The sequence below is a fragment of the Ovis aries genome, chromosome 11 (assembly GCF_016772045.2).
Source record: "Ovis aries strain OAR_USU_Benz2616 breed Rambouillet chromosome 11, ARS-UI_Ramb_v3.0, whole genome shotgun sequence".
NCBI classification, from domain to species: Eukaryota; Metazoa; Chordata; class Mammalia; order Artiodactyla; family Bovidae; genus Ovis; species Ovis aries.
Window position 1 is genome coordinate 37,450,255 of NC_056064.1, and position 70,807 is coordinate 37,521,061.

At 46.0% G+C, this 70,807-nt stretch overlaps 1 protein-coding gene and 1 long non-coding RNA gene across 5 annotated transcripts in view; one reads left to right on the forward strand and one right to left on the reverse strand.

Moving 5' to 3' along the window:
- Nucleotides 1-2,060: 2,060 nt before the first annotated feature.
- TTLL6 (tubulin tyrosine ligase like 6) lies at nt 2,061-48,355 on the forward strand. Of its 4 annotated transcripts, XM_060395552.1 has the most exons (17): nt 2,061-2,176; nt 4,341-4,490; nt 5,731-5,842; nt 10,499-10,725; nt 11,591-11,631; nt 12,557-12,675; nt 12,814-12,944; nt 14,511-14,667; nt 15,424-15,609; nt 16,191-16,276; nt 21,432-21,657; nt 22,984-23,159; nt 24,421-24,609; nt 25,412-25,589; nt 26,499-26,780; nt 39,209-39,578; nt 40,066-40,334. In XM_060395552.1, the coding sequence occupies exons 6-17, from the start codon at nt 12,655-12,657 to the stop codon at nt 40,332-40,334; spliced, it is 2,271 nt and encodes a 756-aa protein (XP_060251535.1). In that variant the 5' UTR covers nt 2,061-2,176; nt 4,341-4,490; nt 5,731-5,842; nt 10,499-10,725; nt 11,591-11,631; nt 12,557-12,654. The 4 variants fall into 4 exon arrangements, with proteins under 4 accessions (XP_060251535.1, XP_060251536.1, XP_060251538.1 ...); XM_060395553.1 differs by lacking the exons at nt 39,209-39,578; nt 40,066-40,334 and adding an exon at nt 46,977-48,355 and having other exon boundaries at nt 5,731-6,113; nt 15,424-15,567; XM_060395555.1 differs by lacking the exons at nt 4,341-4,490; nt 39,209-39,578; nt 40,066-40,334 and adding an exon at nt 46,977-48,355 and having other exon boundaries at nt 15,424-15,567.
- A 16,751-nt stretch (nt 48,356-65,106) lies between these two features.
- LOC121820603 (uncharacterized) overlaps nt 65,107-70,807 on the reverse strand; it is an 8,050-nt gene continuing 2,349 nt past the window's right edge. The window contains exons 1-2 of the long non-coding RNA XR_006061195.2: nt 69,878-70,807; nt 65,107-66,563 (exon numbers count right to left, since the gene is read on the reverse strand). The exon at nt 69,878-70,807 is cut by the window's right edge and continues 2,349 nt beyond it. This is a non-coding gene — a long non-coding RNA (uncharacterized LOC121820603). The remainder of the gene's footprint in view (nt 66,564-69,877) is intronic.

Genomic DNA, 70,807 nt, shown 5'->3' on the forward strand with positions numbered 1-70,807 from the left:
TAGGGAAGCATCTGTTGGGTGGCCAGTTGATGATGGTCACCTGATCCCCAAGACCCTGGAGAGGGGGAAGGGCAAGATGGCCCTTCTTCCCACCAGGTGGGAAGAAGGAGGAGAACAGGATGGCAGAGAGGCTTCTGGAAGGGTGCACCTCGGGCCCTCCAGTGTGAATTTAAGCACCAAGTAGCAGGATTTTAGTGTCTGCTTCAGGTTAAGCTATGTCTTTGCCTCTAGCCTCCTGCTTGAGCAGATCAGCAGGTAAAGGGGTGGTGTCCTGTGTTGGCAGGAAAACTTTTCCTCTACCAATTTAGGTCTGAAAGGTAACAAAGTTTTTATGTACACCAGAGCTTTCAGGAGTAACTACCCCAAATAGCTAGGGATTAAGGTTTGGACATCAGTTTAATATGGGGGGGTAGGGATTCAAAAGATGGAAGTCTCTAATGAGACTTGTTTACACAATTTTTTGGAATGTCCAAGAAAATGGACATTCCAAATGGCTGGGTGGTGCCTGCCTGACTGGAGATCTTCCTGGATGGGTGGAGGGGGTTGCCAGGTTGTGACCACTGGTGTTTGGAAAACTCTGGTTTATTTATATCAGGGAAGTTCAAATTGGATTTCTTTCTGCATCGGCTGTAGCCCAAATACTTCCAACTTAAAGTAAAAACTCTCCTGAAGGTTGTTTGTTTTTGTTTTTTTTTTTTTTAAGTCCATTCACCTGCTGTTTCTCCAGTATTCTGTCACAGCATGGCACGAAGTCCTGGGCACAAAGTTCCCAGTGAACCTGCTAAAACTTAGCTCCTGGACTAACTTCAGCATGCTTCACATCACAGATGTGGATTTTGTCTTTTCCCTTAGTTGTTTTGACTACAGGTTTTCTTAGGAGGCCTTCTCCTTCTTACATGTCTCCCCTCAATTGCCGGAAAAGAAAGTAATGATCCAAGTCTTACATAAATCTTATTCCTTAGGACTAAACGATCTTTTTTCACAGGAGCAGTTACATTTCAGTGGCATCAAGTCAAGCATCTGGAAAAATTTCAAGAACGAAGAGGGATGTATATCCCCCCTCGGTTCAATCCGTAAGGGAGGTTCTCAGAATCGCTATGGTTCAAGACTTAAAAGCAATCCTCTGCTCAATCTTTCACCAATCTGAATTAACCCAGGCAAAAACAGCTCTGTGCTGTGCTTAGTCTCTCAGTCGTGCGATTCTTTACTGGCTGCCGATCCTTTCCAGGCAGGACTCTAAGCTCAGACAGCTGGAAACTTTAGGAAACCACAATTATTTGAATCCAGTCACTACTCTGATTCTCCACCTGAGAACAGTCAAGGTCTTATTTTGAGAAGTCAAATCCCCTGAGCCCTGGGCGGCTCTTTCTTATTGGCCAGTTCAGTGGCGGGGTCAGGACCCCCCCCCTCCCACCGCCCCCACCCTCTGATGTATCATGATTCAATAAGCCTGAGCGGTTCGTCACAGGCTTGTGATACCCATTTTACTGCTAAAGAAGCTAAGTCTCAGGTCACGTCGGCTGTCCGAGGTTACACAGGCAACCTGAGATCTCGACTTGGGTTTCAATCTAGCCCTCTCCGCTCGGTGTTTCCTGCTCCGGGTAGTGGATGTTTACCCTCTACAGAGTGCCTAAGGCCCAAGGCGCCCCTCGCTGGGACCGACTAACGGCCCTGGAGCTCCAGAATCAGACGTTCTGATTCGCTCGGGCCCCCGACGTTCAAGCCGCGCCTGCGCACGACGCCCGGACGGCGCGGGCCGGGTCCGCCTAGGACCCGGGGGCGGGGCGGACCGGGGAGGGCTGGGCGGATCCGGTAAGGCGGGGACCCGCGGAGGGCAAGCGGTAGTTGCGCCTCGCGCGCCGGGAGCGCGGCCCCGCGTCCCAGCGTCCTCGGCGTCTCCCGGGACGACCTCGGGCGCTTCTCTCTCCGAGCCGTTAACTGGATTCGGGAGGCGGGGGTCATGCCAACTACCGAAGGGGCCAATCAAAGGCCTGGAAAGCCCTATATGCAAATAGGGGGGCCGGGCGGACCCCAAATTAGGAGCGGCTCGGGTTGGGGTTAGGGGTTGTCTGGCAGCCAGAGGGAGCGTGTCTCCTTCGAGGAGGGGACCCACGAGTGTGGTTGAGAGCTATACGGGCGGCAGAGCGGGGGCGAGACGGGGGAATAGGAATTGCGGGTAAGAGCGCCCCAAAGCCCGCTGCTGCCCCCAGGCCGCGGCCTCCTAGTGCCTCCCCAGTGAAAACCGGGTTCTACATGCCCCCCTGGTCCCCCACGGTGCCCAGTTTCCCATGGCTACCCCTCTCCCCTTCCCTGGGGGGCATTCTGTGGCAAAAGCCTCCCGCACGCCTCTGCTTTCTCTCGGTTCTGCTGTAGCCCGCCTCTTCTCTGCAGGTCTAGGTATCGCTCGCCCTCTTCCACGCCCCATACTCAGTTCACTGCTAAAATATTCTCACTCTTTTCTCGTCCTCAGGACCCCGTGCCAGACCTTTCTCACACACCAACCATTCTTTTCCCAGCTCCTCAGTCTTTCCTAACCTACCTTTCCTCCCAAACCTGGGTCGCCCTCTGTGCGCACCCTCACTTCCTGCCCTCCCTGGATTTCCCCAAACCTTTGCCCCCAGGGAGCTGTCCCTGAGATACCAGAGATCCCTGGGAATCGCACAACTCTGTCCCTTTCCTCCTTCCTCATCCTCGGATCCTTCTCCTGATCACCTTTCTTCCTTTGTCTGGAGAATCCTTACAGAAAGACATTTCTGCTTCTCGTGGCAGCGCAGCCCCCTGCAAATAACCTACCTCCTTTCCAGCCCTCTCCAAATAACCTATCTCCTTTTTCTTTCATTTCTAGGCGTTATTTCTCACCTTCCTGAAGGAAAACCCTTCTAGGCTTGAGGAAAGTTCTTTGGGATTTGAACCCTAGGGAAGAATGTAACATATTTATTAATAGGAATGAACTTGGGAAGGGGGCTACAGTTTACTAAACCCTAGTATGTGCTAGGCACTTAAGTTATTTATTGTGTACACCAGTGCCACAATTATATTTTCATTTTACAGTAGCCCTTATTTTGAACCAAGCATTACTTTAAGAGCTTTAGAAATATTAACTCACTTAATCTTTAAAGCAACCCCATGAGGTGAATATAATTTTACTTACGAGGGAACTGAGGTACAGAGAGACTCACTCACCCACAGTCACCCTTCTGTTACAGTAAGCGGTAGAGGTGGGGTTTGGATCCAGAACCAATCTGTCTTTGCTAGTTACGCACTGCGTATTGTGGAGAAAATGACTGGGTATGAGCCTGCCTGAAAATTGCATCTTCCAGTCTTACAGAATGCCTTGATTTCTAGCAGAATAAAAGATGGCATCTGAGTCGGCAAGTTTCTTGTTCGCAGGGAATGTGGCCAGTTATTCTCAGCACTTATTGGCAAAACCCTTGAATAGTTGAGTACCTCCCTTGTTAGTCTGTGTTTTGCTAAGGGTCCCTTCAGGCCCTGTGCTGAAATTCAAAGGGTGGATAGAATGAAAAGCCAAAAGACCATAGTGAAAGTGAAAGTCTCTCAGTTGCGTCCAGCTCTTTGTGACCCCATGGACTGTATAGTCCATGGAATTTTCCAGGCCAGAATACTGGAGTGGATAGCCGTTCCCTTCTCCAGGGGATCTTCCCAACCCAGGGATTGAACCCAGGTCTCCTGCATTGCAGGCAGAGTCTTTACCAGTTGAACCACCAGGGAAGCCCTTCCTTTCTGAAGTCATAGTTTTATGCTAAAATATAGACCAAATAGTGCTCAAATTGACTCTGGTAACAAGGGGCAGAAAAAAAAAAACAACCTTGCTAGAGTAGGGGAAGGAGTGGAGGCCCATAGTAGGCATTTTATTTTATCTTGCCCACTTCAAAGTTCAAAGCACTTTCCTGGATATTAAGCGTTTATCTTCTTGGTGATTCTGTAATGATGGAAAAGATAGGAAATGAGGGTGAATATAAGCACTGGCTTCTAAATATGATATCCTATGTCAAACAGGCAAAGCTAAAAGCAAGATTCAGAGATCTTACTCCATATCTTTTTTTGCCCTATCTCCTATCTTTTCTAAGAGCTAGCAGAGGCGTTCTATGCTTCTGGTAGGGGAATGAGGACCAAAAGATGAAAAGGTGAGTGGAGTGCAGGAAAACCTGTTATTTGGAGGAAGAGAAGGAAGTCACAGGCAGACACAGTAGGAAAACTCAGTGCTGAATGAATTCCTACAGACCAAAAGAAAAGCCTGGGTTGTGAAGGTCAGGGTTAAAAAACCTAGGCTAACATTTGAAACACTTAACAACCAAATGATTCTTTCCTCCCTTTTACAGACCCCCATATTAATCCCTGGTAGCTCAGCTGGTAAAGAATCTGCCTGAAATGCAGGAGACCCCAGTTCGATTCCTGGGTTGGGAAGATTCCCTGCAGAAGGGATAGGCTACCCATTCCTGTATTCTCGGGCTTCCCTGGTGGCTCAGACGGTAAACAATATGCCTGCAATGGGGGAAACCTGAGTTCAATCCCTGGGTTGGGAAGATCCCCTGGAGGAGGGCATGGCAACCCAGTGTAGTATTCTTGCCTGGAGAATCCCCATGGACAGAGGAGCCTTGCAGGTTGCAGTCCATCGGTCGCAGAGTCAGACATGACTGAGCAACTAAACATATTAATTCCGCCTAGCAAAGGAAAGCACTAAACATTTCCCACCCTTCTGTAGCACCTCTCGGGCCCAGAAGAGTAGTCAACATGTGTCGTCTTTGAGAAGTAGAAATGAGTCCCTCCAAGTAACCTGCATTGTGTTTGCTTGCGTAGAGCTCTCCCAGTGCTCATCCCCTCCCCCTGGTGGCCAATGGAAGTCATTTTCATGCTGTCACTAGGCTTTGGTTGGCAACCTCTACTTGGAAGATCCTAAGATCAAATCCGATAACAAAATGCAAACAGGTTTTTTTTCATGGTCTTAACTATTTTACCTGGGAAGGGGAATTGACTGTGTCTTGTGTTAGCAAGAAAAACAAGATGATATTTGCTATGTTTGCTACATATATTTGTGCAGCATAGTATGTATGTTGTTTTTGCTTTAACTCCCCAAGTCCCTTGGTCTATATTGCCTGCCCACTGACTGGCCTAATGGAAAGCTATGTCAAAGGGCAGGAAGCTGGGGCTTTGATCCTGGCTCTGCTGACTTCTCTCCGGCTTTCTACAAATTGTCCCTCTCCGCTAGCTGGGAAGGGGATTTCAAAACCTCTAAGAAGCAAACAGACTGAACTGGACAATTTCCAAGGTTCCTCCCAGCTGTAATATTCAGGAGTTCCACTGGAACATGCTCTAATTACACTCAAATAAGAGCCCTGGTACAGTGTGGACACTGGCGAAAAGAAGGGAAAGAAACAGAGTAATACATATACAGTAGGAACAATAGGGCTGGTCTCAGATTATGTCAGGTCTGGGGAGATCCAGGCCCCTTGTTGGAAGTGGGAATTTAGAAGTATTTGGTTTAAAGGAAAATGGTGTGGGACCAGCTGATTCTTAAGAGGCTAACATCACCAAGACTGCTTCTGGGAGCTAGGAAATCAGTCGCTTCACTTTATGGTTACGGTCGTTTACGGGTGGTTGGAGAGGAAAAGGCAGTGGATGGAGTGTAGAGGAGAGACAGGCTGTGGGGTCAGATGAATATGAAAATAGCTTCTAATCCCAGGTCTGCCTCTTACCCTCTCTGTGTTTCAGCCTTCTCATCTGTAATAGAAGTAAGAGAGTATCTATGGTATGATATTATGAGGATGAGATGAGACAGTATGTATGTAAAGTGCTTTAGTATAATTAATACCTGTTATACTTGGTAAGTATAATTAATACCTGTTATACTTGGTAAGTGGGCTTCCCAGGTGGCGCTAGTGGTAAAGAATCTGCCTGCCAATGCAGGACACGTAAGAGATATGGGTTTGATCTCTGGGTTGGGAAGACCCCCTGGAGGAGGGCATGGCAACCCACTCCAGTATTCTTGCCTGGAGAATCCCATGGACAGAGGAGCCTGGTGGGCTATACAGTCCATAGGGTCACACAGAGTCACACAGGACTGAAGCGACTTAGCACACACGCATGCATTCTTGGTAAGTAGGTTGTAAATAGTATTTACTATTATAGTGAATGAAACTGTCTTAAATGCCTGATATATGAAAGGATGCAAAGTCAATGCTTTACGAAAGTTGCTTTTTATGCTCACACAACATTTCTATTCTATAGATGAGGAAAAGGAACCTTAGAAAGGTGAAACTAGTTTCTGCATTTATTCATCCTTCCAGTCCATTCATTCAAGAAGCATAGGGATCTCTGTTATGTGCCAGACACTGTGGCAAGCGTTGAGAATTCACAATAGCCTCTTCCATCAGAGAAGTCACAGTCCAGGGCCACACAGCTGAGAATGATAGCAAATAGTGGGCACCTGCTATGTGCCAGGCACTCTCCTAAGCATACTGTATTAACTCAAACGAATTACTGCATTTAATTCTCATGGCTGGGGTACACCATTTTACAGCTGAGGAAGGTAAGCTGTTATGATAAGTAAATTGCCTAAGGTCATTCACCTAGGAAGTGGAATCTAGGCAGATAGACTCCAGAATCTTGAGTTCTTCCACTTCCTTATAGCTGCCTCTTGGTAAGTGGTTTAAAGCCACATCCCTTACTGCACAGGCCCTTTGTTGTTGTTTTCAGTTACTCAGTGTGACCCCATGGACTGCAGCATGCCAGGCTTCCCTGTCTTTCTCCATCTCCCGGACCTTGCTCAAACTCATGTCCACTGAGTTGGTGATGCCATCCAACCATCTCATCCTCTGTCATCCCCTTTTCCTCCTGCCTTCAGTCTTTCCCAGCATCAGGGTCTTTTCTAAAGAGTCAGTTCTTCTCATGTGGCCGAAGCATTGGAGCTTCAGCATCAGGCACAGGCCCTTCCACTGGGATATAAGTACCATATTTCAGGATGCTAGCAGCAGCCCCCCTCCCTTCTTTGTATTCTCCTTAACCTTGTTCTTTAAATCTGTGGCCTCACCTCTTTTGATTTCTGAAGGCTGCAAGATTGCTTTTGACCACATTTTAAGACAGGAGAGTAGGTAGGAACCCCCAGGTTAACAGGGAGTAGTTGCTGAGACTAGGAAAGAAAAGTTGAGATCTGCTAACAGAGTCTGAGTAAATTCAGATGTCTGTGGGGTCAGACGTGGAGCCTAAATGAAAGAGAAGTGATCTAGTGTTTCCTCTCTCTCTTAATGCTGCTAAATGGAGAACAATAACGTGAGGGTAACTGTCACTTGGCTCCTGAATCAGGGAGACAATAGGGAATGATAGGGACGGAGGCAGACTGGAAAGTGTCTAGAGAGGGAGCCATTGCTCAGTTCTGGTTGATGGCTGGCCTGAAGCAATTGGACATCTAGATTTTCAGGACAGGTCTACATTTCCCAGTTATTGGCAGCTACTCCTCTCTTACGTCTCTAACAGTGATGACCACCACCTTGGGGCAAGTAGACGTTTCTGTAGGCGAGATTCAGTAGGCGAACCCTGGTGACAAATGTTGAGCGAGCTGTTCTCTTTTAGGGGCTGGAGAGAAGCCAACAGGATTTAGCCTTGGGTATGAAACAGGAAGAGGAGGGCTGGGGGAAGAGAAAGCTCCCAAAGACAAAGCGAAAATAGTCAGACTTGGCAATGACTGTTGTCTGCTGTCTTGCGTATCTCGGGTGCCTTCCAAGTGTGTTTCATGTAGCCTAGTTTACAGAGGAGGGTGGGCAGGTCTGCCATGACGAACCCACAGAACTACACAAGCTCCGTCCCTTCCTTGCTTTCTGTGCCCCAGGCTCTCTTGTGCAAGAGTAAACAGAATTTGACTGGCTTTTTAGTTTTTGGTCGGGGAGGGTTGTTGTTCTCTTTGAGGCAGACAAATATAAGCAACCATGACTTGTTTTTACCACTTGGGCAAGGATTTGAAAAAGGGCAAAGACAACCTGCGACTCCAGAGGCCAGATTCAGGGTCAGTTTTCCCTCCTCAAGTTAACATTAACCTTTAGGTAAACGGAGCCACACCTCCTAGAGGGCTTGGTAAACAGCAGCCATTGTGGAGGCCAGGGGAGGGGAGCCGGCCGTTTACCTGGCAGGAAGCGAGCAGTCCAAGGTCAAGACTTCATGTACTGCAGTCCTCTTGAACTTTTCCAAGAATATGCCTGTTCACAGAGAAAAACTGACGCACAACGCCCAGCTTTCATCCGTTAATTGCACTGAGTGCAACCTTTCTCCCCGTGCTCAGGGCAGGCATCACCACAGATGGCTTGGCTGTGAGGAACAGCCCTCTTCAGAGAGAGAGAGAAACAGGGGGCAGTTCTTGGCCGCTTAATAGCTCTGCTGTTCCTCTCAGTGGTGGCTATGAGCATTCAGTGAGATGGTGTGTGTGAAAATTCTTTGGAAAACCTAAGGATTTATGTCCATGTAGGATTTTATTATTAAATTATTCATAGGTAGCCCCTGAATTAGAGCACCCTCCCCCATTTTGGTTTGAAAAAGAAATGGGAGAGTGGTGGCAGGGTATCATAATGTTAAATAAAACATGGCTGTAAGGTATCGAAGTTGTCAGGAATTAGCAAGGTTGAGTATAGAGGGGAGGTGATTCCCAAGAGGTTGTGTGACTCTGGTGAGCCTGCTGTAATTGCATGTTGCTGGTGGTAGTTGAAATTGTTGGAATCCCTCTGGGAAATAACATGGTGATATAAATAAATAAATAAAATATCAGAGGCTACATAATTTCCGTATTCATTAACTTAGTAATCCTGGTTCTGGATAAATATCTTAAGACTATAATCCTAAAGAAATAAAGGCTCTTCTATACATGAAAGTGTGCATTTTAGAGCTATTTATATAATAGCAGAATTGAAAGCAACTTTCATTGCCAATAACTGCATTTAATTGCAATGGCTGGTTAAATTCAGACACATTCCTTCAGTGGGATATTATTACACAATGATGAAAAGCTACAACTATGTAAACTTTACCACAACCAAAAGAATGGTTATGATATGATAGTAAGGGACAAAAAGCAGATCATATGTTTTTTATTACATAATTATAATTATATAAGACTTATATAATTATATAAGACTTGTAATTATATAAGTCTAAGGATAATTAGAATTTTAGAATAAAAAGGAATATACAAGGGACTTCCGTCTGGTCCAGTCGCTAAGACTTTGCCTTCCAATGCAGGAGACACAGGTTCGATCCCTGGGCCAGGAACTAAGATTTCACATGCCTTGTGGCCAAAAACCAAAACATAAAACAGAAGCAGTTTTGTAACAAACTCGATAAAGACTTTTTAAATTGTCCACATTAAAAAAAAGTCTTAAAGAGAATGCACAAAAAGGCCAAAGTTGCTCTGTTAGTTACCAGTGGCTTCCCACCTTGCCCTTTTCTGAGCTTCCTTTAATGTTATAATATTAACAGTATTTCAATGATAATAATAAATTAGAATAAATTGTAGTAAAGATATTAACCATTTGTTAAAAGCCAAGGAGTTTTAAAGAAAGAATAGGGTAATTAGCAAGAGAACTATTGACATCAAATCAGAGGGGCTAAAATAATGAAGAGATTGGTGGGGTTTGGGGAGGTGAGGAGAGGAGGAGGAAGTACCAGAAATCTGGTTTTATGGTCATAGAAGCCTCAGATGTGAAGGGAATATGAATCAGTTCATTGGGCAGTTCTGGGTACCCAAAGGCAGACTAAGCACATTCCTAAGGATTAGTGAAGCAAGGGCATTAAAAACCATGTTGAAAACCTTGATATTTGAAATTTCAAGCAAGCATCAAGGAAGTCATCATGGAGGTGGGGTTAGGGGATGAGAACTTTGCTGGACTCCTTGTAGGTATTTTATTATTTTGTCTTGCTTTTATTTTGAATTGGATGGTGAGGGAGACATAGTAGCCTCTTCTGTGGCTGAAGTCTCTGAAGGCTTGCATCTGACCCTGGGCTGGAGTCTTGCTAAGTCAACTACAAGTCAGTCCTGCACTTGTGAATGCCAGTTGCATGCAGGATGTTTGGTGCAGCGCCTGAATAGTTAACAGACCTCCTCAAAGCACCCCATCTACAACCACGGGGACCAACTCCTTCAGCTAGGGAGGCTCAGGGCTCATTTCTGAGGCTGTCTCCAGATACTCACTCAGTTTAACAATAAGACTGTTTACCTGGTGCCAGGCATAGCATCTCAGCTTGCTATGATGCTGAAAACCCCAGGAGGGAAAAACCAAGGCCAGAGTTGGCTGAGTGAGTCCCCAAGGTCATAGTCATGGCAAAAGGTGGAATCAGCTCCTTGCTGGAGCTTGCATGAACTGTGGAGGTGAGGTAGCATTTCATACACTGCAACCTGTTGTCTGGTTCTGAGTGTTGGCCCACCGCCCACATGAGCAAGGGAGGGGGTCCCCCTGCAGGTGGATCTGAGTAACTGCCATTCTGTTTGCCCTCTCTCCAGGGTGGGGGGGGGCAGTATTTCCCCCGAGCCTCCTCACAGGCAAGGGAGATGCTCCAGTGCCTGCCTATGGAAGAAGAGGAAGGGACAGACTCAGAAGAGAAAGAGGACGGTTCTATAGAAGATTCAAAAGAAAGCATCACCATGGCTTTTGTGAGAGAGAACACTGGGGCTCAAAGGGGGCTTCAGAGTGCCCATCAGCAAGGCAAGAAGAAGAGGAAGAAAAAGAGGTTAGGATTGCAAGATGGGGAATGGGGATCCATGGTGGGAAAAGCAGGAGGGACCTGGAGGGGAGGGGGCCTCAGCTGCTAAGGAGTAGGTAAAGGAGAAGCTGTGTGGAGTCAGTCACACCATTTTTGGTTCATATAAAAAAGAACCTACTTTTGATTCTGTTTTATAGAATCAAATAATGGTGTGTGTAATCTAAAACCACACCCGTCCTCATCTTCCTTCTGTTGTTAGAATGCTTTTTGAAAAATTGTGTGGGGAGAGACTATTTCCTCATTTTAAGAAAGTGCTTATTGTCTTGGGGGTTTAGGATACTTTAAATGTAACAACCACGTTGATTTCTTAGGATCTGACTGTGGCTTCTGTATTCCAGTTCTTATTTAATATTTTGCCATACCCTACTCCATTCTTGGTCGGGGCAGGGGGATGAATCACTCCTCAGACTGATTGATATCTGACATCTTATCTGCTTTCTAACTCATCACTTCCCTTAGTGGGGGGCAGTAGAAGGGAGACCATTAAATATTTTGGCCAAAAAGATGTTCACTTCCTATTCCTGATGGGCCACTGGAATTAGAGGATTGAGGAGTGATGACGTTAATGTGAAGCTTCAAGGAAAATCAGCCATAATCACAATACAGTATTTCTAGCTCATAGGCAGAGCAACAGTACTCTGCACCCATGTTTTCTGTCTCTCTGCAGCTACAAGGGTGTGTGTCCCCAGTAACAGGGATGGTCAAAGCAGGCTCAGTGTAGCCACTGAGATTTCACTCAGCCCCCGTGGGACTGGATGTTTCTGCATGCAGTCACTTGTTCTGGCAAGTGTGTCTGTCTCTGTCTTGGTGCTTTCCCCTTTCTCTTTTCCAGATGATTGGTGATCAATCTATCCAGCTGCCGATATGAGAGTGGTGAGCATCTGCCCTCAACGTATCCACCATGGGGACCCCACCAGATTCCCCCGAAGAGTTGGGAAGGGTCACTCATATATTCCTGAGGATGGGAAAGGGGTGTCTTCTAATTGTGTTCTTTGTATCTCCCAGTCCAATTAACTATTTGAGAAAGTTGGGAATCTCATTCCAAGAAAATATGAGTTTTTATCTCAGTGGTGTGTACTTCCACACTCTCTAGTTTCTGTGTATGATTATTGGGGGATCTGTTGAACAGCTGGCAGTGATGGCTGCAATCAATAGCTCTTTTCTGGAGCACAAGTTACAAACTGGCAGTCCATGGGCTCAAGATGACCTGCAGACCTACTTTGACTGCAGAGCAGAGTGTTATTATTTTCACTTTGAATTTGGGTGCTTTAGGCTGATCCTGACTTCTGGTGACTACAGGCATTTCTTCCTTTCCAGGTCCTTGAAAGTATTTGAATTTGTATTGGAGTCAGCTCCCAGTTATTAATAGGGACCAGGAAAGAAGGATGTGTGTGGTTTTGAAATACACTGTGTAGTTTTCTTCTGTCAATTTACCTTACTAATTAAGCTTGGTTTTGGCTGACGTTAAGGATTAGTTTATATTCCCTGAACACTCAGTGCTAGTGTTTGGAGGAAAGCCAAAGGCCTGCTTCCTGGCAAGGGTGGGTGAAACACTGACCTCAGAAAACCTTCTGTGGTGATCACTGGGCACAGGCCGTGCTCTCCAATAGCTTTCGACTCTCTGTGTTCCTTTCTCGGCAACGGTGTGTCCAGATGGGGCAAGATGGCTTCCGGTCCCAGGGAGCCCACTAGTCTGGCTTCCGTGTACAGTCTGGGAGCACCTAGGAACATAACCTCCCCGTCTCGTGCTCCTTTCCCACTTCCCCCCATGGGTCTTTCTTCCTCTCCCTCCTGGCAGTGCGTAGGGCCGCCCAACAGTATGGCCTTCGAGAGGGAGGAGAAAATGACGACTGGACTCTCTACTGGACTGACTTCTCAGTGTCACTGGAACGGGTGATGGAAATGAAAAGTTACCAGGTATCTGGGTCAGAGCTGGTCCTCGGCGTAAGCGTGGTATCGACCCTGTGGGGCCCCACTCTTATGACTGACCCCAAAGGGGAGCTCCTGGGTGCTCCTGTGGGCCCCATTGTTCACCACTTCCGGCTTCCTTTGCAGAAAATCAATCACTTCCCAGGGATGAGTGAAATCTGCCGCAAGGACTTGCTGGCCAGGAATATGAGCCGCATGTTGAAGATGTTCCCCAAAGATTTCCACTTTTTCCCGAGGACCTGGTGTCTTCCTGCTGAGTGAGTGCCCCTTTCTCCACTCCCCACCCCCAGTTTACATTTTCCTCTTGCCCCTAACCCTGGTTACTACTTTCCCTTCCCGTAGGATCTTCCATTTCTGTCTCTTCAGGAAGAGAAGGGATAAAGGGTGTGTCCAAGGTTGAGAAAACACAAGGCTCTGCCTGTAAAATTAGATGACATTTAGGGGCTGGGTGCCTTGGAGCCTGTGCCTGCAGTTGGGGTGAGAGTTTGTTCTCACCTTGAAAGCTGTTGATTTTGAACTTGTTCCAGTCCTTTCACTGTGCAGTTTCTGAATTTTTGAGGCCTTCGAGCACTTCTGGAGGGAGTAAGGTGATGGTTAGAGCCCTCTAACCATTAGGAGCAGGGAGGGATGCCTGACCTCTGACCCATGGCAGGACATGGCAGTCAGCCTTTTCCCATCTCTGTCTCACTATATCCATCTGGACATCCATCCCTGGTACATAAAGTACTCTGGACCACACCGCTGAGAAGCAGGAGAAATGTGAGGTGACATGAGCATGACCTGGATACAGTCCAGTGTCTGGATGAGGTGGGGGTACAGAAGCATTGCCATCAGAATGATGTTCACAGGGCAGGGGCCCCACAGGAGTCCCACTGTCCCTGCTCCACTGAGTGCTTTCCCGAACCAAGAGCGCCAGGGTGCCCAGCTTTTTCAGACTTGTCTAGAACAATTGGCAGAGCTTAGCTGCAACTTAGAAGGAAATATGTTTGTCATCATGTCAGCAGGCTCCTCCTGATTTCATGGCCACTGAGAGACATTGTAGTTACATGACCTCCAGTGGCCACAAAGCTCCTTGAGTTAAATGGAAAACAAGAAGTATCGCAAGGCTGAGATTTAGAATCCTTTAAGTTGGTTGCTTGCTTCTGAGTATACTTTCTTCAAAGTACATCCAAAGATAGCATCTGCCAGACTACCCCGGTGGTCCAGTATAAGACTCCGCCTTCCAATGCAGGGGGTGCAGGTTCAATCCTGGTTGGGGAACTAAGATCCCAAATGCCACAGGGTGAGGCCAAAAATTAAAACAAAAAGATAGCATTTTCCCTGTCACTGTAGCTAGAGTGGAGGTGTTACAGAAGAAAAGCTGGAGTCCAGAAGGAGATCCAAAGTCACATCATTTGTCAGGGCTTGAGTCAGATTCAGAACTCCACATCTCTTATCTGTAAACTCAAAGCCAAACTGTGTGGATCACAGTTACTTTTATGGGATGTGAGGCATGTACCAACACCTTGCCTGCACTGTGTCATGTATGAGACAACTGTCACTGTCCTCATTGTGTAGATGATGGAATTGAGGGTTAGTGAGGCCAAGTCCTCGCAAAGGGCCACACTGCTGGTGAGTGATGTTGCCTGGGCTTAAATCCAGCGCTGATCTCCCTCCAGAGCCCATCCACTCTCCACTGTGTGTGCTCCACTGTCTCTCCAGATCTCTGGGCATCTGTCTGTCAATCCCAGGGTTTCTGTCACTTTTTAAAAAGAATAAAGAGCTAGCTTTCATTTTTGCTGATCCCCAGCTAAAGGTGTCTCATTCCCTCCCTGCTCTGGTAGCTGGGGAGATTTGCAGAACTACAGCAGGTCAAGAAAAAATAAGACTTACATCTGTAAGCCGGACTCGGGCTGCCAAGGGAAAGGTATATTCATCACGCGAACAGTGAAAGAAATCAAACCAGGGGAGGATATGATCTGTCAGCTCTATATCTCAAAGGTACTTCCTCATCATAACTATTTATCTATCATCCACGCACCCTCACCCTGCAGCTTCACTGTGAAGCTAGGGAAGGGAGGACGGGGAGGAGTGATGCTAAATCCCGGCTTCTGCCTTGTACTTGATCAGACCAAGCCTTCTGACTGGAGAGGTGACATGTGCCTAGGCCAGAGTGCCCTTGCACCCTTGGAGGTTGGTCTGGCCCTGCCAGGCTGGCCCCTGGCAGGATCTCTCTGGAGATCCCACCTCCTTTGGGAGAGAGAAATAGCTCTGGAGAGACCAGGGCAACCAGCTGTACTCCATGACTGGAGATAAAGCCCAGTACAGAGAGAGAGCCTTCTAGAAGGTACATGGAAGGGAAGCCTGGCTGGCATTGCCATCAGCATTGCAACTGCATGAGAATTCTGGCAGGACAACTGTAGTATATACAGTCTTGGAGGGTGACAACATGTCCTTCATCACAGGACTTCTTCATGTTATTTTGTTTCATTGCCAGGAGAGCTCTTCAAGGTAGTTACTTGTGCCATTCGACAGATCAGGAAACAAAGGCCAGGTGTGGTTTAGTGACTTCCACAAGGTCACGTGATGGGTCACAGGGCCCAGGCCCCACATCTCCCTCTCTAGTCCCGGCCCAGGCCACCCTTTTTTAAACACAGGCAACACTGGAGCTGACGCCAAACACAAGACAGGGCCCTATTGGGCTTCAGGTCTGGGTTTCTCCTCTGATGCTGTTTGGCTTCTGTTCTCTCCTCCCAGCCCTTTATCATTGATGGGTTCAAGTTCGACTTACGGATTTATGTGCTCATGACATCCTGTGACCCCCTCAGGATTTTTGTGTACAATGAAGGATTGGCACGCTTCGCCACCACCTCTTACTCCCATCCCTGCACAGACAACCTGGTGAGCTCGGCGACACGCTGCCTCCACTTCCTCTTTAAGCTGGTAAAAAGACCCCTCATTACATCTGCATTCTCAAGGCATGGTGAATGTGGCTGTCACTTGCTAGACTCTCATTTACTGGGTAACAGGGTGTATCTGTTCTTGGATTTAGCCTTCCCAAGAGCCCTCAGAATAGGGATTATCATCTCCAATTTACAGATGAGGAAACTAAAACCCAGTTATAAGGACAGCAGAACTAGGAAAGTCCAGGACCTTGGGCCAAGGCCCAAGTTCACAGAACTAGAAAGAGGTGAGGATGGGACTCGTGGCCTGACTGCAAAACCACAGTTCCATGGTGCTCAAAAAAAGGACATGGGCAAGCCCTTAGTCCTCCCCCCACATCCCTGGCCCCAGGGTTCCTTAGGTCTTCCTCAGCCGAGTGCCACTCAGCCTCTGGAGGAGTGGGAGTGTTATGCTCCAGGCTGTAGGGTACCCCTTCTTTCTTCTTCCTTTTTGCCAGGATATGTAAGCCCTAAGACATCCTCTTCCTTCTCTTTAAACCCCAGGGCCCACGGGAGGGTGCATAGAGGAAGTGGGAGGCTGCGCTTCCTTCTGACCCCACAGACTTGTGTCTCTTTCCCCAGAATGATATCTGCATGCACCTGACTAATTATTCCATTAATAAGCACAGTGCCAATTTCCTTCAAGATGCTCACTCTGGCAGCAAGAGGTAAGGAAGCAGTTCCCCTTCTCTTCTTTCCCTGCTGGGCTCAGCCCTGCCCTCTGTGATTCTACTCAGACCCCGTCAGTCCCCATCAGTGTTTCCATTTCAGATCATGTGGTCTCACAAAACATTTCTTTTCCTCTAAACCCAGAACAGACGCCTTAGCCTCTGCCTTCTGGCTGTTAATCATTAAAAGAAAGTCACATCATAAACCCTAGGGGGTTGGGAGGAGGAGAGATAAACATGAACTGTTTCCCCAGCAGGATACACACACACACCAAAACATACTCATATTTCAGTTGGCCCTTCTGACATTTCCAGACCAACAGCTATTTATTGATTGCTGGTCTGCCACTGGAGAAGGACCTGCCAGGCCTGGGGTTCCCTGGGGTGTTGCTTCAACAGAGATTCTCAAATGATGTGGCATGATGTCCTGGTGTGACATGACCTGTGGCTAGCTGGCTGGAAGTTTCCCCAGAAGAATGGGGGAAAATGGGAGGAATGCATGAGTCTTTTCCCCAGCGGCCTTTACACTTCTATTATCATCTAGTCCTGTCTCATTGAGTTTTAAGATGACTAGGCTAAAGGGAGAGGGCAAGGAAGGCCTGTGTGTCGGGGCCCATGTTGGTGCTTTGAGTGCGTGTTTTCTCAATTGAATTTTCACAACACCATGGCAGAGGTGCCATCACCTCCCCTTTGTAGGTGGACAGCTATGAGTTAGGCATCACCTCCATTTTATAGTTGAGGAGACTGTGCCTCTGAGAGGTTAAATAAGCTGCCGAAAATTACAGGCTATAAATGCTAGAGCTGGACACAAATGTCAGTCTGTCAGATTCCAAGGTGCATGATCTTTCTCTTGTATCAGGCTTAAAGGACTGATAAATAGAGTCTGTTTGGCTTCAGAGCATCAGAGAAGCACAGGAAATTTCACAACTCCCTCGGTAGCAGAGTTCATAAAGCAAAAGGAAAATCAGTAGGTTAAGCCTGCTGGAAGGGGACATGTCGAATGGATAGGAGGCAATCTCCCTCTTGTCCGAGAGTGCCAACCACCCATCTTGCCCACAGCTCCCTGACTTCCTCTTTGCCCACCTGGTCCTTGGGGACCCACTGGCATTCTGTACTGCTCCATGTTGAACGTCGGGGCTTGGTGAGGCCCAGCTTCCAGTCCCTGCTCTGACTCTCGCTGGCTGAGTCGTCTGGAGCAAGTCCCTTCACCTCTGTGAGCCTCCGTTTCTTGGTCTGTAGGATGAGAGCAGTGAGATGCCCTGCTCGGCCCACCTCGTAGGGTCACTCCAAGCCTCACGTGACCTGTAAAAGCGCCCAGACGGTGCTCTTAGTTACTGTGATTTCTCCTTAGTCTAAAGGCGTGTAGTTAAAGGACCATCCTCCTCCTCCTCTTATGAGAACAAACACCCCACTGATAGACTTTGGGCCCTCAGACTGTGATGGGCGGTGTATGTGGTGCCCGGACCAAGGCGGGGGTGTAGAGTATTCTGCTGCCTTTATTTTCCTTCCTTCCTTCCTCTTTCTCTTCGCCTCTCTCACCCAGGCCTGGCATCAGCACTCTGCTCTTCTCCATCCCCCTCCCTGCTGGAGCCCCTTCTCCTAGCCCCTCTGCAGTCCCTCACCCACCCTTTCTCTAGGCCCATCTCTCCTCAGCTGCACCTGGATGTCTGTGTGGCTTTCTGCTCAGCATTTCCCAATATCTTGCATCCTGTCTCCTCATGTCCACCCCCGCAGTCCAAGCTTCCCCCTCTGCCTTCTGACTCACAGGATTGGAGAGTTTGGTGTCATCTCAGATGTTTCCTTTTTCAGCAAATCATTGAATTCTGAAGTTCCTTCCTTCAAATGTCCCCCAGTTCTTTCCTGTCCACCAGGCCCCGACCTTGGTTCAGCCTCTTCCTTGACTATCGCATGACCTCATCACTCTTCTCCTTAGCTCCAGGCACCTCTGCTTAACCTTTCTATACCTCTGATTTCTCATCTCTGAAATGATGAGATTGGGACATCCCTGGTGGTCCAGTGTCTAAAACTCCGCACTCCCATGCAGGGGGCCTGGGTTCAATCCCTGGTCAGGGAAATAGATCCTAGATGCTTAAACTAAAAGATCCTGAATGCCACATCAAAGGCTCGGCATAGCCAAACAAATAAATAAAATGACGTGATAGGGAATTCCCTGGTGGTCCCGTGGTTGGGATTCCGCATTTCCACTGCAGGGGGCACATGGGTTCGATCCCTAATCAGTTCACTGATCAGATCCCACAAGCCACGCAGTGCAGCTCACAAAATAAATACAAATAGATAAATAAAATGATGTAATAAAAATGAATCCTGGCCAGCCAGCCTCAAACAGATTTACCATAAGAACTTATTGAGATGATGTGTATGAATAGGCCTCAAAAACCATAACCCCCATGCAGGTGGCTCCTGTTATTATTATACACTCCATATACTCATTACTTCTGCACTCAGGTAACCAGTATGGTTCCCAGGTGCCTAGAGTACCAGTTCAAACTCCTCTAGTCACTCTATGCTTTGACCAGACCCCATTTCCCACTATTATTATTACTACAATAATAGTTACCATTTTATTTGTTGGGCACTTGTTGTCTGCCAGGCACTGCTCTGAGAAATTTACACACCTCAATACATTTAATCCTCACAATGACACTATTAAGTTGGCATGATCTCCCAAGTTTGCATATTAGGGAACAGGTGTAATAAGGTTAAAAAACTTGGCCGAGGTTACACAGCTGGTAAGTGGCAGAGCTGGAATTAACTCCTGAGTCTGGTCCTTGCCCTTAACTACTAGTAACACTGCCTGCACCATCCACTCTGTGGTGTTCTCCCAGGATGTTCTTTGGCTCACTTTTTGATAGACAGGCCTTGCTCATTCCCACTTCTCTGCCTTTGCTCAGCTCCAACTGGAAACATAGGGAAACATCCTTGAAAGCCCTGTCTGTCTAACTAAGCTCTGTGTTGCCTTCTCTGACCTGGTCCTCGATGCTGGTCCAGCCACATAACCACTGCAGTGTGGGGGAAACCCATCTTCTCCGTGGGCCTCTGTTTCCTCACTTGTCAGATGGGAGGACTGTCTTCCATCTCTAAGGACAAGCCTGTGGAATCTGAGTCTAATCACCCCAGAAGCCTCTCCATCTCTGGACTCCCACCATCCTCCTGGTCAGCATCAGCTGTAGCCTGTAACTACTCTTTGCTTGGAGCACATGTTTGTCTCATGTCCCCAGTTGTATTTAAGTTCCTTGAGGGATAGTATGGCGCCCTGGCTTTAGAATCTAGGTGTTTCCCATGTTTTAGGGCAGAGTGTTTTTCTTCTCTCCCTCTAATTTGCTTTCACCTCTCTTCATTCTCCTCTTCCTCACCTTTTAAAACCATCTGCTTCTCCTACTGACTGCCTCCCCTGCCCTACACTCCCCACTTCCTAGCTTGAAACCAGCCATACCTGCAGTAAATCCCCACCAGACTGCAAACTCAGTAGGAGCAGTGAAGAAGAAAAACTGGAAACTTGGCAGGCCTCCAGGGCAGAGACCAGGCCTTCTTCATCTTTCAGGGAGCCTGGCACATAGTTGGTGTGTTAAATCGAATGGACTAACCACTGGGCGTTATGAAATTGCACAGTAATATGTATTCATTGTGATGTGCCTGAGTCATCAAGAAGAGGTTATGTTATGATTCATAATGTCTATTATAAGACGGTAGAGGAGTGTCTGATCTATTTTGGGAATATTTATTTCCCAGTTAGGCAAATTAAACACTTTTTTTTTTTTTTTTTTTTTTGCACTTGAGAGGATTGGCTTCAAGTGATCTGGAAAATTCATTTATGAGCAGCACTTCATCCTGGACAATGGCAGGTAGAAAAGGCGTGCCTCTGCACTGAGTGTCTCTGTTTATCTGTCGTCCTATAAACGCATCTTTGGCTGTTTCAAGTGTGTGCTGGCTCCTCAGTGGTCCTTAGGCTTCCCACAGGAGAGGTGCTGCTTTCTCAGGATCCCCTTATCGCATGAATTGTGCACACACAACAGTGTGTTTGTCACTCAGTTGTGTCCAACTCTTGGTGACCCCATGGACTGTTGCCCACCAGGCTCCTCTGCCCATGGGATTCTCCAGGCAAGAATACTGGAGTGGGTTGCCAAGCCCTCCTCCAGGGGATCTTTCCGACCCAGGGATCAAACCCATGTCTCTTATGTCTCCTGCAGTGGCAGGCGGGTTCTTTACCACTGGTGCCACCCGCAGGCCCTTAGTAAGTGTACGCTGCCTCTGCTGACAGGGCCCAGATCTGTGGACTGCTGGTTGAGCTGTATTCCCCATCTTCCCATTCTTCTCTTTGCTTTTCATTCTCCTGCATCACCCATATTTCCTCCTCCAGTGTTTTCACTTCCTGCTTCGGCTCTCTGTGCACACCTGTGTGTGTGTGAGGGGGCGGCTCTCTGTCCCCATCATTGTCTTTTGAACCTGTCAGATTTGTCCTGTCTCTGTACTGCCCAGCTCAGAGCTGACTGGACCATTTCTTCACAAACCTCTCTGCAAGGGATAGACATTCTCTGATATCTGTGACAGGGGGACCAGCCATCTTGGTTTGCCTGTGACTGAGGGACTTCCTGGGATGTGGGACTTTCAGCTGTAAAGTCTAGACTGTCTGGTTTGCCTGGGACAGTGGGTAACCCTATCTATGGAAATGCCTTGGGGTTGCCTTTTCCCTCTGGGCTTCCCTTTACAGGGTTAACATTGAATAAAATGAACAATATTTCTATGTCTTTAGTGTCCCCAGAATCCCCTCAGATAGTGGAAGTGGAACCCAGATATCAGTGGTCTTAAAAGACTCCTTAAGTGCCTCTAATGAACACCAAAAGCTAAGAAACCATTGCTACCAAAGCAACATTGTGATGTGGGGTGTTGGTTTTTACAATTTTAAAAATTCATCCATTAAGCTTTCCACTGGGATACCTAATCCCTGCCCCAGCCCACAGATGTTTTCTCCTGTGGGTCCTCCTGAGCTGACACAGCTATTACCCTGGCTCCTGGCTGTCCCTCCCACTGGCTTTGGGACTTTATCCTCTCTAGAAGTTTCTAGTTGCTAGCATTCTATGGCCTTAGATGACCAGAGGTGGGCTGCCCTGCCTCACGGCCCATGATTCCCTTCCAGGAAGCTCTCCACCTTCAACACGTACATGGAGAGCCATGGCTACAACGTGGCACAGATCTGGAGAGACATTGAGGACGTTATTATCAAGACGATCATCTCAGCCTACCCCATCATCAAGCATAACTACCACACCTGCTTTCCCCACCACACACTCAACAGCGCCTGTTTTGAAATCCTGGGCTTTGACATTTTGTTAGATCACAAACTCAAGCCCTGGCTGCTGGAGGTAGGGAGATTGGGGTGAGGAGTGAAGCTGGCACCTGTTACTGGGGTCAGTCCCATCCCTCCGCCCTCCTGGCTCAGCTAGGATGTTGTAATCCACTTGTCGAGCAACGGCCTCCCCGGTGCTTGCTGCCTGGGGCGTCTCCCTTTGCTGAAAAGCGGCCACCAGAGGGAGGTAGATGGCCAGGAATTAGAGAATTCCTTGTGCTTTCTTGAGGTCCACCCAGACTTAGAAGGTCTGATCTCAGGTGCAGAGTGACTCCAAAGACAGCTCTACCTTTTCTAACAGTTGTCTCCATCACAGAAAGGAGACTTTGTTCTTCATCAAAGGTGGGTGGAGGATATTTGAGATCAGATGGAGCTACTGGGCCTGGCTATCTGGGGCCTAGATCCAGTTCCAAGCATCAGCAGAGAGCAACCTAGTGTCTGTGGGCACGGAAAAGGGCGGGGAGCCACTCAGTGAGTTTCTTGTCTCCTCCAGACCCATGGGGTGGTGGGAAGAGGAGGAAGAGAAGCTTCTGGGTGTCTGCGTCTCTTCCTGACTGGACCTGTGCAAGCAGGCCTCTCCCGAGGCCGTTCAGTGTACACACCGGAAGCGGGGGCAAGGGCAGGGTTGTGGTACAAGTCAGAGGTGATGGTGACGGCTGCCAGTGATACAGAGGCAGCCCTCAGAGGGGAAGACCCAGAATTACGTATCAAATTCCTGGGGTCTTGCCTTTCCTCCATTCCTAGCCCTTGTTCCCAAGTGTGGGTGGGAAGGAGAATATGGCTGTTCTGAGCGCTTACCAAAGAGCAGAATAAGCTACCAGGAGCAAGCCTTCAGAAACTGCTAGAAGTCTTCAAATGTCACATAGTGCCTCTGAACAATATGGACTCTTCTGTGAGCAGGAATGAGTCCTCTCAGTCCTCCCACCATCCTGACCCTTAACCCCCGTCAGGATCCTGAATGTATCACTCCCTTCCCCTCCCCAGCTCCCAGCCTGGCCCTCTGGACTGCCCTCTTCCCTCTGTTCTCTGGGGTGCACATTGCACAGGAGGGGCACATGCACCCCAGATGGAGGGGAAACCAAAGGCAGCTCCTTCACCCCCACCCCTTGCCATGCGCCTCAGGAATTCAGGACTGAAATAAAAGCTAGTTACACTGCAGGGGGTTCTGCTCCCTCCTTTTTTCACTGAGGCTCCAGTCCAGACTCTCTCTCCCTCTCTCTCCTACTCATTGCGGTAGCCAGGGCCCCTAGGTGGGCTTGGGTGGCTCCTTTGAGGGGGCACTTAGCTTTACCTCCTGCTTGCATGCTGCCCAGCCTCCCCAGCTGCCATCTTGTCCTCACAGGTAAACCACTCTCCGAGCTTCTCCACTGACTCCTGGTTGGATAAAGAGGTAAAGGATAGTCTGCTGTACGACACTCTGGTCCTGATCAACCTGAGGAGCTGTGACAAAAAGAAGGTCTTGGAGGAGGAGAGACAGCGGGGGCAGTTCCTACAGCAGTGTCGTTCTCGGGAGACCAGGTACAGTCATGGGTCAGTTCTAACAAATGATAATCCTATTTGGAACATTAGTTTCTATTTGCAGGATGTGGCAGGTTAAACAGTTTTTCCTTTGTTCCTAAAAATAGATTAATTTATAGACATAAGTACATGTGATGAATATGTTTGTTAATATCATATGAAGAGATCCAGGGATTACCGATACAAAAAGTAAAACCATTTGTCTTTACAAAAGGGGAACATTCTTCTGTTCTTCCCTTGTCACTGTGTTGTGGGGAACACCTCATCCCTGCTGCATAGCATTTGCCTTCATCCTACAAGAGCGAAAAGGAAGTCTCAGAGCCTGTCAAGGACTTGGCTTTGCTGCTTTTCAGATCTCACAATGGCCCCTGCCCTCCTCACAAGCCTGGTCCTTCGGAACTGAACTTCTGGAACCAGGCCTTGGCATCAGGCCATCTCTGTTTGGATGGCACTGTGTTTCTCAGAGCACGTTCATGTCCACTGTCTTCCCTGTAAGGAGGGGGCGGGTGGGTGGTAGCATGGGGGATTGTATGTCCTGCTTTTGGAGCTAAGAAGACCAAGACTCTGGAAGGGGAGCTGCCTGTATAGGTCACCTTGCTGGCAAGTGTCAGGTCTGGACACAGAGCCCGATAGGTGTGTGCTGCCTGGCGTTCCAGGATGCCTTCCACTGAACTCTTGGAGAAGGAGGCAGCATCGTCTAAGGAGCATTCCCTGAATCAGTCTCCTTGTCATGACTTGGCCCTGCATGGCTCAGGGGCTCCTGGTTTCCCTACTATAAAAGGGGCTTATTGATCCTCCGCCCTGACCTCCACCTCCTGGGGGGCTATGAAGGGGAATGAGATCATCAGCTCTCATAAAATCTCATCAGGCTTATCCATGAAGCCCTCAAGTTTAGCTGGTTCTCCAAAGGAGAGTAGCAGGGACTGTGATTGGAAAGGTGACAGTCTGCCCCTGTCAGAAGCTAAGCCAAGAGGGAAATGGGCTTTACTTGTAATGGGAAAGAATTTGGTGAGCTGTTAGAAAGACTGTTCTAACCAGCTGTTTTTAGTGCATTATGACACCGGCTGTCCCAGGAGGGCTAGAATCTCCTTTCAGGAAACGTTCATGTATTCATTTACTTAGGAAACGCTGGTTGAACGCTCTTGCGTGCAAAGCCTTGGTCTCACTCTAGAGGACATCCATGTCCTTGGAAAGGCCATGTCCTTTCCAAGATTGGTCCCAAGAAAACCTAACTGCAGCCCTGTGTTCCGCTTCCCAACAGGAAAGAGGAAGTCAAGGGCTTTCAGGCCGTGCGAGTAGAGAAAACTGAGAAGTATGAGAAGGAAAACTGTGGAGGGTTCCGCCTGATTTATCCCACTGTGAATTCGGAGAAGTATGAGAAGTTTTTCCAGGACAACAACTCCCTCTTCCAGAATACAGTTACCTCCAGGGCTCGGGAGGTCTATGCCCGGTAGGAAGGCTCCTGGGGTGAGGGCGGCTGGGTGTTGGGGGAAGAGGAGATAGTGCTTGACCTATGGTGTGACCTTGGGGCAGCCATGAGGTTGCTTTAGTCTCACAAGGACCAGGAATCATAAGGTTCTTTGGTGTGGGATGTTGGTAAGTGGATATGAAGCTGTTTCTCTAAACTCACCCCTAAGACAGCCACCCCAACCCCACTCCCAGAAAGCCCAACCCTTCAGAACTACCACCTAGATTCATTCAGGTATCAGATCTAAGGACTGGAAGGGACTCATCCCATCCAGTCCAATGCCTGCCCACCACCCATTTCATGGAGCAGAAAGAGGATCATCCAGCAGATAAGGACAGAAGAAGCTCTAGAAGCCCTGTCCCCTGAGTCCTGTGACTGAGTTATTTCCATCACATGATTGGCCAGAGAGGCCCAGCATATGAAAGGGTTTGATGTGGGAGCTCCTGATTTTATCCTCCTACCCAGACCCTCTCCTTAGCACTTGTTGGTTGTGTGATCCTGGCATACTGGGAAGGGAGGAGAGAGATGGGGTGGTAGAGTAGGGTGCTGCCCCCCACCACATCTCTCCCTGGGCTAATCCCAGATGGGAAATGGTGTGGGTGGAGGAAGGATTATCTCCTCCATCTCTTGCTTTGGAACTCTCAATCATTTGGACACACTAGGGCAGGGAAGATGGAGCACTGCCCCTCCTTGCCCCAGTCTTGTCTGCCCCTCAAGAAGTATGTCCATAATATTCATAGCCTATCCCTAACCTGTGTGATACTCACTGTTCCTCACTGGGCAGGCAGCTGATCCAGGAGCTGAGACTGAAACAAGAGAAAAAATCCTTCCAAATGAAACAGAAGAGGGTAGACATGCAGGAGGAATCGGCAGGCGAGCAAGCGAGAGGCAAGAGCTGGCAGAGCAGGCGAGAGAAACAACAGCAGAAATACAAGACTACCACCAGCCAGACCTCCAAACAAGTAAACGTGGATGGGAGGGGAACGCGCGTGCCCAGCACACTTCCCCAGCTGGGGCCAGTCCAGGGGGCGATGCTGAGAAGACCCCTACTGAGAGCTCAGAAACACTGATGGAATGGGGGCCGCATGGAGGGCTGGGCCCCAGGAGCAGGGCCTGGAAGTCACAAGGAGCCCTGCAGCCTTCAGAGGATCCCTCCATCCAGGCAGGGAGGACTTGCGCTGTTCTGTCCTCCTCCCCCCAGTAGGAGTAAAAGCAGCTGGGAGGCCGAGGACCCAGCCCCATGTGGGAGCGGGCTCTAGGACTACCTTACTCATGGTCCCCAACTCCAGTTTGGGTTGGAATGCCCCCTTCCTACAGGCCAGGGGCACAACTGAGAGAGGAGGCTACAGGGAAGACCTTCTGGGGGCAGGGCCTCAGAACACTACATGTGGGGCAGAACACAGCTGGTCCTTCCAGGCTGCTCTCTGCTCCAAGTATGGACTAGCCTCCAGGCTGGAGCCAGCTGTCCAGTTGCCCCATGATCTCAGTCTCTGGAACCCCCTTCTTGGCCTGGCTCTCTCTTCTTGCTCAGTGAAAAGATTCAGTTGACTTTTCTGAAGTGACAGGATTAGAGGGGGTTTTTTGAATAATTTTGTTAGGGTCATAGACCCTCTGAGAATCTGATAAAAGCTATGGAATCTCTTGCCATAAGTAACTGCAGTTTTAAGTGTTTCAAAGGCCCCGTGAAGCCATCCATGAGCCCTCTAGGGGTGTCCTTGAACCCTAGGTTAAGAGCCCTGGATTAGAGAGACTAATTCAGATTGCTTTCCTCTCCTCCTGATCTCCTTTGCACCTACCGTTGGGTGCAGATGATCTGGAAGTGGACAGAGCTCAGTTCCCATGGGCTCTATGTTTGGTTTCCTTCTTCCCAGTATCTCCAGCCATTGATGTTGGTGTCCGGTGCACCTGACTTGCTCTCGAGTGTCAGACACACAGAGAAAAATGAAGCAGATAGCAGCCTTGACCAGGAGGCCCCCGAAGAGGAGGCTAATCCAGCACTCTGTAAGCCTTCATCTTCAAGGCCTTACAGCTCTGTACCTGACTTGAGGAATTCAAGCCTTCTCAGCTGCTCCAGGCCAGAGCTCAGTAAACCCATCTCCAAAATGAAGGAAGCCAAGTCTACGTCTGCAGTGAACGCGATCGCCGGCATTGTGGTAAGCAGCGCAGTCTGCGTCTCCTGAGGACTGAGCTGGGGTGGGGTGGAGTAGTGGCAGGAGTCTTGCCTTCTGGTCCATTCTCTGCCCCTGGCTTATATGGCCCTTTGAATAAGCTGCCTACCCTTCTCAGGCCTCAATTTCCCCACTTGTGAAGTCCAAGTTGTGGAATTACACTCCTGCTAAGAGTCTAGACCTATGGTATAGGGCTTTTAGAAAGGATGCATGCCCTCTTTGGGGCAGGTTACCATCTGTTGTATTAGCTTCTGTAGGGCTACTGCAACAAATTACCGTAAACTTAGTGGCTTGAAACACACATCTCTGGTCTCACAAATCTATTCTTTAGATCAGAAGCTAAAGATCTGAAAACAAGGTGTTGACAGGGTCATTCTCCCCTCTCTAGGGAGGACCCTTCCTTGCTTCTTGCTAGACTCTGGTGGTCACTGTCCAGTCTCTGCCTGTGTTATCACATGGACTTCTTCCTTGCGCTTCTTCTCTGTGTTGACTGGTACAAGGATACCAGTCATTGCATTTAGGGCTTACCCTTATCCACAATGAGCTTATTTTTAACTTGAGATCTGCAAAGATCCTGTTTCCAAGTAAGGTCACATTCTGAGGTTGTGGGTGTACATAAATTTTAGGGAGCTGTTGAACCCAGTATACCACCTCAACAACATTTCCATTTGAAACAATGGAGTTTCAAACTTCATTGATGTATGGACTCCTTTTGATGGAAAGAAACCTCTTTCAGATTCCAACTGTAAACAATTTTTTTAAATATATACAAGCATAAGATCAGATATAAAGCCTTTATACCTATAACTCTTGAAGTGAAGTGAAAGTTGCTCAGTTGTGTCCTACTCTTTGCCACCCCATGGACATTTCAGTCCATGGAATTCTCTAGGCCAGAATACTGGAGTGGGTAGCCATTTCTTCTTCAGGGGATCTTCCCAACCCAGGGATTGAACCCACATCTCTCGAATTGCAGGTAGATTCTTTACCATCTGAGCCATCAGAGAAGCACACCTATAGCTCTTGCTCCATGCTCAGTTGTTGCAGTCGTGTCCAAATCTTTGTGACCCCATGGATTGTAGCCCACCAGGCTCCTCTATCCATGGCATTTCCCAGGCAAGAGTACCAGAGTGGGTTGCCATTTCCTCCTCCAGGGCATCTTCCCGACCCAGGGAAGACCCAGCGTCTCCTGTGTTTCCTGCATTGGCAAGCAGGTTCTTTACCACTGAGCCACCAGGGAAACCTATAACTCTTACACAGTTACAAAACAAAAACAAAGCTCTTCCTGGTGGTCCAGTGGTTGAGGCTCTGCCTGCCAAAGCAGGGGACATGGGTTCAATCCCTGCTCCAAGAAGATCCCACAGGCTTCAGGGCAGTTAAGCCCATGCAGCACAGCTGTTGAGCTCATGCTCTAGAGCCTGTGAGCTGCAACTGCTGAAGCCGCGCACTCTAGGACCCATGCTTTGCAGCAAGAGAAGCCTACACACCACAAAGAAGAGGAGCACCCGTTCCCTGGAACTGGAGAAGGCTTGTGCTCAGCACCAAAGACTCAGTCTGGCCAAAAATCAATTAATTAAAAAAACAAACAGCACCAATAAAATCGGCACAAAATATTAACTTCACATGACAGTTGATTTTCTATTTTTGTAGATACCAAGTTGCCACATAAATGTGGTACTGACAGTCCTAACGCAGGTCCTTTTGGATTCATTATGCTTAGGCCAACCAAGAGCTATGTGATGGCTCTACTGGAAAATCTTCAGCATTGTTGGGCCTTCACTTGGTCTAAGCGCAGTATAGAGTAGTGCAGTGTTTTTCAAATTTCTAACCAGAGCCCATAATAGAATTTCATTTTACTTCATAGTCCATTAAATATGCATGCATACAACTGGAGAAAAGTTTTTAAAACAGTGCTTAGCCATACTGCATATAGTGAGTGGCTCAGTTTTTTCTTTTTTAAAAATACCAGTTACAACTCCTTAAATTAATTTCATGACCTAGTGGTAGGTTTGCAGCCCATCGTTTGATAAACACCATTAAGAGCGTTATCCCCTTGGATTTCATGATGGTTTCTTGGATATAACACCAAAAGCACAAGAAGCAAACGCACCGAAAGATAAGTGGGCCTCCATCAGACTTAGATAATCGACAAAATTAAAGGACAGCCTGTGGAATGGGAGAAAATCTTTTCAGATTATACATCTGATAGAGATTAATATCCAGAATATATAAAGAACTCTTACACAACAACAACAAAACCAAACAACCTGATTGAAAAATGGGCAAAGGCTGGACTTCCCTGGTGGTCCAGTCCAGTGGTTAGGACTCTTTGCTTTCACTGCAGAGGGCACAGGTTCAGTCCCTGGTCAGGAATTAAGATCCTGCCAGCCATGTGATTCAGCCAAAGGAAAGAAAAAAAGTGGGGTGGGGAGGGAAAGGTTTAAATAGACATTTCTCCAAAGTGAAATTAGCCAGCCACCAAAAAAAAAAAAACCAACCACCAAATGCTGCACGCTTCCACCTATATGAGCTATCTAGAGTAGTCAAACTCTTAGAAACAAAGAGTAGAAAAAACAAACAAACAAACAAACAAAAAAGAAACAAAGAGTAGAGTGGTGGTTGCCAGTGGCTGGTGGGTGGGGCGAAAAAGGGATGTTTAATGGGTACAGAATTTCAGTTTTGCAAATTAAAGAGATTCTAGAGATCTGTTGCCCAACAATGTGCATATAGTTAACACTACTGTACTATACACTTAAAAATGGTTATGATGGTAAATTTTATGTTATATGAGGGTTTTTTTTACTATAAAAATTAAGAGTAAGGAGTATACTTTGGGAATCTGGCTGCCTCTGTTGGATTCTTGGGGTCTCATTTTATTATATACATGACTTCCATCTAGTCAGTCTAGTCTCCCTAAGCCTTAGTTTCCTCACCTAAAAAATGGAATTTTCATCATAGTACCTACCAGTGGATTACTATGAGGATTAAATGAAAGGATCCACAAAAATGCTTTGAGTGGTATTCAACACACAGGAGTCAGTAAGCATTAGCTATTATTTTAATGTTATTGCTACTTCTTAAGATCCACCCCCTTGTGTGTGTGTGTGTTTTGCATAAACCCAAGAATTAAAGCAGTACTTTAACCTAAGACTTAAAGCAGTACTACTTAACTCTGATGAAATTACAAAATAAGGCAGCTAGCAAAAATGCATTTTTTTTCCTTTTTTTGGATTTCATGTTTATTTGAGCAAAATCATTGGCTCAGGATGTTGTACTATACTTGGTTCATTCAAAGCCTTTGCCTGCTTTGTTTATTTACTTGTCACTGTATCCCTATGCTCATCTCCATTCACCTAGCCACCATCTTTTGTTCATGTTTCCTTGTAAAGAAGAGATTTTTAAAAATGCAAGCATTTAAATTTGTTTAAATGTGATTGGGTTATTTTTCTCATTCTATGTCCTATTTTTATTCTTATTGAGCTCTACTTTTTCTTTTCTTTTTTAAGATTAATTTTACATGCATTAAAATGCTAAGTTTTAGCTGAACAATTCTGACGAATAAATACACACTTGTGATCCATATCCCTATCATGATATAGAACTTTCTGATATTTCCCAAAAGTTCCCTCTGGCCTTTCCCAGGCAATTGACCTTTGCTTCCTGCATCCCTCCCCAAGGCAGCCACTATCCTGACTCTTTTTCATCTTAGAGTAGTTTTGCCTATTTTAGAATTTTGTGCAAGTGGAATAATATAGTATATAGTATTTTGAGTGTGACTCCTTTAATTCAGTATTAGATCTGCGAGATTCATTCACGTTGTTGGAGATATCAGTATTTTGTCCTTCTTTATTGCTGAATTGTGTCCCATTGTACAAATACGCCGCAGTGTGTACATCATTCTCCTGTTGATGGACATGTGGGTTGTTCCTAGTTTTTATTCTTTTATTGCTATTGTGATTAAAGCTCTTACGAACATTCCTGTATAAGTCTTTTTGCGGACATAGTTTTCTTTTCTCTTGGATAACTACTTGCGAGAAGGATTGTTAGGTCAAAGGGTGGATCTCTGTATAACTTTATAAGAACACCAAAGCCTTCATTTAGAGTGATTATAATAGCTTTTGTACATTTCAGCCAGCAATGGATGAAGGTACTGATTGCTCCATGTTTGTTACCATTTGGTGCTGTCTTTTAAACTTTTCCCACTCTAATGGCTACGTTGTGATTTCTTATTTCAGTTTTAATTTGAGGATTAAGCATATCAAGCACTTCATCAAGTGTTTATTGGTTATTCATGTATGTTTCTTTATGAGGAGTTTGTTCAAGATTTTGCCTTTCTCCTTTTTAAGAAATGGGATTTAAAGGATATATATTTGTTTATTTGTTGCATTCGATCTTAGTTGTGGCACGAGGGATCTTCATTTGCAGCATGTGGGATCTTAGTTCCCTGACCAGGGATCGAACCCATGTCCTCTGCATTACAAAGTGGATTCTTAACCACTGGACCACCAGGGAAGTCCCAGACTTAAAAAAAAATTTTTTTTTTAACACCAAAAACATCTTATATTGGGGTGTAACCAGTTAACAATGTTGTAATAGTTTCAGGTGAAGAAGTGAAGGGACTCAGCCATACATATACATGGTAGCCATTCTCCCCCAAACCCCCTCCCATCCAGGCTGGCACATAATATTGAGCACAGTTCCATGTGCTATACAACAGGTTTTTGTTGGTTATCCATTTTAAACATAGAAGTTTGTACATGACCTTCCCAAAGTCCTTAACTATCCCTTCCCTCTAGCAACCATGAGTTCCTTTTCTAAGTCTGTGAGTCTCTTTCTGTTTTGTAAGTTCATTTGTATCGTTTCTTTTTTGATTCCACATATAAGGGATATCATATGATATTTCTCCTCTCCTTCTTGTCTGACTTGCTTCACTCAGTATGACACTCTCTGGGTCCATCCATGTTGCTGCAAATGGCCTTACTTCATCCTTTTTAATGGCTGGATAATATTCCACTGTATGAATATATATATATATACACCACATCTTCTTTATCCATTCCTCTGTTGATGGACATTTAGGCTGTTTCCATGTCTTGGCCATTGTAAACACTGCAGTGCTACAGTGAACTCTGGGGTGCATGTATCTTTTTGGGCCATTTTTCTCTGAGCATATATCCAAAGAAATGGGATTTTTTTTTAAATGTTTTGCTATTGTGTTGTAGGAACTCTTTATATATTCTGGAAACCTACCTATTCTCTTTCTTACCAGTGTTTTTTGATTAGTGAAAAAGCAATTTCAATGAAGCTTATGAATTTTTCTTTAATGGTTATTGCTTTCTGTGTCCTGTTTAAGAAGTTTTCATGCACTTCCATGTCAGGGATATTTCCCTAGTTTTTTTCTAAAAGCTTTATGGTTTTAGCTTTGTGTATAGGTCCATGATCCAACTCAAATTAACTTTTGAGTGTGCTAGGTGATGGGTAGTAGGGTTTTATCCCCATAGGCACATCTAGTTACAAGACTATTTACTGAAAGACTTGCCCTTCTCATTGAATTGCTTAGGTGCCTTATAAGTTCTATTAAGGTTTTATTTTGTTGTTGTTGTTGATGCCATAGGATTTTCATCAAACAATTATGTCATCTTCAAATAAAGACAGTTTTACTTCTTAATTTTCAATCTTGACACCTTTTATTTCTTTTTCTTGCCTTATTGCCTGTCTGGGATTTTTAGCACAGTGTTGAATAGGAGAGGAGAGTAGACATCCTTCCCTTGTTTCCAGTCTTAAAAGGGAAACATTCAATCTTTTATCGTTAAGTACGGCATTATTTGTAGGTTTTGACAATGTTCTTTACTAGCTTGAAGAAGTTCAGTTCTATTCCTAGTTTGCTGAGAGTTGTTTTAAATCATGAATGGATATTGAATTTTGTCAAGTGCTTTTTTGGTACCAATTGATAGAAGTTTTTCTACTTACATTGTTAATATGGTATATTACATTGATTAATTTTTTATCTTGAGCCAATCTTATATTCCTGGAATATAAGACCAAGACCCTTTTGCCATGTTGTGTTGTTCTTTTTACAGATTGCTGCATTCAATTTGTTAATATTTTGTTGAGGATTTTTATTGTCTGTGTTCATCAGAGATGTTGGTCTATAGTTCTGTTATTTTTTGTCTGTTAGCTCCGTAAAATAAATTGGGAAGTGTTTTCTCCTCTTCTGTTTTCTGGAAGAGATTGTGTAGAATTGTCATTATTTCTTATTTAAATATTCAGTTAGAGTTCTCTAGTGAAATGATCTCAACCAGGTGATTTCTTTTTTGGAGTATTTTAAACTATAATTAAATTTCTTTAATAGTTATGTATTTTATTTTGAGTGAGTTTTGGTGGTTTGTGGCTTTTAAGATATCGGTCCATTTTATCTAAGTTGTTGGATTTATATATGAAGAGTTGTTTATAGTAGTTCCCTATTATCCTTTTAATGTCTGCAGAGTTTGTAGTGATATATTCTTTCATTCCTGATAGTGATAATTTGTTTATTCTTTCACTTTTTCTTGGTAAGTCTGACTAAGAGTTTATCAATTTATTCTTTTCAAAGAGCTGAGTTTTGTTTCCATGGATTTTTTATTTTCTATTATTTTCTGATTATTTTCTATTATTATTTCTGATTTCCTATTATTTTTTGATTTTTTTATTTCATTGATTTTTGTCACTAATACTTAGGTTTTGTTTGCTTTGGATTATTTTTGTTTTTCTAATTTCTTAAGGGGGAAGTTTAGAATGTTGAATAAGACCTTCTTTCCTAATCTATACATTTCATGCTATAAATTTCTTTCTAAAAACAACTTTAACTAGATACCATGAATTTTGATCTATTTTCATTTTTGTTTAGTCCAAAATGTTTTCTAATTTCACTTGAGATTGTCTTTATGACCCTTGGGTTATTTAGAAATGTGTATTTTTTTTATTTAAAAATTTTTAATTATTTTTGTGTTTTTTTATTGAGCTATATTTGCTGTATGCTGCTGCTGCTGCTAAGTCACTTCAGTCATGTCCAATTCTGTGTGACCCCATAGACGGCAGCCCACCAGGCACCCCGGTCCCTGGGATTCTCCAGGCAAGAACAGTGGAGTGGGTTGCCATTTCCCTCTCCAATGCATAAAAGTGAAAAGTGAAAGTGAAGTCGCTCAGTCATGTCTGACTCTTAGCGACCCCATGGACTGCAGCCTACCAGGCTCCTCCGCCCATGGGATTTTCCAAGCAAGAGTACTGGAGTGGGGTGCCATTGCCTTCTCTGATATTTGCTGTATAATATTATATAAATTATAGATATACAATATAGTGATTCATAATTTTTAAAGATTATACTCCATTTATTGTTATTATAAAATATTGTCTCAATTCCCCATGTTATACAATAAATCCTTGTAGTTTATTTTGTACCTAATAGTTTGTACCTCTGACTCCCCTATCCCTATATTACCCCTCCCCACTAGTAACCGCTGGTTTATTCTCTGTATGTGAATCTGCTTCTTTATTCTTATATTTGCTAGTTTGTTGTATTTTTTAGATTCTACATAGAATTCTACATAGATTCTACATATAAGTGATATCATACAGTATTTGTCTTTCTCTATCTGACTTATTTCATTTAGCATAATGTCCTCCAAGTCCATCCATGTTGCTGCAAATGGCAAAATTTGGTCCTTTTTATGGCTAAGTAACATTCTTTTGTGTGTGTGTGTGTGTGTGTGGTTATACCACAACTTTATCTATTTTTCTGTTGCTGAACATTTAAGTTGCTTTCATATCTTGGCAATTTAGAAATGTGTTAACTTTCAGTTGTTTGGGGGTTTTCCTGTTATTGATTTCTAATTTAATTCCATATCATCAGAGAACACACTTTATATGATTTCAGTGCTTTAAAATTTGTTAAAGTTTGTGTTATGACCCAGAACATGGTTTCTTTTGGGGAATGTTTCATGTGCACTTTAAAAGAATATCTCTTTTGCTGCTGTTGGGCAGTGGGTCAGTTAGATTTATTTGGTTGCTGATGTTGTTCAGTTCTTCTATATTCTTACTAAATTTCTGTATACTAGTTCTATTAATCACTGGATTCTATTCATTACTGAAATCCACCTCAGGATTTTCATCATGGACATGGGGGCAAAGAGAGTAGAGAAAAGAAGAGCCTCAACTAAAAGGTTCTCTTAGAGCTTTCTCTGTCTAAGGAATTACTTAGCTGGCTAAGGAATGTTACTTAGCCATAAGTAGGACAAAATTTTGCCATTTGCAGCAACATGGTTGGTCTTGGAGGACATTATGCTAAATGAAATTAGTCAGACAGAGAAAGACAAATACTGTAAGATATCACTTGTACGTAGAATCTAAAAAGATACAACAAACTAGTGAATATTCCCCAATACACACTTTTGAATTTTGAGTTGCCTTGAGTTCAGGTCAGGGCATACTGAAGGAAAAAACAGTCAACTTCTCTTGTGGCTGAGATGGTAAAGAATCCACCTGCAATGTGGGAGACCTGGGTTTGATCTCTGGATTGGGAAGATCCCATGAAAGAGGGCATAGGCATGGCCACCCACTCCAGTATTCTTGCCTGGAGAATCCGCATGGACAGAGGAGCCTGGTGGGCTACAGTCCATGGGGTCTCAAAGAGTCGAACACGACTGAGCAACTAAGCACAGCACTGCTGACTTGCTGTTGCTTCGAATTCTCATCTTGCTCAAATCTTCCTCGATCTGCTAGCTACTGTTTACTTTTCAGAATTGTCAGATAACTATTCTATGCATGCATTCTGTGCAGGTTTTATAGGAATAGCCTATGGGAGAGATAGATGCAATATGCTTAATTCATCTTAGCTAGAATCAGAACCAAACTACTGTCCCTTCTGGTTGTTTTAAATTTTCCTATCCCTTTGATGTCTGCATGATACATCAAGATATCTCCTTTTTCATGGATAATAAAAGCATTTATATTTCCTCTTTATTTATTTTGATCTTAGTATGAGCTTATCCATTTTATTAATTAAAGAACCAATTTTAGGCTTTGTTAATTTTCTCTACAGTTTGTTTTCTATTCATTTTCTATTGCTATTGTTTTTCCAGTGTTGTTTGTTGTTTCATTGCTAAGTCGTGTCTGACTCTTTTGTGACTCCATGGACTAACTCACCAGGCTCCTCTGTCCATGGGATTTCCCAGGCAAAAAATTGGAGTGAGTTGCCATTTCCTTCTCCTGGGGATCTTTCTGACCCAGGGATTAAACCTGCATCTCCTGCTTGACAGGAGGATCCTTTACCACTGAGCCACCTGGGAAGACCAGTGTTTTCTTTATTATTTCCTTTTTTTCCCAATGCTATCTTTATTATTTCCCTTTTTTCTATTAGCTTTTAGTTTAATTCAATCACCATCTTCTAGTTTCTTAAAGTGGAAAGTTAGATTATTTACTGTAAGCCTTTCTTCCTATCTAATATAAGTGTGTAGCACTATAAATTTCCCTGTAAATACCAGATTATCTTCATATCATAAATTTTGATTTGTTACATTTTCATCATTCTTTGAAATATTTTTCTGATTTCCTTGTGATTTCATTTTTGTTCCGTGGGTGATCTAGAAGTATATTGTTTGATTTTCTAATATTTAAGAGTTTTCTAGATATCTTATTGCTATTCAGTCAGTTTAGTCACTTAGTCATGTCCGACTCTTTGTGACCCCATGGACTGCAGCATGCCAGGCTTCCCTGTCCATCACCTACTCCCTGAGTTTGCTCAAACTCATGTCCATTGAGTCAGTGATGCCATCCAACCATCTCATCCTCTGTCGTCTCCTTCTCCCACTCCTGCCTTCAGTCTTTCCCAGCATCAGGGTCTTTGCATCAGTTCCTCTCATCAGGTGGCCAAAGTATTGGAGTTTCAGCTTCAGCATCAGTCCTTCCAATGAATATTCAGACTGATCTCCTTTACGATTGACTGGTTTGACCTCCTTGCAGTCCAGGGAACTCTCAAGAGTCTTCTCCAACACTACAGTTCAAAAGCATCAATTCTTCAGTGCTCAGCTTTCTTTATAGTCCAAATCTCACATCCATGTATGACTACTGGAAAAACCATAGCTTTAACTAGATGGACCTTTGTCGGCAAAGTAAGGTCTCAGCTTTTTAATACGCTGTCTAGGTTGGTCATAGCTTTTCTTCCAAGGAGCAGGCATCTTTTAATTTCATGGGTGCAGTCACCATCTGCAGTGATTTTGGAGCCCAAGAAAATAAAGTCTGTCACTTTCTATTGTTTTCCCATCTATTTGCCATGAAGTGATGGGACCAGATGCCACGATCTTAGTTTTTTGAATGTTGAGTTTTTTTAATTTATTTTTTATTGAAGGATAATTGCTTTATGAATGTTGTTTTAAGCCAACTTTTTCACTCTCCTCTTTCACTTTCATCAGGAGACTCTTTAGTTCTTCTCTTTCTGCCATAAGGGTGGTATCATCTGCATATCTGAGGTTATTGATATTTCTCCAGGCAATCTTGATTCCAGCTTGTGCTTTATCCAGTCCGGCATTTCTCATGATATACTCTGCATGTAAGTTAACTAAGCACGGTGACAATATACAGCCTTCGTGTACTCCTTTCCCAATTTGGAACCAGTCCATTGTTCCATGTCCGATTCTAACTGTTGCTTCTTGACTTGCATACAGATTTCTCAGGAGGCAGGTCAGGTGGTCTGGTATTCCCATTGTTCCACACAGTCAAAGGCTTTGGCATAGTCAATAAAGCAGAAGTAGATGTTTTTCTGGAATTCTCTTGCTTTTTCTATGATCCAACGGATGTTGGCAATTTGATTTCTGGTTCTTCTACCTTTTCTAAATCCAGCTTAAACATCTGGAAGTTCACGGTTCACATACTATTAAAGCCTGGCTTGGAGAATTTTGAACATTACTTTTCTAGCATGTGAGATGTGTGCAATTATGTGGTAGTTTGAACATTCTTTGGCATTGCCTTTCTTTGGGATTGAAATGAAAACCAACCTTTTCCAGTCCTGTGGCTTATTGCTATTAATTTCTAATTTGATTCCTTTGTGTTTGTACAATGCTTTGATTAAATTTCAGTGTCTTAAAATTTATTGTCTTATTTTATAGCCCAGCAATACTTTGATGAATATTCACGGGCACTTGAATGTGTATTTTGCAGTTGCTGACTATAGTGTTATATATCTCAATTCAATCACCCTGGTTGATAGAGTCACTCAGATTTTCCATATCCAGACTAATTTGATTTCTGTTTTTTATATCAATTGCTTAGAGATGGATTTTAAAATCCCAACCCCAATTATGGACTTATTTCTAAATATTTATTTATACCTCATATAAAGAGAATCATACAATAATTGTACTTTGTGTCTGGTTTATTTCACTTTGGAGCTTCTTTGGTGGCTCAGACAGTAAAGAATCTGCCAGCAATGCAGAATATCCAGGTTCAAAGCCTGGGTCAGGAAGATCCCCTGGAGAATGGAATGGCAACCCACTCCAGTATTCTTGCCTGGAGAATCCCATGGACAGAGGAGCCTGGTGGGGTTTTGTCCATGGGGTCGCAAAGAGTCAGATATGACTGAGCGACTAACACTTTAACTTTATTTCACTTAGCATAATCTGTTCAGAGTTTGTTTATGTTGTAGTATATATCAGAATTTCCTTCCTTTTGAGGATGGTAATAATATTCCACTGTGCCTATACCACATTTTATTTATCCATTCATTTGTTGGTGGACATTTGGGCTGTATCCACCTTTTGCCTATCGTGAAAAATGTTGCTGGGAACATTGGTGTACACACTTTTTTAAAAGGAGCGATCTTATAACTTATTTAGCATCTATAGCTAGGAGCTGAATTGCTGGGTCACAAGGTATTTGTAATCTTATTTACTTATTTTTGATTGCACCAGGTCTTTGTTGCTGCACGCAGGTTTTCTGTAGTGGTGAGCAAGGGCTACTCAGTGTACAGAGTTGTAATCTTATCTCACTTATCTTTCTAGATGGTTCACCAGAGTGTCTGGACCAACCTACATTCTCATCAGCAGTGCATGAGCATCCCTGTAGCTCCCTTGCATTCCCCCAACACTGATAGCCAGCTTTCTATTTTTTTGCCAGTTTAATAGTTGTGAAATAATACCTATTTCTCTGATTACCGGTCTCCAGTGTTTAAAGTCTCTCCATTTAAAGACCTCCAGAGGAAGCTCTGTGGACATTCCGTACCATCTTCTGCCTTAGTGTTTAACCAATTCATGGTTAGAAACTTTTCTAACCAAAATCTTTCTTATTGTTCATGAATGCAGCTCTTCATCTGTTTGTTTTCGTTAAAAAGGGCATAGGAAGTAGCCCTTTGCTTTTCATAATCTCATTTTGGGCCATTTCTCTTCCAGCCTCTAACTTCAGTAGAAGCCTTCCCAGAATCCGCCACCCAGGTCTCAGATACCCCTGAATGCCTGCTGAATGTGACTATGACAGCCAGCTCTGAGTGTAGCGGCCCAGAGATGGACAGGGTGGCTTCCTTTAAATGCAAGCCACAGCAGGTGCCTTGGTACCTCATCCCAGAAAGAGTATCAAACACTTTTCTGCCTACAAAATGCCAGAGCTTCTCGTGGAGTCCGAACCCAAGCTGGACTTTGCTAAAGAATGGCCTGAAGAAGCAGCATCCCATGTCAGAGCTGTTCACCAAGGTTCAACTGAGACAGAAGCTGTCTTTGTTCCCAGCTCGCTACAACCCAAAGCTGGTGCTGAGTGACCAGTCACGTGAGTGTCAGTGTGTTCGAAGATGAGCCAAGAGCATAGGGGATGAAGAAACCAAAAGAACCAGCCTAATCTTGGGGAGTGCCCCATCTGAGGGGTGCTGAAACCCCTGCCTTCAGGGAGATCCCAGTCTGATAGTGGAGACGTAGTCTGTACTTAGGGAGTCTCTCGCCTTAATGGGAAAGCAAAAAAAAAAAAAAAGTGATAACAATAGAATGCTATGTCTAAGTACCCTTTTCAATCTTTTCTGGTTCTTATTCAGATGAAACCCATTCAGCTGGGCCTGTACAAGTTTGGGGTGTTAAGTCTGAAAAAAAAAAAAAAACAACGGGAAGAGAAACTGTTTGGAAGAAAGGCACAGTGACTGATTCTAATTAAGGAGCCTCAGCCAGTTTTAAGCAGGAGACCCTAGTGGGAGGTGGCCTTCACCAGGAATTTGTGCTGGGTCCAGCAGCACAGATTGATGATGCCAATGACTTTGCCTTTCCAGAAAACCCCTCCCTGCTCCGCGAGTCCTACTTTCGCAGCCGAAGCTCTGGTGAGAAGAGGCAGCTGGATGTGCCCTCCTTCCTCTTCTTAGAGAATTCTCACGGCCATGATGTTTCCCTGAAAGACCTGCTGGTGGTTGCCACTCCAGCCCGACTGGACCCAAGGCCTGGCAGAAGCCATACAGGTGCTTTGAAAGACCTGTGTATGCAGGATCAGGAAGCATACAGTCACTACCTGATCTCTGGCCAAAGAGGATGTGAGAGGAACTAGGTAGGCCCACTTATATTCCCTTCGTGTGTCTAGAGCATTGGCAGGCACTCTTACATATATTTCTGGAATGTTGGGTAGGTAGGTGGGCAGATAGATTCATAAAGACATGCAGGTAAGTAGACAGTTAAGACGCACCTCAGGGCTTCCCTGCTGGCTCAAGGGTAAAGAATCCGCCTACCAGTGCAGGAGACACGGGTTCAGTCCCTGGTCCAGCAAGATCCAGATGCTGGGGGGCAACTAAGCCCGTCCACCACAGCTGCTGAGCCTGTGCTCTGGAGCCTGGGAGCCACGACTCCTGAAGCCCCACACCTACAGCCTGTGTTCTGCAAGAAGAAAACCCACCACGATGAGAAGCCTGCACACCAAAATGAAGAGTAGCCACTGCTCCCCACAACTAAAGAAAGCCTGCACACAGCAACGAAAACCTAGCCCAGTCCAAAATAAATAAAAATGTATTATAAAAAAGACTCACCACAGTCAAAATGTGACCCCCTTGCAATGTATTGATATGTTTCTACTCTGACTGATCTGGCCCTGCTGCTTTAACTACACTTTGCCTTGATTTCTACTTCTGGCTGAAATTGAGACAGTCACGGATGCCGGCCCTGGAAGTAGAACCATGTTAACCATGAAAAGGTTGATCTCCATACCTTTTGTCCTCTGCCAGCCTAGCCTACTTAGGTCCAGGGCACTTGACCTGAGAGCAGACCCTGTAAGGCGTGTCCTAAAGGGACAGAACAACAGGACAGTGGTGCCTGAGAAGATCTGGAAACAAAGATCCTTAAGCTTTTATTTATTTGTTTATGGCTATACAGGGTTTTCATTACTGTGCACAGGCTTTCTCTAGTTGCAGTGAGCTGGGGCTACTTTTCTTCGCAGTGCCAAGGCTTCTCATTGTGGTGGCTTCTCTTGTGCACCACCAGCTCTAGGCGCAGAGACTCCAGTAGTTGCCCCACATGGACTCTAGAGCGCAGGCTAAGTAGTTGTGGTACGGCGCACGTGCACGTGGGACCTTGTCCTGGACCAGGGACTGAACCTGTGTCCCCTCTTATTGGCAGGCAGATGCTTAACTGCTGGACAACCAGGAAAGTTCAAAGACCCTTAAGCTCTAATTCCACTGTGTAAAAGCACCAACGCGATGGCAAGGGAGCCCTCTGTCAGAGCATTAGTGCCCCTGAAGGAAGGTGATAGTAAAAATTTAGAGCTCTACAAGATAGCATTGCCTATGGTGGAGGGTTAGAACTGGACATGAAACAACAGACCGGTTCCAAATAGGGAAAGGAGTATGTCAAGGCTGTATATTGTCATCACTGCTTATTTAACTTATATACAGAGTACATCTTGACAAATGCTGGGCTGGATGAAGCACAAGCTGGAATCAAGATTGCCAGGAGAAATATCAATAACCTCAGATATGCAGATGACACCACCCTCATGGCAGAAAGAGAAGAACAACTAAAGAGTCTCCTGATGAAAGTGAAAGAGGAGAGTGAAAAAGTTGGCTTAAAACTCAACATTCAGGAAACTAAGATCATGGCATCTGGTCTCATCACTTCATGGGAAATAAATGGGGAAACAGTAGAAATAGTGTCAGACTTTATTTTCTTGGGCTCCAAAATCACTGCAGATGGTGACTGCAGCCATGAAATTAAAAGACATTTGCTCCTTGGAAGAAAAGTTATGACCAACCTAGACAGCATTTTAGAAAACAGAAACATTATTTGCCAACAAAGGTCCAGATATCTAGTCAAAGCTTTTTTTCCAGTAGTCACATGTGGATGTGAGAGTTAGACTATAAAGAAAGCTGAGCGCTGAAGAATTGATGCTTTTGAACTGTGGTGTTGGAGAAGAGTCTTGAGAGTTCCTTGGACTGCAAAGAGATCCAACCAGTCCATCCTAAAGGAAATCAGTCCTGAATATTCACTGGAAGGACTGATGCTGAAGCTGAAACTCCAATACTTTGGCCACCTGATGTAAAGAACTGACTCATTGGAAAAGACCCTGATGCTGGGAAGGATTGAAGGCAGGAGGAGAAGGGGACAACAGAGGATGAGATGGTTGGGTGGCATCACCCACCACCCAACTCAATGGACATGGGTTTGGGTGGACTCTGGGAGTTGGCAATGGACAGGGAGGCCTGGCGTGCTGCAGTCCATGGGATCACAAAGAGTCAGACACAACTGAGTGACTGAACTGAACTGATGGTGGAGGGATTTATACTGCTTGATTGCCTATAGGGGATACATTTTAATCATCTCATTCACTTCTGCCATCTAAAACAGACTGACCAGACAGTCTGGCCCCCTTGTGACCTGTAGTTCACACTGCAGAAGGGCTGATGAGTAAATATCAGCCCGTATGCATCGCTTTGGGTGCTCATAAAAATGCATATTCCAAGGTCTGCTCCTGGAAATTCTGAATCAGTAGGTCCTACTGAGGGGTTCAGGAATCTGCATTTTAAGAAGCTCCACTATGTGTTCTGATGGTCCTGTCACCACCCTCAAAGGGAAAAATTGGCCTAGTGTTTCCCAAACTTCCCTGATGATATGAATTGTGTGGGGGCCCTTGTTAAGACTGTAGTTTCCAAGGCCACACCTCTGAAAATTCTGACACGAGATTTGGGACAGGCCACTGGGAATTTGCCTTTTGAAGACATCTCTCTAGTGTGGAAATGAAGACTTTCCTACATGTAGACCCAGGCCTGGGTAGAGGAACCTGTGATGGCCACCCTGACCTGTGGACCTGTTATAGGAACAAAACTCCTCAGTCCTGATGGGGCTCAAACTCACCCCCACTGTCTCTGGTTCATAATTTTCTAGAATTTTAAGTTATTTATGCTCCTACTTTTAAAGGGAAGGATAGGGGACTTCCCTGGTAATCCCTGGTGGTCCAGTGGTTAAGAATCCATCCTGTGATGCAGGGTACATGGGTTCAACCCCTGATAGGGGGACTAAGATCCCATATGCCTTGGAGCAACTGCACCTGTGTGCCACAGCTAAGACCTGATGCAGCCAAGTAAATAAATAAATACTTTTTTAAAATGAAGTGGTGGTGGGGGTTTAGTCGCTAAGTTGTGTCTGACTCACTGTGACCCCATGGACTGTAGCCTGCAAGGCCCCTCTGTCCATGGGATTTCCCAGGCAAGAATACTAGAGTGGGTTGCCATTTACTTCTCCAGGGGATCTTCCTGACCCAGGGATCAAACCTGGGTCTCCTTGCATTGCAGTCAGATTCTTTACCAACTGAACCACCAGGAAGCCTGGGGCATGAAACCTTATATGCAATATGAGTGTTAAAATAAAGTTACAATGATCAGAAGCCACACCAAGAAAGGGAGAAATAATTATATTGAAAGGGTATGATTAAGTGCTTCCTAAAATGACAATTGAATTTGGCTCTGGACCTCTTAGCAGAAAAAATAACATTGCATCCTGTTTTGGACTTTTTTGTCTCCCCAATCAGAGACTCCCAAAGGACATAGACTATGACTGCACCATCACACTGGGGTTTCCCTGAAGGCAGGGTTTTCATCCTCCTACCCCAACCCCAGACAGGGCACTCCCCAAGATTAGGGCTGGTTCTGTTGGTTTCTTCATCCCCTACTTCTACATCTACTTCTGCTTCATTGACTATGCTAAAGTCTTTGTGTGGATCACAACAAACTGTGGAAAATTCTTAAAGAGATGGGAATGCCAGGCCACCTTACCTGCCTCCTGAGAAACCTGTATGCAGGTCAAGAAGCAACAGTTAGAATCGGACATGGAACAGTGGACTGGTTCAAAATCTGGAAAGGAGTATGTCAAGGTTGTATATTGTCACTCTGCTTATTAACTTACATGCAGAATACATTATGCGAAATTCTGGGCTGGTTGAAGCACAAGCTGAAATCAAGATTGCCATGAGAAATATCAATAGCCTCAGATATGCAGATGACACCACCCTCATGGTAGGAAGTGAAATGGAGCTAAAGAGCCTCTTGATGAAGGTAAAAGAGGAGAGTGAAAAAGCTGGCTTAAACTCAACATTCAGAAAACTAAGATCATGGCATCTGGTCCCATCACTTCATGGCAAATAGATGGGAAACAATGGAAACAGTGACAGACGTTATTTTCTTGGGCTCCAAAATGACTGCACATGGTGATTGCAGCCATGAAATTAAAAGATGCTTACTCCTTAGGAGAAAGGCTATGACCAGTGCATTAAAAAGCAGAGACATTACTTTGCCAGCAAAGGTCGGTCTAGTCAAAGCTATGGTTTTCCCAGTAGTCATGTATGGATGTGAGAGCTGGACCATAAAGAAGGCTAAGCGCTGAAGAATTGATGCTTTTGAACTGTGGTGTTGGAGAAGACTCTTGAAAGTCCCTTAGACTGCAAGGCAATCAAACCAGTTAATCCTAAAGGAAATCAGTCCCAAATATTCATTGGAAGAATTGATGCTGAAGCTCTAATACTTTGGCCACCTGATGCGAAAAACTGACTCATTGGAAAAGACCCTGATGCTGGGAAAGACTGAAAGCAGGAGGAGAAGGAGAGGACAGAGGATGTGATGGTTGGATGGCATCATCAACTCAATGGACATGGGTTTGAGCAAGCTCTGGGAGATAGTGAGGACAGGGAAGCCAGGCGTGCTGCAGTTCATTGGGTCACAAAGAGTGGGACATGACTGAGCAACTGAACAACAGCAACCTCTTGGCACATACACACTGGCATTCATGTAACTAGTCTGGGAACAGAGACAGCTACTCTCTCAGTTGAACCTTGGTGAACAGCTCTGACATGGGATGCTGCTTCTTCAGGCCATTCTTTGGCAAAGTCCAGCTTGGATTTGGACTCCATGAGAAGCTCTGGGATTTTGTAGGCAGAGAAGGTGTTGATATTTTCTCCTAAATGAGTAAAGATAAATTTACTCATCTAGAGAGTAAGAGAGAGAGAGAGTCTTTAGGGGTGATTCTTTTCATTGCCTCTAATTTCTAAGAGCAGTTTGTCATGTGGTCACTTGCTATTATGGACTTTTTCTACCAAGTAGATGATGGCTGAAGGTACTGGCATGTTTTCTGATGAACATTAATGATGGTAAAATTTACTCTTTCTTTTTGGTAATGTAGTCTATAGTCACTAGCACTCTCTCTCTCTGTGTATAAATATAATTTAATTTCAATCATAATTGTGAAGTTTAGAAAAGAAAAAACAGAGGCTCAAAGAGAATAATGTTTAACATTCAGGAGGTTCCACAGCTTTCAGTGGTGAAGGGTTTGAGTCAGGTGTTTCTGATTCTCAATCCTCTAGCTTTTACAACCACTCTTTCTTTCAAGTGGTATTTTTAATATTAGTCTTCAGCTAGAGCTGAGCGAATGATAAATGGCTCTTTAGTGAAGGTATTTCTGCAGGAATCAGTGGTAATCACGGCCAAGCAGGGCTTTCCAGGGTATTGTGTGGAGTCACCAGATCTCAGAGTTTATCCTCTGCTTTTAGGTCAAGTAATGGCTTCTCAAAATTCCCAGCTGATCAGACTGCAAGGCACTGACACATACAAGGCAAACTGGCAAAAGTCTAATTATATGCAGCAGAATGCCTATCAACATGTTGGTTTACAAATGGAGCAGGATGTGGTATGAGAATAGGGCTTCTGCACAATAATGCTTGAATTAGAGAAGGAGAGCACAGAGCAGATGTTCAGATTACAGATCATGAACTTTCTCTGTAGGTATAATAACAATACCTTCCACACATCACATTTACCTACTGTCTCTCATGTAATCCTCAGATCAATGCTGTGAGGTTGGCAAGACAGAATTATTCCCTTATCCTCAATTTGCAGAGGAAGAGAATCAAGGTTTGGGAACATTAACTGATTTGCCCAATGTCACACAGTGGCGGGTTCCGATGTCTCTTCCTCTTTACCAGTCTGCCATGAACTTAGATCCCATCCTGACTCATGTGAGGAAGGGAGCCCTGACAAAGTCCTCCATTTTTTCTGCTTAAATCTCTATAGCCTCATCATCCTTCCTTGGGATCCACTTTCACAGTGAGGCCACTAAGGTCAGGGCTTCAGATCTGCTAACAGTTGAGCTTTAGGGGATAAATAGTCCCTTTTGTAGGACTTAAGGATGATTTAAAGCTTGCTAATGCAGGGTGCTTGGCAGCCTCCTCGATAAATGTAGCTACAGTGATGATGGTGGTAATGATACTGTGCTGATGGTGTTGAGCCAGACACAGACTGGACACTTGTTTTGGGTGTATTAAAAGTTCTGCCTACAGTATCTCAATCCTCAAAGCAACTCTCTGTGGTAAGTACCACTGTTATTCTCTTTTTTCAAATGAGGAAACCAAGGTTTAGAGAACTTAAGTAACTTGCCCAAGGGCACACAGATACAGGGTGCTAAGTTTGTGCTCTTAACGAGTACCACTTGTTGTCTCTGGACCAGCTAGGTTGGCAGTTCTTAAATGGTCCTTGTCAAATGTTTGGGGCTATGATAAGGATTCAGGAATATGAATGTTGTGTAGAAGTTTCTGGTTACTGTGGATGTGAATCACCACAAGATAGGAATGGTGATGATGGGTTAATTGACTTAAATATTCCAGAAGCCATTTTAAAGAAAAAATCTAAGAAAAAAATGTTTTGTTTTTTTTTTTCCTTTCCAGAGTCAGACTGGATTTCTGCCATTTCTTCCTCTTACTCCCAGGAAATGATTTGTCTCTTCCTACAATGTCTACGATGCCTGCAGAAGCAACTGAAAGTTTTATTTCCTCATCTAGAGAGCCTGGTCTTATGACTACCTCCCATTAGCACCACTGAAGCTAACAGCCTTGCCTTTTGTCCCGCCCCCCAGTTAGCTTACAGTACTGGAGAACCACGACTTCTGGGAGTTACGGGTGCTGCCCCAGGACACGTCCTAGTTGCCCCACCAGTGGTGTTCTTATGGGTCCCTCACACAGCACTGCCATCCAGGACACTCCCAAGGATAAAGCAACATGAAGGGAGGAGTGTTGCAAGGAAGGACCTGCAACATTTCCAGAAGTCCAGAGCCCTCAGGGCACCAACAGGTTAGTGTGAGCTGGTCTTCAACTCCAGAGAGAAAAGACAAAGAGCTAGGCTTGATGGAGAACTCTGAGCCCTGAGTAAAGGAATCAGGACAGTTGTAGCTTCATCAGGTAAAAACCAGACCTCCTCCGTACACCAGCAGCTCTGTGCCCATGTATCTTCGGCTGCCTTCCCTACCATCCTAACTCGAATTGCCTTTTCTGATGCCACTGTCACTATTAGGCTGCCATAGGTCATCGTCCGGCCCAGACAAAAGCTGTAAGACTTGCTGAAATGGGACTTCCTAGAAGCTCTGTATCTTTCCTTTTTTCTCCCTAGTCACCAACCCCAGCCAGTCAAGGTTCCTGAGCTGATAAAATGGAAGTCTCTCAAGGTGAAGTCAGAATTATTTGTCTTCCTAAGGGACAATTTGGTGCCAGCACTTTTGAACCTAACGACAGGGTCACCTTCATGCTCATGCAGTCTATGCAGTCACACAGGGCTCCACACTAGGAAGGCCTTGCATCTGGTTTAACGCTGTTACCATCTTGAAATTCTGAATAATTTGTGAACAAGGAGTCTTGTATTTTTATTTTTGCACTGGGCCCACCAAATTAGGTAGCTGATCCTGCCTAGAGGTGGTAATGGCTCTGGGTTGTCCAAAGGCAAAATATTATTAATAGTAGGATGCTTTCCTGGCCCCACCTGCCTCCTGCTTGTTCAGCCATGGAGCTATGCAGAGCAATTGTCTGCTGAATGCTTGTGGGGGACAAAAAATGCTCCTGGCAGTCCTTGCCCCCATGGAGTGTGTGGTGGGGTGAGAAGGGTCCCTGGGTAACTAGTCAGATTTAAGTTCCACTACAGAAGAGCATCGGTGGATGGAAAGGAAATGCCCTCACACCCAGCTGCGAAGATTAAGTCTTCTTCATTAGAAGAGGTGATATTTGAGGTGACGGAAAAAGATAAATGGATTTTTTAATTAAAAATTTTAATGTAAAAAGTTTCACATTGCAGTGATGACTTATTTGCCTTTGTATGAAATTTTGTATAAAAATTTAGGTTCAAAATGCCTTTCCTTCAAAAAAAATTTTTTAATTGTAACACAGTTGACATACAATTGACATACCTGTATATCAGTTTCAGGTATACAACATAGTGGTTCAACATTTACACACATTATGAATTGATCACCACCATAAATGTAGTAACCATCTGTTACCAAACAGAGTATTACGATATTACTGACTACATACCCTATGCTGTACATTACATCCCTGTGATTTATTTATTTTATAACTGGAAGTTTGTTTCTCTTAAATCCCCTTCACCTATTTAGCCAACCTTCCTTCCCTCTGGTGGTTACCAGTTTGTTCTTTGTATCTATGAGTCTGTTTCTGTTCTGCCTGGGACTTCCCTGGTGGCTCAGATGGTAAAGCATTTGCCTATAGTGTGGGAGACCTGGGTTCAATCCCTGGGTGGGGAAGATCTCCTGGAGAAGGAAATGGCAACCCACTCCAGTATTCTTGCCTGGAAAATCCCATGGACGGAGATGCCTGGTAGGCTACAGTCCGTGGGGTCGCAAAAGTCGGACACGACTGAGCGACTTCACTATAAGTGAAATAATATGGTATTTGTCTTTCTGTGTCTAACTTATTTCACTTAGAGTGACACTCTCTAGAACTCTCCATGTTGTCGCAAATGGCAAGATTTCATTCTTTTTATGGCTAAGGAATATTCCATTGTGTATGTACACTACATCTATTCATCTGCTTCATCTATTTATCTATCAAAGGACACGTAGGTTACTTCCATAACTGGGTTATTATAAATGATGTTGCAATGAACATAGGGGTGCATATATCTTTTCTAGTTAGTGTTTTGATTTTTCTTTGGATAAATACCCAAAAGTAGAATTTCTGGATCATATGGTTGGTTCTATTTTTAATTTTTTGAGGAACCTCTATACTGTTTTCCATAGTAGCTGCACCAATTTGCATTCCCACCAACAGTACATGAGGATTCCCTTTTCGCCACATCCTCACCAACACTTGTTGCCTGTTACTCCCTGATAATTAGTTATGTTGAGCATCTTTTCACGTGATGACCAGCTATATGTCTTTTTTTGGGAAAATGTCTGTTCAGGCCTTCTGCTCATTTTTGATTGGATTGTTTGGCTTTTTAAAAAAATTGGTATTGAGTTTTGTGAGTTCTTTATATTTTTTAGATGTTAACCCTTTACTGGGTATGTCATTCACAAATATCTTCTCCATATAAACAGGGTTTTAAAAAGTGAGTTTGAGGTGTGGGACTGAGGAATAAAGTTCTGGAAGAAAATATAAACAACCCAGGACATGATCAAGAAGTAAAGTCTAGTCCAATTTGGCTGGATCAGAAAGGATAACTGGGAGATGACAGTAGAAAGATAGTTTAAAAGAGGGCCCTGGAGACCCAGGTGTTCTTTGTTTCATTATCATAAACTTCATGATGGTGAACTTGTCTGTGGCTGTCTCTCCACTGGACTGTACCATGTCTCTACTTCTTTGTATCCCCTGCTTTCAGCCTGGTGCTTAGGACCAAACTGCGATTCAGTAAATACTTGCCAAATGAATTGATGTAGTGGAGAGTCTAAAATGTTTTCCTGGGAAATGTTAACCTAATTTAATGGGCAGTAGGAAACCACTAAAGGTTTTTGAATGGGATAGGTTTTATTTAGTGTTAGAAAGGTGAATTTCATAGTAGATGGTAGAATGGATGACTAGCAAGGGGGAGAGAACGAAGCTGGGAGAGAGGTTAGGAGGCTCATACATTGATCCAGGTTTCAAGCCCTTGCAGCCCCTATCAGGACGGCTGACTGTGGGAAAAAAAGGGAGACAGGGGAGACAAACATGGTAGAGCTGGGACACAGCAGCTGAATGAATGGAGGGGGAAAGAAAAGGGAACAAGAAAGACGGCCTCAAAAGGACTGAGTCCCGTGAAAGGAAATAGGAACTTTGGAGCTTTGGGGGATGGAGATCAGGGTATTTGTTTCATAAAGCAGATGGATGAGTTCCTGTCTCCAGATGGATTTGAAAGAGCAGCACTGAAGGACACGTTTCCAAATCCAAAAATGATTTTCTGAAGACAAAGCTGTTAAATGCAGCCATGTTGGATCAGGAAGGTTCTCTAGGCTCAAAACTATCTGGGCAGCTTAAAAGAACTATCCGGTGCCTCCACTCCCTCAGACGAAATTAGTCAATCTGGCTGGGGTAGGGCGGTATTGACCTTGGATTTAGAAATCTCCCGCAGAGGGTCCTGGTACATAGTAAAGTTCGGGAGCCACTCATCTGACTCATCCCACTGGACAGCTGTAGCTACCTCAAACAGGCAAGCTAGCTCTCCCTAGCCTTAAAAGGGCCATTTCTGAATCAGTCCAGTTTTCCCTCCACCCTGGCAGGGGGTGTGAGGCGGGCAGACTGGCAGCTGTTCCGAGCATCCTCCCCCACCCATACTGGATGATTACATGAGCCAAATGTAATCATTCACAAGCCTTGTCTTTACAGCTGGCATGTCACTTAGCTTAATTACAGCACACAGTGGCATTTCAACTCAAGGAATCTAAAAAAGCAATAAAATGGGTTTTGCAAATTGTTAGAAAGGCAATGAAGACCTTGAAACTGCAATTTACTAAGCATTGCTTTCAATTATTTCCCATTCTCCAGGCATGACTCTTAAGTTATTAACCGGCAGCCTAGGAAAGCCAATCAGCAGTGTGTCCTGGGGAGGATATTTCACGTCTCCTGAGAGCACACTATGTTCTGGGGAGGTGGTGAGAGGCTCCTGGAGCTGCCCTGAGGTGGGAAAGGATCGTTCTGAGCATGTGTTTTTCCCGCCATGCACCTGCTAATCATGCTTCTACCATGACTTTCCTGAACCACGGGCCATGACTGGTCTGGGGTGGCCTCAGTAAGCCCCCCTTCCTTTTCACTCCTGAACATCTACTGTCCCGAAAAAGCATGAGGAAAAAAAGCAAAACCTAGGACTTATTTTTTTTTAATTTAGATTTTGTGCTTGGTGCCTTCATCTCTCTGTCTGATTTCTTTTGCTATTTTCTGGCTCCTTTTAATTCTTGAGTATGTACTCTTTGGGCAGCCATTTTAAAGGGAAAGACTGTGGTATCTCTCTACCACCCTGCTTTCCTGAGCCTAGGAGTCTTAGGAATGATAATAAAAAGAGACTCCACCCATCTGAGAACGGGGCGGAAGCAGTAGGGAGTCACAGCATCCCCTTGCTGTGAGCAGCGTTGGTCAGCATGACAATCAGGAGCAGAGTGCCAGCTGCCTCTGCAGTCATGCCAGGCGGGAGAGCAAACACCCAAATCCTGTTGGCAAACCCAGCAGGGCCATCGCAACGTGGCCAAAGTAAACAGGGGCTGGGACAGCCTGCTGAGATGGACTCTCACTTTCCCTTGGATCTAGTAGAGGGTGAGACCTGAGCCAGCTGAGCCCAGGGGGTCAGGGCATCGAATAGCCACAGGGACACTCATATCCATCCATGGGTTGGGGCAAACCCTGGACCCTTGCTATCCTTGTCATGATCCCCTTTGAAGTAGGCACAGGCCAAGGAACACATGGACGGAGGCACCTGGTAGGCTGCAGTCCACGGGGTCACTAGGAATCAGACACGACTTCACTTTCACTTTTCACTTTCATGCATTGGAGAAGGAAATGGCAACCCACTCCAGTGTTCTTGCCTGGAGAATCCCAGGGACGGGGAGCCTGGTGGGCTGCCGTCTATGGGGTCACACAGAGTTGGACATGACTGAAGTGACTTAGCAGCAGCAGCAGCAAGGAACATATGATGATGATTAGGCATGTTCCCATGTATTACTTTGTTTATTTTTCACAGCAGGCTTATAGATCAGTATTATCCCCATCTTGCAGATGAGAAAACTGAGGCAAGGAGACATTAAAGACACAGAGCCAGGACTTTGTCTCAAGGCCTCTGGCTCAGCATCTGCAGCACTTCTCATCACCGCTGCCCTTCCACTCTCCACGCCAAGCTCTCCCCTGTCAGTTCCCACAGTCCTTCCACTGGCAGAGCTCTCACACTCTACAGTGGACTTGAGTTTTCTGTTTCTGAGAAAATGAGGGGCTACTCAAAGGAGTGCGTGTGTGTGCTAAGTCACTTCAGTTGTGTCCGACTCTTTGAGACTCTACGGACTATAGCCTGCCGGGCTTGTCTGTCCATGGGATTCTCTAGGCAAGAATATTGGAGTGCCTTCCTCCAGGGGATCTTCCCAACCCAGGTGTTGAACCCACGTCTCTTATGTCTTCAGCTTTGGTAGGTGGGTTCTTTACCACTAGTGCCACCTGGGAAGCTCAAAGGAGGGGGAGGAGTTATTAGCAAGCAGCTAGTGGACCCCTGATTCTGTGTGCCACACCCACCAACACAAACAGAGGTCCAGTGAGAAGAATTTGTTTACAAATATTTTCAGTTATTTGGATATTTCACCAGTGCTTCTTACCCTCACCCCTTATTTAAACAGGAAAGATCTGAATCAAGAGCTCTGCTTTTCATGTTATAATTTCATTGTGTTTGGACACCATCTGAATAGACCCTCTTCTGACCTGAGGTCTCTTGATGTCCCTAGGGCCCAATGAAAATTCATATCCCTTGCCGCCTGGTTGGGAAATATATGTTTCACGGCCAGCCACACAGAAGCTATATTCATATCTAATGGAGGGACTGGGCTCCTATTGAGAAAAGAAGAGCCAGTTCTTGGGTGGGCTGTTCCCTTCTGGGTCCCCATTTCTCAGCAGATTTCCTGGTTATTTGAAATTTTCTGATTATTTTTCCGACATGACTGTTTGAGGAGAAGGAGGGACAGAACCAGTACTTTTCCTCTAACATTTTCATTTGCTCTGCTTCTGGGGGTACCTTGCAGGGAAAAGCCATTGTCAGAAGGCGCCTGGGAAAGAGGAGGTGAAGGGCGCGCTTGGAGCAGGTCCTCCAGTCCCTGTCTCTGGAGAGAGGACTTAGAAGGCAGGGTGGGCTGCGGGTCATCGGGAGAGAGCGAGGCCTGTGCAGAGCTGGTTTGGAACTTCTGTTGGAGAAGATGCCGCCGGCAAAAGCGCATGGGGGGAATTTGCCTGTTGTTGGAGATTAGGAAAAGAGCAGTAAAAACCTCGCTCCCCACCACCCAGGCCCGAAGTGCGGTTCCAAGCGACCCAAAGAGTAGGCTGACTGAGTCCAGGGGAGAAAAGCCCCTGGTGGACCGTTTCTCGCTGCCCGCTTCCCGGACGCCCGCGCCTCCCACGCGGTGTCCCGCCCAGCGCATCCGTCCCCGGCGCCAGAACACGGCCGGCGCCGCGGCCGCGGGCGAAAGGGCTCCCCGTAGAGAGGCCAGGCTTTCGCCCCAGCGGGGTCGGGGGACGATGGGTCCGGGGTGGAAGGAGGACATAGGCTGGCCGGGCTGCGCCTGAGATTCCGCTAAGAATGCTCAGGCCAGGGCCAGACCGCCGGTTACCAGGCGCTTCCCCCTCGCTCCACTCTCGGCTTCGCTCCACAAAGCCTCTGAGGTAACGTCAGGGTGTGAAATTGGCTTCCTCGGGTATGGACTAGAGAATCCGGAGGCATCGCTGCTGTTTATTCAGCAATCATCGTGTTCCAGGTACTGAGGCAAAGCGCATAAGGAGCTTTATTATCCCCCAAACCACCTGATGAGGGGGCTACTATATCCATTTACAGACGAAGTCGGAGCCTGAGAAGTGGAATAAACCGATAGGTGTCAGTTCAAGACCGAACAGTCCATGTCTCCAAACCCGGGGGAGACCTGGGACGCCTGGCCCCCGGTTGCTTGAACTCACACTTCATGCTTGGAGTCAGTTGCTAGTGTTTAGATGAGCGTAAGGCTAGTCAGGGAGCGGGGCTGTGCGTTTCGGCGTGGTCACCTCCGTTCCTTGGCTGCTTCTGGAAGGACTTCCCTGGAGACAGGGTGGGAATGGCAGCAACTCCAGTCTTACAGAACTGAATTCAGCGACGACCGTCCAAGTCGTAGACAGTTTAGAGCAGTTTCCAGGAAGGTCTTCTGATGTCCAGGAAGAGTTTTCAGCCTGGCTGTTCTCTTAAATTATTTTCATCGTAATTGGCTGTTAGGGGTGTCTCCGCATTTGGTAGCTTTGTCATCTGCCTCTTCCCAGCGCTATTGATTCTCTTGGTGTGGTGGTGGGCTACAGCCTGGACACCTGAAGAAAGGGAACTGAGCTCTCTCCCTTCCTCTCCCCACCTCCTGTTCTTCCTTCCTCTCTTCCGCCTATGTTTTCCCTTCCTTCCTGCTTCTCTGGGGTCTGTGGAGAAGAGCGGAATTTGGTGTGACTTTATCTTTAATTCACTTCTCAGTCGCTCTAATCACTTGGCTGTAACTGGGTGGAGGCAAGTGCCTGAGGGTTTTTCTGGGACAGGTGTCACTGGGGCCTTACGAAGGTCTGAGAGGAAGCTGAGGCTGGCGGGACATTTTTGCTGACACAAAGTCCTAGGCTATATAGTGTGTTGATATGATTCCAGCATCAATGCCGTAACTGTTAGTATTATCCCCCTTTTACAGGCAAGGAGGCTATGCTCAGGGAGATGAAGCTGGTGAAACTGGTGAGGAGAGGGGTCCAGGTTTATGCTGGGCCTGTTTGACCTCACAGCTTCTTCGTACTCCACCCAGGGCCCCAAAACGACTTTGAATTGAGAGTCAAAGCAGGCTCCCTTTACATCATCTTCAACATTAAAAATGATAGCCATAGTAACTATGTTCTTAAGATTTAGTAACCAAGTCCGTCCCCAAGAAATGAGAATTTCCTCTTGTCCTGCCTGTGCCCCTAACCCTTCACAGATGCCCGGTGTCCCTCCAGAGGGATGTCCTTTAGCTGATTCTGAGGGAATGGGAATCCAACTGAGACCTGACAATCCTTTCCCCCATCCCCCAACGCTGGGGTCATTTTCAAAGTCTCATTTCTGAGGCTCCAGAAAACTGGTTTTTTTATCTAGCTGGAGAGAAACATCAACAGTGGGATGCTCCTTCTTCATCCTGCAGGCTGCCCTCAAAGATTCCTGGCAGGAAAAAGAGAGAGAGGATTTCAGAACCTCCTCTCCTCTCAGCCTCCTTTCCTCCCTCCCTCTCCCAGCCACCCCCTCGCTTTCTTGTCCCACCAGTTTTTAAAGCGCAGAGGATGTTTACCCTCCGGAGCAAGGTCGGGATGGCGCAGAGGTCAGAAGCCTGATTCACCACTGGGAGGCACCCGAACCCGGCCCCTGCCCAACGGCCTCGAATGCAGAGGCGATCCAGCCTCAGAAACCCCACGCTGCTGTGCCAGTAATCGCCTTTGGGACTCCCCAGCCTCCCAGGCATCCCTCCTGAGCCCGCCTGCCAGGCCCAGAAGCGCACTCAACCATGGGAAAATTGTGAGGGGCCCCTGGGCACTCTCCATCCCCAGGTGCCGTCAGAATTAAGGGAAGTGGAAAAGGGTTTTCATATCCCGCCCGCCTGACCTCCAATTCACTTTAAGACCGTCCTGGCTTGTCTTTGTCTAATGCCTAGAGATTTCTGCTCACCCTCTCCCTGCTCTCACCCCCGCACCAGGCCAAGAGACTCTTTGCCTTTGGGGAAGAGGAGCCAGGAGGTAGAGGAAAGTTGAGAACTTGCACCTTCCCAGAGGCCACAGGTTGAGAACTGAAAGGGTTTGGATCTTAGGCGCAGAGAGGAAGAGGTAGCAGCCTCCCAGCTCTTCTAGTCCATGACCTCTGAGGAGTGGTTCCCCCTTCAGAACCCGGGGCGGGGTGGGGTGTTAATATTTCACCAGCTAGCCCCTTCCTTCCTCCCAGAAGCTCCTAAGTGGACCGTCCCTAGTCCAGGTGCCACGTGGTCCCATGTTGAGTCAGCCTGCTCACCTGTGCAGCCCCGACCCGGGCCCTGTCTGCCGGAGCTTGTTGCCTCGGCCCCCGCCTGACCCCGACACACCAATAAGCCCCCAGACAGCCAAACATTGTTAACTTCTTTGCGTTTCTAGACTTCTCTGCCTGTCCTTTCCATGACCCCAGCTGAGGGGTCTCCCGGTGTGAGTCTGCACTTCCCCCTGGGGCTGGACTCCAGTGGGACGAACAAGCTTGCCTCATCCCCATCCCCTCCCCCATTCTCATGCTTCAGGATGGGGAGTCAACTTTCTGTGAAAGCTGGTTGGTCTAAAATAGTGTTCTCTCACTCTCTGTCCTGCCACAACTCACCTAGCCTGCGTAGAGTTTGTCTCAGAAGAGCTCCAGGAAACAGTAAAAATTAAGAGTGAAAGGAGAAATTGACACAGAGAATGTCAACCACAATTTCAGAAACTGAAGCTTAAAATCCCTCTCAGCCCAACCCTAAATATGTGGGGTGGGGCGTGAAAAGGACTGGATTGTCCACTGGGTCTAGTAACCACCATATAATGTTCTTGCTTTCTTAGTTCCCTTTGCTTTTTGAAGTGCTGCTCACACACACACTAAAAGGGGATCACACTAAATAGGAGACTGTCTACATCAAAAACAACCAGTTGCTGGGAAACAGGATGCTGGTGATTTTTCCCAAAGCCCATGGGGATCATAGCCCCAGGTTCACAGACCATCTGTCCAGGGTAGAGGGAACCACTGTTAGAAAGCTGGTTCTTCTCACCCCAGTCACTTGCTTCAAGCACCCCCCGCTGGTACCAGGGATACTGGTTCTGCCCTCAGAGCCTTGTCTCTCCATTCCTCCAGAGAAAGAGAAGGCTTCTGGAAAAAAACACCCCAGGAAGACAGGCTCTGGCCAAAGAGGGAGCTGGGGGTGTGGAGAAGGCATCCACAGGGGAGGACAGAGGGTCTCTGGAGTGGGGATGGAGAGCTCCTGTTCCTGGAGGAGCCCCCTCCCTTTCTGGACAGGAGCTGAGCTCTTCAACCCAAATATATATGGTCTACACTCATTCAAGCAATTGTTTGGATAAATTGGAAAATTTTTCTCACCTGAAATAATGCAGTAATGGGATCAAGAAGTTAAAAGTCCTTTGATCAGAAATCAAATAAGAAAGCCTCCCCCAAAAGAAAGAAAGCCCCTCAGACCTCTCCTGGGAAAGAGGTCTTTTGACTAAGAAATAGTTATAATCTAATTTTTAAAAGCCTTTAAAATTCGATTTACCAAATCCATACCTCAATTTCAAAAATTCTGAGGGGATAAAACTTTATAACCAAATCGTGGGGAAAGTATGTCTTGTTTTCAAATCTGAAATGCTACCCCGAGGGATTTGACTGGCTTGAAATTCCCCCCAATTCCTAGTCAGTTTCGGGCACACAGCAAGTGCTCAGTAAGCGTTGGCAGGCACGTCCTCTCCTCCTTGTGGATATCCGGCTCCTGACGCTGGCACTCTGCAGGGCCCCGGATTCTCTCTCATCTTTTCTCTAACGATCGGCCTCATGTTTTGGGAGCCCAATTTCTTTTTATAGCTCTCGGGTAGGATCAAGGCGCAAACCATTTTGCCTTCCAAAGAATTTCTGAAAGTGGTGGGAATGAGTGGAATGAGGATTACTTCCCAGAAAAGCGCTGCAAAGGCTGCTTTTGAGCCCGCGGAATATCCAGTGCTTTAGAAAGAGGCTGTGTTTGCGACCTGAGACAGGGGAACCCGCCTGGAGTTTTGCGAGGCAGGATGCGGGGCGGTTGGCTCATTGCGAGGATCCCGCCGCTGATGGGGGCCTCTGGAGAGAGCGGTACGCGCGGCCTGTGCGGCTCCTCCGTTCCCTGATACCTCCTACTCCTCGCTGGCCTCCCTGGTCCCCCAACTTCAGCCCCGCCGCCTCTCCCCAGCCTGCCGCTCCAGGTGTCCTCTGGGAATAAATGCGTGGAGATCACTAGGTCCCGAGAGGGAGCGCCTTTCTTTCAGTATCCGGAGAACCGAGGCCAAGTCGACAGACTGTCCTCCCCGGTCCAGAACCCCGAAGGGCCGAATCTCCAAAGGCCCATCTGCCAGGTGTGTGTTTGGAGCAGCCGTCTCTTAGACTCTACCTCAATTTTCTAGTGTTCTGTAAGTTCTTAAGTGAGAGTCTGCTGACCTGCGGAGGAGTTTGCCTGGGGCCGGGGCTTTGGGGGAGGGAAGCAGAGTGATTCGGCCTGAGGTTCCAGCTCTGCGGCGGCGGCAGCTCTGTAGCGGTTTCCATCGGAGTCCGACATGGAACTTTTCTGTCTTCTAATCTTAAGGAGAGTCGAAGAAGAAGAGGAAATGATTAAGAAAAGCCAAATCTATCCAATAAAAATGCAGCTCTGCAAGAGAAAATCGAAGTGCTTAATAGTCTGAAATCTACACTCCATTTCTTCCAGAAAAGAAAAAAATTGTCGGGAAAACTCTAATACACATAAACTTCAAATCCTCAGTCACAAGTATAATTCTATTGACAAAAAAAAAAATGACCCCACATTTTAATAAAATATAAAAAACAAATTAGTTAGAAATTAGATTAACAAAAAAACAATAGAAAAATAAGAGAACAAGAAAAGACAGTTTTCTGAGAAAGGACATACAAATTGCTTTAACATTGTGAGACTAGGTTCAGCTTCCATGAATATTGAAAATGCACAAAACCTTTGATACAACCCATTTCTAAGAACATATCATACACATATACTTGCATAAATATACAGAGTAGTGTATCTTGGTATAATAGGGAAAAAAGGAAGAGAAAATTGGAAACATTAATAGTCACCTGGTTGAATAAATTGTGGCACATTCATACAATAAAATGGAACCATTAAAAAGACATTAGTAAAGACACAAAACCATCATTAACAGTTTTTAAAAAAAAAAAGACAAAATGCAAAGCTATATATATACATACACATATATATATATATGATGTGCTGCCACTTTTGTTAAAGGTACTTGTAAAGATACCAAGTACCCTGGAAACAGTGCTTCTGGTCAGAAGTGATCAAAGAACTACTTTTCTGGTATTTATTATTATAAATCTGGTATTTGTTATTTTAATAGTGTACATTATAAATTTTATAGAGGATAAATTTTATTATAAAAAATTGAAAACAGAAAAATTAAAAATGAATTACATTTCTGCTTATAAGATCTGATTAATGCAATCTTTGTAACAACCAAAATGCAGGCTTTTCTCAGACGCTGAGAACTCGTAAAAACCAGACCGTTAACTTACTCGTTTTAAAAAATATAAGCAGAGGTTTTTTGGTTTTGTTTACAAGTTTGCAGAGAACAGATACTAAAGCAAGGACTTAGCTTGTAGTCTGAGTAAAAAGATTTATTTGGGGATGAGGGGAGTAGGAACTAACTTTTTGACCAGGTCTATACCTCCGAGATCTCCGACAGAAGAGTGAAAAGGAGACATTATTTGCACCATTTAGAGCAAAACTCAAACCAAACTCTAGCTGTTCAATTTGAAGTTGAAACATACACTGTTGAGGGACTTTCCGCCTTCTCCGGGTCGGCTTGGGTCTGTTTTAGATCTTCGGACCTTATCGCCTGGGACCCGCCGGCCGCTCTAGGAGATGTTTCTGCGGCCATTCGACTGGGAGTTGGCGGGCGAGGCGAGCTGGGGCTGCCCGGGTGAATCTGGGGATGCAGGCCGGGCAGAGCCAGGGGCACCCTCCTCTGATTCGAGTAAATGCTTCGGGAGGGAAATGCCCTGCTCTGCGCCGCTCGAGGCCTCCCCCACCGGCCCAGGCAGACGTGAGGGGCCGGACCCAGGAGCGCCTGGTTTCCCAACCAACGTTGACCGCCCGCTTCGGGCAATCTCCCTATATTGGACTGGCTCCCGCGCCTCGTTCAAAAGAAGCCTGGCCCTTCGGGCAGGTTGTCCGAGGATAAGCCAGCGGGCCTGAAGTTCTCCCGTTCCTTGCACTGATCTGAGGGCCAGGAGTGGGGTGGGGGACTTGGGGCGAGAGCCGGGCGGCTTCTGGGGCGCCTATGGGTCCGTGTCCCTGAAGCGACCAGCGACTGACTCCAGTCCGTGCAGGAGAAACGTACGTCTGGGGCCCAAAACCCCCCTTGCCTAGACCAGCACCTCGGCTCTCTTCCTGACCTTCCTTGCTAAAACATATGGACACTGAGGCCCAGAAAGATTAAAAGACATTTGCTGGAGCTGGGTCAAGGAGGAGATACTGGGGATGGCTTCTTAGTCAGCAGGATCCTTGGCAAACCCAGAGAGTGAATTGTGTGGGGGTGAATGGAGGGTGGATGAGATCCCATCCTCCTGGAGACCCCATAGGGATTTTGACTTAAGTGACAGCAAGCCAGTTCCACCCCACCACCACCCCCAGCCATGTCTCCTCAAAAAGCAGCCGTGCAGAGGCTGAAATGGTCCAAATATGGGAATTATAAATTGATTGGCTTTAGCCCCAAACCATTACTTTCCTCTATTTCCTCCTTTTTCTCTCTTCCTGGGGATTCTGCTACCCATTTTCAGTCCTCTCCGAAGGCACTTCTAAATGAAGAAAGATCAGAGTCTGCCAGGCAGGGCCCTTAGAATCTTGTTCATCTGTCACATACTCCCCCATTTGACTGGCCTGGCTAAATGGGGGCTTGGAATCTGAATATTTGCCTAAATGCTCCAGCTTTCTTTGTGTAAATGTGGCTGTGACTCTGTCACACCAGGCAAGAGATGACCACGAATAAGACTAAAACTAAAAATAAAAATTTACTGGCGTTGGGGGTCTTGAAAATCATTGGTGGGTCTTGGGTCTTGTTTGGTCCTGTTTCTGACTTGTAACCTGATCAAGAAATAAATACAATTGGAACTGATACAACTTCAGGATCACTGGAGATTGCTTTGTTTATATACAACCAAAGCATGTCTTTTCCAGTACTGAACCACGAGAGGTGACAGATTTCCCCCTTGGGGAGTGGGGGAAGTCTGCTCTTAGATTAGAGCAGAAGGGGCCTGATCACCTCCCTTCAGGAGTTAACAGCTCAGGGAAAGTGAAAAATCCAGCCAATCAACGATTGTTTGGTTGGAGACAAGCCAAACAATGGCTCTGCCTGATTTCTTCCGGAATTGTCTGAGCTGGCTGGTCTTTAGAAGGCCAGCCTAGCGGGTGCTGAACTGGGAGATCAGTATCTGTGTCAGTACAGGTCCTGGAAGGTCCCAGCCCCCGCTGCTCTCCTATCCAACTCTCTAGGACCTCTCCTCTGCTCTGATGCACTGAAATGTCCTAATTTCGCTCCAGTTTCTATGCTTATTCTTTTCTTTATGTGTGCTCCCATCTGGCCCTCTGTCCGTCTCTCTGTCATAGACTACATTCATTTCTCTAGGGGGCTTTTGCTTAATTCAGTCATTCATGCCTGGTGAAAAAATTAACAGGTCACTGGTTAACTGGCTCAAATGTTGGGTCAGAGCATTGAGTGATGGCACAACTGCTGTCTGTGGTTCTGTCACTCTGGCTTTTCGCAGGCAGAGCTTGTGGGTACCATCTAGGATACCCTTCATGCACTGGAAACGTTGTCTTTATGGGGAGAGTGACTCACCTACCTATGTTTATTATAATCCCACGTATTTCAACATGATATCAATTTTTTTTTCCTCCTGAAACCGGCAATTTGACTAAGGCAGAGAGGGAAGACAATTTTGATTCAGTTTGGAGTCTCCTTCTCTTGATCATGTGTGGAAAAAAATTCCATGCCAAGATTCCAGCTGAAACAGATTTTCCTCACTGTTTGAAAGGACCCCACTGAAGGGGTCAGCCAGGACAGCTTTCTGGGGTCCAGAGGGAACTGAGCAGTGTTTGAAGCCCAGCCTTTCTTTTCCTAAAAATATAAATTCTGGCATCCAAATCAAGGAGGAAAATTAAAGGAGGCAAAAAGGAAAAGAAAACCAGAAAGAAAACAACTGGAGGAGGCCTCTCTTGACTCAGATCTGGCTCAGTCCAGGTCCCCTGGCAGAGCCTCCACACCCAACTCAGGGGCCAGACCAAGACTAAGAGAAAACACTTCATCCTGCTCTTCTTTTAAAAGTCTCCCACCCTTCTCTAGGGCAGGAATCCAGACACAATGCCAGAATTTCCCACCTCTTCTCTGTGGGTGGGGATGCTTAAAGTCACCCTGGACTCCTGCCCTCTACCCTTCTCCCCGCCTCCCACTAGTACTGCCTTGATCTGGGGAAAGTATTAAAGTGTTAGTCTCTCAGGCCTGCCCACTCTTTGTGACCCTATGGACTGTAGCCCTCCAGGCTCCTCTGTCCATGGCATTTTCCAGGCAAGTATACTGGAGTGGGGGCGCTGTTCCCTCCTCTGAGGGCTCTTCCTGACCTAGGGATCTAACCCGGGTCTCCTGCTTTGCAGGCAGATTCTTTACTGTCTGGGCCAGCAGGGGGAGGAGCCTAGCCGTCGGGTATCACTGCTCAGAGTAGCCAGACTGCTCACAGACCCACTGTATCTCCAGACTCTCTTCAAATGAACACATTCAACCCAGTCCCTCAAAAAGGTCTAAACAATGTAGACCCCCTAATGGTATGGACCCGCCCTGCAGTGCTAATGGCTGTGCAGAGATCCCACACTCCTCCTTGGAAGAAGCCTGCTTTGTAGGTGTGTGACTTGACATTAAGGACTTTTAAGTTAAACAGAAAAGAGAGTAAATCCTAGACAGGAGCGATTCTGTGCTTGCACAGCAGAGATCTTGTGATGTGCAACAAACATGAATCTTGGAAGATAAACATCAAATTTCAGAGGCCCCAGCAGTGGGAAGACCTGCAGCTGCCAGGTTGGCTGAAGCAAAATTTAGCAGTGTTTCTAGTCTGCAATGAGATGGCTTCCCATATCCTTTGCAGACATTGCACAAGTGATTAATATACATAAATGTGCATGTGTGCACGAAACATCAGATTTTCTAAGGGAAAAAACCCTGTCAAATAAGCAGCTGGGAAAACAAGACTAAATCTCTTAGTACTGCTGGCTGGCTGAGGAAGCTCTCTCTAAGCCAAAGTCACACCTTTATTTCACCCCAAGACCTTCAAAGGATAAATATGAGTTTTGTGTAAATCTCTGGAGAGGATCACAAGCTGCTTGTTACTCAGAATGGATTATGTGAGATTCATTTTACGAGGACAAACTGTATTTCACACATGAGTCACCTTGAATAACCCAATAATTAATTAAAACCATGTTCTGCAGTGGAGAGTTTATCACATTTGCCGGCTTTTTATGAGCTAGGTGTAGTTTGGAAATGAAAAATGTGAGGACTTCAGTATGTCTGTGCTACATTCTGCATTGGCTCACGGTGACTCCGTCTCTCTGGGTCCAGGGAACAGAGTCGGGGGTGTGGGACCTCAGTTGGGAAGGGTAGAGCCCAGTTATTGCAGCTGAGTCGGACTCACCTCAGTTTTTGTAACCGGGACCTGGGCCAGTGTTTCCTGGACTTCCTCTTGGAGATGAGTTAGGTCTTTGGGGTGCTTGAGGGATCCCTGGAAAGAGGAAAGTGGTGTGGCCAATAGAAAAAGGGCAATGGGGAGAGGGACGAGACAAAATCCTGACTTGTGCCAGGCTGCTTGGCAATTCCTGGGAAAGAGGAGTGGGCATTGTGGTACTCTTCTCCATGACAAGGAGGTCATAGCTTCTTTGGCTGGATACCACCAAGTCCAGATCTCGTCTTAGTTTGGGGGGAGGTGCTTTTTGTGTACCCAGCCAAAGAAGCGATGTCTGGAGGTGCTTTTCCATAGATATAGGACAAGAACAAGCTTGTAGGTTGGTTTCTCTTCCCCTAGTAGAAATCCCACATTGATCTTAGGCACTGCCAACTCAGAGCTACAACTGGTTGGTTATACGTATGTTGCAATCTTTACACACAACTCCACTTCCCTCATCTTTATTGTCTCCAAGCAGCCCTGTGCAGAAGGCTGGGCAGAGACAATCACTCCCACTTTACAGATGGCGAGACAGAGGGCTGGAGAGAGACGGCCAGCTCAAGGACATGCAGCTAGCAACATGTGTCAGAGCAGGGAGAGAAATTCCAGCTCCCCATGTCAATAATGCCCAAAGGGCAGGAAGGAATAAGAGATGGCAAAGCTAGTCTGGCCACTGCACCTTGGAAATAGACGATGCACTTTAGTTCTCTTGGGAGGCATGGTGGCCTCTGGGGGCACCTCCAGGGAAGGGACTGGACAGTCATGCCCCAGTGGCAGTAATCTTGCCTCTAGATCTGAAGCTGAGTAGTCAGTCTTTGACACTCTTCGAAACCCGGATAATTCAAAGAGTCATCAGAGGGTCCCAGCTCCACTTTCTTTGGGAGAAGATATAGGAAATTGTGCAGTTTTCCTGTCCATGGCCAGCTGCCCTGGACAGAGGAGCAGAAACCTGTGAAAATAAGTCTTTTGGCCTAACGTAGAACAGTAATCTTTCCTGAAGATGACCGATATGGGGCACCCCTGGTGGCTCAAAAGTAAAGAATCCGCCTGCCAGTGCACAAGATCCCCTGGAGAAGGAAATGGCACCTCACTCCAGTATTTTTGCCTGGGAAATTCCATGCGCAGAGGTGACTGGTGGGCTATAATCCGTGGGGTCGCAGAGTCTGACAGGCCTTAGTGACTAAACAACAAAATATCTCTGGGAATTGGGTTGACCCAGGGTTTTAAATAAACAAATAGTATGAAAAAAAGGAGACAAGGAAACTGCTATAAGAAACTTGAGACATATCAACTAAATGTAATGTGTGACTTTATTTCGATTATGATTTGAGCAAACTAATTGTAAAAAGATAATTTTGAGACAACTGAGGAAACTGAAACAGATTATTGTTAATTTTGTTACATGTGACAATCACATGAAGGAACTGCTAAAAAAAAAAAAGAAAAGAAAAAGAAGTCCTTATCTGTTAAGGATTCAAATAAAGTATATTTGGATGAAATGCTGCCTGTGACTTGCTTTAAAATACTCCAGAAAAATAAACCTGAAATATGATTGGTTTTGAGTTGATAAGGGTTGACACTGAGTGATGAGTTTAAGGAGTTATTATACTCTTCTTTGTAGAAGGCAGTGGCAACCCACTCCAGTACTCTCGCCTGGAAAATCCCATAGGCTGCAGTCCATGGGGTCGCACAGAGTCGGAAAGCGACTTAGCAGCAGCAGCAGTAGCATACTCTTCTATATGTGTGAAATTTCATTTTTACTGTTTTCTGTGTATGTGCAATTTGCTACTAGAAAACAAATCAATAAGGCTGTGGATCCACATCCCCCAAATCCACACACACACTATCAAGGAGTGTGGCTTTGAGACCCTCATGGAATCTAGTTCAGAATGTTTAGGCTCATCAAACTCCCATTTTTCTCCAGGGGGAGAGCAGGATTGGAAAGTATTTTAGCACCAGACTGACCCCATCGTTTTCTTTCTCTGCAGTGCGATGGGGCCATGAGACAGTGAGCAGTCTGAGTCTCAGAGAATTCAGCTACAGGTGAACATTTCTGGGCATAGCTCCCTCCTTGCTCTAATGGACAAAGCTCCGAGATGAAACAGGGTGGCAGGGGTACGGATAAGTGAGCTGAGTTCAGTCCATACCTTTTTGGTTTTACATCAAATATGCCTCGATTTTTTTAATGCTATGTGTTAAAGGATTCCTTTTATTTTGGAGTCAATATTTTATTTTTCCCAAATCCCTTTGTTTCCTCCTTTTCCCTTTAGTAACTTCCCAAATATCTCAAGTCTATTTGTATCAGGTAGTACTTTTTAATGGGATTAATTTCCATTTTAAAAGTTGGAAACGACTTGGTGTTCGAATAGGAAGAGAAAGTGAAATGGTCAGAGCCTGGATTTGGTGCCATAAAGACCAGTGTTGGAGTTCAGATCTCATCATTCATCAGTCTCTAGCAGTTGAGCAAATTAATCTCCTAAACCTCAGTTTTCTTATCTACAAAACGGAAGTAACAACTGCCCTTTACTTGCTGTGAGGATTAAATGAAAGGCACATGCGGGGCGCTTACAGTCCCTGGCACACCCACACACGGGTTACGACGACGCCGACATTTCTCAAGGGCCGCCTCAGGAAGCTGGAGGAGCAGCGCGCAGGGACGTAGGGGCGTGAGAAGCTGGCCAAAGCGGTGTCCGGGAGGCTGCGAAGCAAATCCGAGAGGGCAGACGCCAGCGCTCCTCCTCCGATGCTCTAAGCGGGTTTTGGTCCAGCGGGAATTTCCGCCCTGAAGTCAACCTCCGCCTGAGGATGCGGGATCCCTGGAGGGCAAGGTGCACCTAGCGAGGTAGAGGAAGTCTCCGGTGGGTGGGAGAAAAATAGGGCTCCCATGCTCTCCAGCTGTGCCTTTGAGGTTAGAGACCTCACCCGCCGGCGGGCCGCTTTGCCACTCACCAGCGGGGTCACAAACCTCGCTGGGTGCGGTGTCTTCCGTTGCATTACTGAAAAATCGGCCCTACCAGGTGTTTACACGAGGGCAAGGAAGGGAATTAAGGCTCTTGGACAAAAGTGGGGAAGTCCTTAGGCCCCCCTCGTCTGATTGGGTTCCTTGGGAGCCTCCTAGCCCGCCTAACATGCACTGATCTCAGGCCAGGAAGGGCCCCTCAGGACAAGGTCCACGGTTCATTTGCACCTCCCCTGGTTCAAGGCTTGGCCTGCATCTCTGGGTCAGACGATTCCTGAGGCTAGAAAAACCATGTCGATGGGGGCAAGCAGGGGGTAAATGAACTCAAAGGTAGGCTAATGTGAGGGATTCCAATCCAAAGACAGAGCGCACCCGCAATCTGTCTGCATCACCCCTAAATACACACCACACACACACCCAACTACAGAGCTGGGTTGGGCCTGCAGTAGATCCTGGAGGATATTGAGGGACTGGAGGAGATGGAAATATTCGGTCTGCTTCCCATGACTCTTCCTCAGGCCCCCATCTGGGCCTCTGGGGCTAAGTTCCATTCATATGAAAGTTTCCAGGCTGATCTCAGGAATAAGTAACTGGAATCCTGGTCTTGTCTAGAGTAGCTGGAACAGCCAGACAAGCAGTGCTTCAGCCTGGGAGGGGGTGCCCTTGTGATCAAGCTTTGACCCCATAGGACCTGGTAGATAAGGAGCTGAGACTTGAAAACCACTCTGAACTTGTGAAGCTTCTACACAGTCACTCAAAACTCCCTGTCTGACTTTGGGACTCCCTGGGAGAGGCATGGAGATGGATAGGTATTATGGGAAGTTCCAGTGTTACATCCAGACACCATAGCTGACTACTGAAGGCAGGCATCCCTCTCCTGCTCCCACTATGGCAGCACAGAACTGCCTGGAGTCCCAGAATTGGCTGTGGATTTCCTGAGGTCAAGTCATTTTGACTTGGGCAAGATAGCTTCTTTTCCTCAGCATCTGCCATTCAGCCACTCAAACACATAGCTGACTGGAACTGAATGATTTCTAAGGATCCTCCCAGTTCCAAATGCCAGCTCACTAGTTTGGGTAAGTAGGGAATTTGAGGCTTCCTATTCTAACCTTCTAGATCCTTAGCTCCAATTTAGCTTCTATACCTAGAGCTTCTAAGATTGGAATCTCCTCCCAAGCCCTACCCTGGCCACATAAGCAGTGTGAGGGGAAAGTGAAGATCTTCATGTCTCTAGGGAAAAGATTTTTGGCATCTGGGGACAATAACAGCCACAATCCTTTCAAATCATGGATAAATCTGTGGACTCAATGGAGACCAAATAATAAAAAAAAAAAAACCTTTTCCTAGTGGGTGATTTTCTCATTTAAAGTGAAAGGCATTTCATATAGCCTCTCAGAACTCTTAGAAAATCTCTGGTGGAGGCTAGAGGGGAAGAAGTCCTAATTTAAGCCCAAGTGGATCAAGAGATGAGCAGATTATGAACCCAGAGCTCTGCTCCAATCCCTAACCTCACTTTGATGGAGTTCCTCATGTGTGGCCAAATACCAGCTCCGAACATCTAGGGTCACACTGTAGACAATTGGACAGATTCCTCCAGCCTCATAAGGTATCAGGGTCTGAGGTAAATGGCCAGATCAGAACCTTGGGGGCCTGGCTGAGATGAGAGTCCTTAGGTGGTAACCAGGAACTACCCCATATTCATCTCAGACTGGGATTCAGAAAGGCAGATGGTGTGTGTGTGTGTGTGTGTGTGTGTGTGTGTGTGTGTGTGTAGCCAGACACTCTGGGATGCAGGAGGGTTATTTCCAAGCCTTAAATGAATTATAAGAAGGTAATCATTTGTGGCATTTCCCCCTCCCATCTTGGTTGTGCTTCTTCAAAGACAGGAACCCATGAACAACACGGACAGGAGGGCTGTTAGAAAAACGGCCGTTTTCTTTGGTCCGTGTGTGTGAGTGTGTGTGTGAAGTGCTTGCCTTTCTCCTCTCCCAAGTTTGTTTCTTGGAACAGATAATTCAGAGGAAAAGGGAAAGCTCTTGCTGTGGTGGTGGATGGAGGAGGATGACAAGATGGTCTGGTTCTGGGCCACTGGAAGGGTCTCAGATCTCTCAGCCAGGGGGATGGGGGAATCAGAGCAAGAAATCAAATCTATCAAACTGTACTTTCCCCTAAACCTCAAACCTACAGCTCCACTGCAGGCTGAATAGGCGGGTTTGGGACTGGAGGGGCCAGGGTCTCCATGTTAACATTCCTCTTGATTTCACGAGTGAAAACTTAGTGTTTGTCTCTAGCAGAGTCTATACATGAGTAGTCAGAATTCATCCTAATAATTATCACTTACATCCAGCATTCCTTGAGGGGGAAAAAACAAGGTGGAGATGGGGATAGGGGAGTTGTAAGAGACTTGGATTGCTTTCTTGAATTTGCAGGTAGGTTTCTTGATATATTTCCCATTCCTGAGCCCATCCAGGATCCCAAGGGCTGAAACAGAGGAAGCTGAGTCTCTGAGGGCCCTAGAAGCATCTACAAACCCCAAAGGCATTGGCTGTGGGCTCCCATTTGAGGAACCCACCCTTGAGAGTGTGTGTAGAGGGTGGGGAGGCTGGAGGGCTCCGGGGAACTACAGGGTGAGGAGTGGAGGAGGTGATCTCCAGCACCAGTTTTGTCCCACTTGATGGGCTACTGAGGAGCTTACACCCTGAGGTTGAGTGTCCCAACTGAGTCAGTACATGTTGGTTGTCTCACAGAGGCCAGGTCACAGGGCTGGGGCTCCCTCAAGGACCTCATAACTGTGCCCTGACCTAGACCCATGCAGAATAATCAGTGGTGAGCCTAGAAGCCTCTTGCTGACTCCCTCCACGACTTTCCTTCTCACTAATGCCCTCAACCTCCAGTAATCGTCCCTTCCCTGCTCCTGCCTGCGCACCACCCTTGTGTCCAAAGTGAACAATGACTCAGACTTACAGGGAAGCTGATCCAGCCCTTCCCTCCTTACACAGGGCAGATAGGAAAATGGAGGCGCAGAGAGGGGAGATGACATTGCCCACCACGCCTTTCTCTCAAATTTTGGTTATATTGCTTTGGGAACATTCTTATTTTCTTTCTTTCCGTATGTAAAGGGTACTTCCCCTGCAGATTTACTCCCATCCCTTCTCACTCTCCGCGTCCCTCCCTTGGCTCCCTACTCACGGTTCCTGGCTCAACGCTTTTCTGGTTTCTGGGCTTCTGGGCGCCATCAGGACAGCGGCAGCGACGTGGCTGGCACTAGCTTCTCCCCTTAGCAGACAGTCTTTGATCGCTCCTCAGATCCACTTGCTGGGTGGTGAAGGCCTAACAGGCTCTAATTTCTGGATCCTCAGCCTCGGCCTCTGAAGCACTTGCGTTTGTCCTGAGAGGGTCCTAACCCAAGGATGTTGCACGGCTGACAGGGTGAGAGGGACATGGAGGTGAGAGTGGCCTCTCCAGACCAGCCAGGCCTCCACTCTCTGTTCTTGTAGCTCCCAGACTCTGCCGTCCTTTTGTCCAAAACATTTTCCTGTGAGGCCTGGCCGGAGCCTGCCTGATTTCACAGAGAAGGTGGCCTGTTATCCCCAAACAGGTCCTGTTGTTCAAGCTGGCTGGCGATTGGGCTCCAGGACCGCTCTGCAAGGTGCCCGCCAAGGTCAGACTCTGGCAGTGGGGAGCCCCTGGCAGGCTCTATGCCGACCTCGGAGAACAATGGAAAATTGAGAGGGCCAGGAAAGGGGTAGAGAAAAGGGAAAAGGGAAATGAGAGGGAAAGAAATATAAAAAACAAAATAGATGAGAGGGAAAGACAGAAAAGGAGGAGGGGAGGAAAGAGGAGAATATGAAAGAAAGAAAAGTGAGAGGATAAAGAAGCAAACAAAAGGAAAGCGGTGTGTGCACGTTGGAGAGCAAGAAAGGCACCAAGGGAAAATCAAAGGTAATCGGCGGTGGGGTGGGGAAAAGGTAAGCAGTAAAGACGGAAAGAAAGGAAAAAGAATGTCTCCAAAGCAATATAACCAAAATTGAAGGAAAGGCAGAAAAAGGAAAGAAAGATACTGAAAGGCTAAAGACAGATGAAAGAACATAGAGACAGAAAGGAAGGATGGAAGAAAAG

Coding starts and splice junctions, on each gene's coding strand:
- TTLL6 (XM_060395552.1), top strand. CDS start 12,655: ATGGAAATGAAAAGTTACCAG. Junction 12,676..12,813: donor TGGAAATGAAAAGTTACCAG/GTATCTGGGTCA, acceptor CTTCCTTTGCAG/AAAATCAATCACTTCCCAGG. Junction 39,579..40,065: donor GGTGCTGAGTGACCAGTCAC/GTGAGTGTCAGT, acceptor TTGCCTTTCCAG/AAAACCCCTCCCTGCTCCGC.